Below are 71,898 nucleotides of genomic sequence, written 5' to 3' on the forward strand. Positions count from 1 at the left end.
TACCAACAGCTTAGAGCCTTCATTTTAGTGAAAAATAGGTAATGCTTATAAAGTTATCTGCACAAGGCCCAGATTCTGAGCAGTGTCCTGACCAGAAACATCCACAACAACCAAAAGTTAATCTAGAGAAACTCAAGTTGGTCATTGTATTTTTTGAACCACATAAAGGATTTGTCTTAGAAAATCCTTTCTCTTGTGGCTGGGTGCGGTGGCTCATGCCTTTTATCCTAGCACTTTGGGAAGCTGAGACAGGCGGATCACTTGAAGTTAAAAGTTCAAGACCAGTTTGGCCAACATGGTGAACTCTCTTCACTACTAATAATACAAAAAAATTAGCCAGGCATGGTGGCACACTCCAATAATCCCAGCTACTCGAGAGGGTGAGGCAGAAGAATCGCTACTAAAAATACAAAAAATTAGCTGGGCATGGTGATGCACCTGCAATCCCAGCTACTCAGGAGGCCGAGACAGGGGAATCACTTGAACCTGGGAGGTGGAGGCTGCAGTGAGCTAAGATCGTGCCACTGCACTCCAGTCTGGGCAACAGAGTGAGACTCTGTTTAAAAAAAAAAAGAAAGAAAATCCTTTTTCTTGGCTCACACCTGACTCCACTTAGCTCCACACCTGAGCTGACCTGCGTTTTCTCCTTCAAAATTCCCTGAAAAACTTCTCTCTCAGTGTGGGTCCTGCTTCCTCTTTTCTTTCTCTTGCTCATTCTCTCCTCCCCCATAGGAAAAGCTCCAGAAACTCCCCTAGCAAGGCTGGACCTCTCCAAGCTTCAGAAATAGGAAGACAGCTGGACAGGCAGGGCTTGCATCTTCTGTAGAGGTGGTGGAGTTGGAGGACGGCTGGTAACAGGATAGATAGCAACGACCACCTTGAAAATAATGCAACAAGTGCCGGCACTGCACAACACATGAATGAGCTCACTTAACTCCCGTGCAAACCCTATGCCATGGGTGCTATTATCATTCACGTTTACAGGATGAGGAAACTAATGCTTACGCAGGGTGAGTAGTTATATTAGGGCCTGTGTAATTTAAATAGCTAGTGTGTCCGGAGGCTAGGGTAAAACCTGTGACAGTAGAGAGATTCCTGCTTACATGCTAGTAGGTTTTGTCCAGTCCCTCTTTCCCCCTGTTGACTTTTCTGTAGACATTCCCAAATGTCTAATGATGCCTCCTGTTATATTTACAGGCTAAAGCCTCCCTTTCCCACTTGATAATCATCAGAGCATATTTAATTCCTCTCTGGGAGGGAGCTCTTTGGGGACTGCTGGCTAGAGCCTGAATGAGTCCTCTTACCTCCTTCTTATGCACCTAGGCTGGAGGTGGCATGGCATCATGAGAGCTAAAGTCTTAAGGTCTTTCCATCTGTATCTTCTTCAAACTTCAGCATGTTATTTTTGTGAGGAAAGAGGAATATGGGAATAACCTTAAATGCCCTTATTTGTCACCCTTGAATGTCTTTATTTGTCAAAATCCATGGAACTATGAGGCCTATGGTGGTTTTAAAATAGGTCCACAAATTCTTTAACTCTTCTCCCGTCTAAAGATGCCAGCTATTTCTCTTCCTCTTAAATGTGGGTAGGACTTAGTGTTATGTATTATAACAAACAGAATGGGGCAGAAGTGATACTTCGTGGCTCCCAAGGTCATAAAAAGGATGAAGTTTCTGCCTGGCTGTCTCTCAGGAGCCTGGCCCTTGGACAGCCACCATACTCTGCAGATGCCCAGGCTGAGTGGAGAGGCTGATGTTGGTGTCTGGCCAACTGCCCCTGCTGGGCCTTCAGCCTGTAGTCAGCATCAACAGTCAGGCGTGTGAGTGAATGAGTCTTCAGAGAATGCCAGCCCTAGCCTTCGCTTCTTCCAGCCATGGCCCCAGACATAGTATAGTGGAGCAAGGACAAGCCATCCTCACTTTGCTGTGCCCTGTCTGAATTTCTGAGCCACAGAAACTGCGAGAGATAAATTATTATTGTTTTAATCTACTAAGTGTTGAGGCAATTTGTTAGGCAGCAATAGAAAACTAATATAAAGCCATTTCCAGCCTCCTGAGTGAATGACTGGAGCACAGTTTTCTCATTTATTGACTATTCTGCTGGATGGAAAGGAAATTATAGACTCCTACCCAATGCTTGAGAGTCCTGGGCCTGGGACCCTGCTTGTCTACACCCACTAAGACCTGGAGTATCAGGGACCTGCCTTGGTTTCAATGGAGGCTGGCCTGGACCCTTCAGATCGGACCTCTATTTGTCATCCTGCTTCCTTCTGGCTGCTAGGGTTGCTTCTCTTTTTTCCTCAGCTCCCTGGTACTCATGGTAGACGGTGACCGAGCAGAACAATGGGAGCCAATACCTTGGTTTATTCATCTCTGCTGCATACTATTTGCTATGGTCTGAATGTTTGTGTCTACCTACAAATGTATTTGTTGAAATCCTAACACCCCAGATGATGGTATTAGGAGGTAGGGCCATTGGGAGGCGATTAGGTCATGAGGTCAGAGCCTTCATGAATGAGACTGATGCCCTTACACAAGAGACCCAGGGGAGCTCTTTCACTCCTTCTCCCATGTGAGGACACAGTGAGAACACCATCTGCAACCCAGAAGAATCTCTCGCCAGAATCTGACCATGCTGGCATCCTTATCTCAGGTTTCCCAGCCTTCAGAATTGTGAGAAATAAATTCCTGCTATTTGTAAGCCATCCAATTTATGGTATTTTGTTATAGCAGCATGAACTGACTAAGAATCCATTGCAGCAGGAAGTCAGTAAGGGCATGTGTGGACCTCCAAGCCTTGCTCATAGGTCCCAGGCAGAAAGCACCCTGCAGTAGTTACAGGAGATGTCGAAGTTCCCCAAGTCCCTGCAGTAAGGTTATGAATTCAACATATCAGCCCCAATTGCTATCTATGCTGCCATATGCTCCTTTGAGTGTGGCAAGTGTGACCTGCCCAGAAATGCTGTCCCACGTGGCTCTGGGACTGCCGGCTCTGCTTTGGGTGAGGCCTTGTAGATGCTCATGTGGGCAGCAGCATCTCTGCTGTGGAGCCTGTTCAGCCTTGTGTTATTTCTGGGGCATGTTCTAACCCCTTCCCAAACATTTTCTCTGTTCCCTAGCACACGATTCGCTGCTAATCCTTCTAATTTCCAGCAGAAAGCAGTCTGTTCTGATGCTTCCCAGGTGTTCAGTCCCATAGGAGCAGCTGAGTCCTCAAGGCAGCAGCCGGTAGGCAGGCAGGTTGCTCTCCTTGAACCAGCCTGACCATCCGACTCTGATTCTACAAGGGAGTCTTAGAGACTTCCTCAATTTAGTGACTCATACTCGTCCTCCACTTGGAACATCCAGTTCCGAACCTTGCCGTCTCCCAGAAATTGTCATTCTAGCCTCAGCCTCATCTCTACAATGTCCTTTTGGCTTCCCAGTGATGTTCCAGGAAACTTGTTCATGCCGGGTCATCTGTCTCCCCTTTCAGGCAGCCAGCATGGCAATGGAATTTTGGCTCCCATCCAGGGGGATGATTTTAATTCAGGATGCAACTGGGTGCTGCCCTTTAACTTCAAAGCCACCCGTGTGGTACAGATATAGAGTGGTACAAGGATTAATGAAATACAGTGTATCGTTCTACTTCATTTAATTTAATGGTTGCATCATGTACCATGGATGTACCGTAATTTGTTTAACGAATCCCCTATTGAAGAACATTAAGGTAATTATTATTGTTATTAGATGAGCAGCTGAACCTTGGAAATACACTCTTAAATGCTTTCCTTCTTAGGAAAATGAAGAAGCTGACTGTTTCTTATCAAGAGGATCATGCCCCTTGGAGATAATTATGCCCCAGCCTGAGACACGCTGATATCCTCACTGGCTGTTCCCAATGGGAGGGGGCCACTCAGGGGTACTGGGGTAAGAAAAGATTGGCTGTCACCACATCCTTTAAGGAATAGATTTTCAAACCAAGGACAGTGAAGGGCAAACGTCTAAAACGTCCGCTAATGAAAGAGTAACTACAATGTTCTTGTATGTTCCTCTGATTATCATCATCCCCAGAGCCTTCCTATACCCTGCCATGAACTGTGTCTTGCTGGAAGTGCTTGTGGTTTGATGTTGCCTCCATGCAGATGTTCAGAAAGGACTGCTTGCTGGAAAGGAGAGAAGCTGAGAGATGACCACATTCCTCCTGGATTAATATGGGCTCCGATGGCTCCTCCCTGTGATGTGCCGTGCTCTGTGCCTTGGGACTTACTATGTTGTTAAAGGCAGCCACATTTATGCAGACATAAGGGAAACCAGAATCTATGAGAACCGTCCCTCCAGGATGGAAACACTCCATTGAACAGTGTCAAATGGACCTCATCAGAACTTGGACTTGATGGGAGACCACAGAGAGATGGCCACGGAAGCAGAAGGCAGCTGCCAGCAACTATTGCTGCCATGTGCCAAACACGGTTCTTAACATCTCATGTCTCAACTCTTTTAATCTCATAACAACCCTATGAGGTAGGTGCTGTTATCCCCATTTTGCAGATGAAGAGGCTGAGGCACAGCAAGATTAGATGCCCATCCCAAAGCAAGAACCCAGTGGTGCTGGATCTGAACCCAGGCACTGTGACTCAGGCTCCTACCACTGCACTGAGAATCTTTCAATGTAGTTGAAGCAGAGGTGGTCACCGCAGAGAGCAGTCAAGAGGAGACAGAAACTAAGAGATGGATACAGAGCTTTGTGATCAGCAGGGGACTAAGGACATCCACTTCTGAGGGGACAACAAAGCAACCAGGCCACCATAATAACCTTGAAGGATAAGAACTTTGTTCCTGTGCTCCAATGGGTAGTGGGACATCTGAACGGATGGCTTCCCAAGCTCTGCAGCCTCAGGTAACAGGAGCCAGTCTTTGTTTCCTGTGGCTTGGAAGAGCCTAATTAACTTGTTTTATTGTTAATTGTGCAGATAATCATTGAGTTAAGTGATCACAGAGAAAGAAAAAAAGGGACGGCACGGCATGGTGGCTCATGCCTGTAATCCCAGCACTTTGGGAGGCTGAGGCCGGCAGATAACGAGGTCAGGAGTTCAAGACCAACCTAGCCAGTGTGGTGACAGCCCGTCTCTACTAAAAATACAAAAAATTAGCCAGGCATGGTGGTGTGTGCCTGTAATCCCAGCTACTCAGGAAGCTGAGGCAGGAGAATCACTTGAACCCAGGAGGTGGAGGTTGCAGTGAGTCAAGATTACACCACTGCATTCCAGCCTGGGCAGTAGAGGGAGACTCTATCTCAAAAAAAAAAAAAAAAAGGTTAGGGTAAGTAAACCAAGAGCTCCAGGGCCCAGTTGAACAGCAGATCAAAAGACAAAGGAATTCCATATCTTGAGACTTTTAAAATTGGACCACAGCACTTGGCAACTACAGTAGTAGTCTGTGCATCAACAACTACCAATTATTTTCAATTACATTGTGTTTCGCAGCTTCAATAGTTGTTCATGTCCTGTACTTATTTAATTGTCATGTCAGCCCAAGGAATTATACCAGGTAGGTATTGCTGTCTCCATTTTACAGATAAAGAAGCTGAGGCCCAGGGAAGATGTGAATTGCAAAGGGTCTTGCAACTAGGGAACAACGAAGCCAGAAAGAGAACCAACACATCATTTTCATTCTTAGTTCCAAAGTACCAGTAGGACCAATGGGAGCCGGGTTATGTTGGCTCATGAGATGCAAGTGTGCACACCATTCCCAGCTACACATTTAGGGATATCACTTTGGTAGCCTGAAGTCAGTCATGGTAAGATTATTTACACCACAGGAATTGTCGAATGCTGCAAATCAGGGTTCCCCAGCTCCCCCTGCTACACCCACACCACTGAGAATATCCCGATAATTTCTTAAGTTGATGCTAAAGAATATCTTATAGTCCTTAAGCTCAAAGTTGATGCATAATAACCAAGATAGGAAAGTGCTGTCTTTCTACGCATTTCAAGTTCCCCTATTGTGGCAGCAGAAATCATAAGAACTAATATTTATTTTGTGTTTGCCAAGTGCCAGTCTCTGGGCTATATGCTTTATACGTCATCTAATTTATTCCTTATCATAACCCTTTTCTAAAGATGAGGACGTTTGAAAAGTTAAGTAAATTGTTCAAGGTCACACAGCCAGAGAGGGGTGAAACTGGGATTCAAATCTAGGTTTCTCTGCTTCTTAATCATGGAGCCATCATCCTAATTACTACTATTATTTCATAAGTAGACATCTATTTTATGGCACCCTATCTTCCTCCATCTTGTAAACATAGAATGGAATTATAACTAAAATCAATCAAGACAACTAATTTCTAACACACAATGAATATTTTAAGGGCCATCTCAAATCTCGATAAAATTCCATAACCTATTAGACCATTTTAGCAATTTATACTCATGGTCTATAGAGAATGTCAAAATTAATATTCTGCTCTCTTATTATTTTGACCATCAGAGATATTTTACATGATAATTGGCTCTTAACAGCTGCAATTCAATTTAATTTATTTATGAATATCTTGTATTTATATTTTATGGATATTGTTTTAATTATTAAATCACTACATCTTAGAACAAAATGTAATTTTGTTATAGAGCAAATATTCTTCATGTCGACATCCCTAATGTCATTTTAAAAGTGTGTGAGGATAAAACGATCGCCTAGGTTTCAAAGACAAAATTTATGATATTTTGCTGAACATTTTTTCAGCAAATAAATACTTCACATGCAGAACTATTTAGAGAGCTAAAGTAACAATCTCGATGATTAAGGAAAAACCACCTGCTAATGCGCTTTAACCTGGACTATCCAGAATTAATATCCTAATTCAGAGAGGTGGGCTGACTAGAATTAGACAGCTGAGCCAGGAGGGCAGTAGATCTGGGGTTTATAGCAGACACCTGGCTTCAAAGCCCAAAGCTGCCATCCTCAGTCTGTATGATCTTGGGTGAGTTCCTGAACCTACTCTAATCATAAGTTTCCCATTTAAAAAATAGGACTGGCCGGGCGCGGTGGCTCAAGCCTGTAATCCCAGCACTTTGGGAGGCCGAGACGGGCGGATCACGAGGTCAGGAGATCGAGACCATCCTGGCTAACACGGTGAAACCCCGTCTCTACTAAAAATACAAAAAACTAGCCGGGCGAGGTGGCGGGCGCCTGTAGTCCCAGCTACTCGGGAGGCTGAGGCAGGAGAATGGCGTGAACCCGGGAGGCGGAGCTTGCAGTGAGCCGAGATTGCGCCACTGCACTCCAGTCTGGGCGACAGAGCGAGACTCCGCCTCAAAAAAATAAAAAATAAAAAAATAAAAAAAAATAAAAAATAAATAAAAAATAGGACCAACAATACCTACCAAGCAAAAGGGTTATGGTGAGGATAGGACTAGCTCTATTCTTTGCAGGTGCAGTGTAAAGTGAAAATGCAGGATCCTTTGCTCAAAAGGTATTACAAATGTCAGGAGAACAACAGCAAAACACTAAACCAAGCCCAGGGCCCTTCTGAGTGTGCAGCCCTGTGCAACAGCAAGGTCACATATGTCTTCAAGACAGTGATGGTGAGGATTACATTAAATGTCACATCCCCCTTGGGAAACTGCATCCCGCTTGGGAAGCGCCTGATGAATGGCAACTATTTGTGTTTTGGCTCCATTTGCCACCTTACTTTTACTTTGACTCAGTTTGCCACCTTACTTTGCCACCTTAGAAAAGAAACCTAAGAAAAAAGTTATTGTTTTAAAAGATAGGCACAGGCCAAGCTTTACAGAGCAGGTTCTTAGATATCTAAGGTTCAAAAGATTCAGAGAGGAGTAGGTCATAGGACCAGGAGGGGGCCCAGGCCCCAGGCTGATGTGCCCCCAACATCCTTTCCTCTGTAGTTGTATATCAATTTTTGAAAGAGAAATAGCGAACGCAGGGTTCTGTTTCCTAGCGAAGGTCTTGAAATCATAAAGTTAATCTCATTGGGCTTTGCACTACATTGAATTAAACTCCTAATTCTAATTTCACCAAATAGGGTTACCGAAAGAACAGGAAGTGAAGCTTGATAACTGAGTTCCACTGTCCAGAGGGAGTCGAGAGGGAACAGAAAATCAATTTTGTGACTGCTGAGAAGCAGGTAAAGCTATTCCAATATGCTGGGGGGGAGGTCGTTTCTTTGTAATGAGGCAAACACATTTCTGATAAGAAATTTTTCACATAGAGGCAGGCCATAATGGTCTTCTAAATATGTTTTTGGGGCCAGGTGCTGTGTCTCACGCCTGTAATCCCAGCATTTTGGGAAGACCGAGGTGGGAGGATTGTTTGAGCCCAGGAGTTTGATGCCAGCCTGGGCAATGTAGTAAGACCCTGTTTCTACAAAAAAAAAAAAAAAAAAAAAAAAAGAAAGAAAGAAAGCAATTAGCCAGACCTGGTGGCACGTGCCTGTGGTTCCAGCTACTTGAGAGGCTGAGGTGGAAGGATTGCCTGAGCCCAGGAGGTGGAGGCTGCAGTGGGCCATGATTGTGTCACCGCACTCCAGCCTGGGCAACAGGGATCTTAACTCAAAAAAAAAAAAAAAAAAAAAGAGTTTTTTGGGGGGATTATCTTCATTGTGGGCTGATAGTCTCTGCTGATTTTCTTTGTTCTTACCTACTTCAGGAAAGAGCCCCTGACAAGACTAGGGATTGGAAAGGTGAATGTACCTGGGATGGAAACATTCTTCCATCTTTCATAGATATTCCAAAGAGCTCCTTTTTGGGTGATTTTTCCTAAAAATGCATAAATGTGCAGCTTCTCCCCAAAGCCTACCACTTAGACTCTCATAGTTCTCCACTTTCTTCCCTGGGCCAGAAGGGACCACCCCAGCTTCTTGATGGCCGTAGAGCACCTTTCCTTTTGCGCACAGCTGTGTTTTCTACGTAAATAGTGACTTAGTCTTCCGGAGGGTCCTGCACAGCCTTTAGCATAGTGCCTTAGATGTAGTTGGCGCTCAATCATGATCTGTTGAATGAATATATTCCTATGGTGCTGTTTCTTTTATCTACTTAGTTCTAGCATGCCCTGCAGACCATAAGCCCCTTGAAGCATTCACTTATAAACATATGTATTGAACACCTGCTATGTAACAGGCAGATTCTGAAAACAAAAGGAATGAGTGTGGACTAACCCTATCAAATACTAAAGCATATGCTATTCTACAATAACAACAAGGTGAGTCTGGAGAGGGAAGGTGACTCACTGGGCAGGCAGACAGACTGGTTCAGTCACCTAAGGCACATCTTCCAGGGGCAGGATTAACTTCACTGCTAGAATCAAGATCGGGGAAGGGACCGACAGAGGGGGTCCCAGGGAGACACACGATGGAAACAATCAGCTTTGGGATACTTGTGACAGCAACTGTGGGATCAGACTTGTTACCAATGAGGGCAGGCTTGTTCTTAGAAGCCCCAGGAATGTGTGATAAGCACTGCCTTGAGAGCCCAGCAGGATCATTTCTTCTGTTGCCAGCTGAGCTCTCTGGGGCAAGTTATGTAACCTTCTTGAGCTGTAGTTATCTCACCTGTGGAGTAAAGCTACCTACCTTGAAGGATTGTTATTAGAAGCAGAGATGAAAGAAGCACACACAGAAAATACCTAATAGCTGTCACAGAGACTGACCATGGGGCTGCTACAAGGACAGGCTTAGGATATGTACTTGAGTAAAGGTTAAAGCATTATCTATGCCTCTTCCAATCAGATCTACATGATAATGACATCATTTTGGAGCCAAAAAAGGAGGTTCCCATCGTAGGGTTGGATTGCCAAGGGATGAGCTAGGGCAGTAAGCGATCCCTCAATAGCTGTGGTTCTCTACACAATCAGACTCCAAGTGCCCCTATTTTATAATAAATACGTTAGTGCCCCTCTTACAATGCTAAAGTCCATAATTATTAAAGTCTGGCTATGTATATAATTCCAATGAATTATAAATAATGTGCTGTAATATAGAGAAGACATTAAAAGTAATTTATAATGTTACTTATATGTTTATATTACAATGTGTAGATGCTTAAACACACCACATTATAAGAAAAAAAAATGCCTTTGTTGCATTTCCACAGGTCACCTCGGGGAGGAGGGTGGTCCTGCTTCCTATCCTGTCTATGGGAAGGGGGAGCAGGTGCCAGGGATCATTCCTGGGGCTGGGGCTTCTCGAGGTACCTTAACTTTTACCCTCTCACCCCTTGTGATGACCTCTCACCTCCAGCCCCATACACCAGCAAGGTATGAGGTAAAGCATCCAGGATATGTCCAACTCTTTCCTCCCTCCCATGCAAAGTGCTGCCTTTACTGGGCCAGGGAGATGTAGCAGAAGGACCTGGAAGGTCCTGATACCCTGGGTCTTAGGCTCCAGGGAGATGTGAGCCATAAGGGCTGTCTGTTCTTTCTGGAGGGCACAGAAAGAAAGCAGGGGTGTTTGCTCAGCTGTTTCACTCACCTCTCCCACCTCCTGGAAGGAAATAGGCTCTACCCTCTCCAGCCCTGACTCCAGCTGGCTGTGTGGCCCTCTTTGGGGCTGGCTGGCTGGCTGGTCCTTAGGTATGGTCCCTGATGGTCTAAACTGATGATTAGAGTGGATTCACAGCACTTCTAAGGTTGGGGCAGATCCAGTTGAGGCTGGGTTTGATCCCCACTGGGTTTGCAAGTGGGCATTGGGGAGGGACAGTGATGTCAGTCTGATAGGGGGCCCCAAAGCCTCAGTCATCAGATGCCTCTGCCCTCCTGCAGCCAGAGACTCACATGCTGGTTATGAAGCAACCACAAGGGTGGTTACTGACAGCGTCAAGGGCTGGGGTTGACACAGGACAGCAGAAGTAGCAAGACCTGTCACTTGGGCCAGGTACTCTGTCCCTTTCTTCTCAAGGGCAGAAGAGTAGCTCGGAAGAGATACAGGTGCCTTTCCCCAAGTGATGCCACTGGCCACGGCACCCTTCTCGGGGTCTTTGCTCAAGTCCAAGAACAGGAGCTTCTCTGGCCACTGGGGAGTTGTATTCAAGCCCGCCCAGAAACTTGCTTTCAAGCCTATGAAGTAAGTCTCAGAATCATTCTCTGAGTTTCCTGGTACAGGGCAGGAGCCTGCTCTGAGCTGGTTCTTGGGACTGAGTGTTCCCCTGGGGCCACCAGCAGCTCACTGATGGAGCAGGGGCCTGGGGTGGCTGGCCTCTTCTTTACTGGTCTGGCATCTCCTCTGGCCTAAGCTGGGTGTGCTCACTGCTTTAGTGAGAAAAATGCCAACACAGCTAGACCAGAACATAGTCCAATGACTCTCCCTGCTGACCATGTGCTGGACTGCATGGATTTGCAGAAGGAAATGCCAATCTGTTTTCTCTCACTTGGAAGGGAGAGGGGACTTTTTTTTTTTTTTTTTTAAGACGGAGTCTCACTCTGTCACCCAGGCTGGAGTGCAGTGGCGCCATCTCAGCTCACTGCAAGCTCCGCCTCCCGGGTTCACGCCATTCTCTTGCCTCAGCCTCCTGAGTAGCTGGGACTACAGGCACCTGCCACCACGCCGGGCTAATTTTTTGTATTTTTAGTAGAGACAGGGTTTCACTGTGTTAGCCAGATGGTCTCAGTCTCCTGACCTCGTGATCCGCCTGCCTTGGCCTCCCAAAGTGCTGGGATTACAGGCGTGAGCCACCGCACCCAGCCGACTATTTTTTTTTGAAGCACTGTATTAGCTAATTTTTGCTTCATAACAAGTGAGTGGCTTAAAACAACAAAAACTGATCATGCACAGTTTCTATGGGTCAGGAATATGGTGGTTACTATGGTCTGAATGTTTACATCCTCCCTGAATTCCCATGTTGAAACAATCCCCAATGTGATGGCATTACGAGGTGAGGCCTTTGAGAGATGGTTATGTCATGAGGGTGGAGCCCTTGTGAATGGGATTAGTACCTTTATAAGGGGTGGAAGGGACCAGAATTTTCCCCATCCACTGTATGAGGACACAGCAAGAAGGCACCATCTGTAAGGAGGCCAGCCCCCACCAGACACTGAATCTGCTGGGGCTTTGGACTTCCCAGCCTTCAGTACTGTGAGAAATAAATGCTTTTTGGTTATAAGCCACCCGATTTATGTGTTTTGTCAGAAGATCCCCCAGTGGACTCAGACAGTTTGGCTGGCCAGTTCTGGCCCTGGGTCTTCCATGAGGTTGCCATCGTACGTCAGCCAGGGCTGCAGTCATCTCAAGGCCTGACTGGGGTCATCTTGGAGGCTGGCTACCACAAGTACCTACCATGAGCTAGGTGGTGTACAAGTAATAGATAGCAACACAATCATAATATACAATTGGAAGTTATTTCATGTTAACTATGTGTCCAGATGTTAAGTACTTTCCCTGAGTTACCTCCTTTATCTTCATAAAAACCCTACAAGTTTGGTCTGGTTATCATCTCAATGAAGAGGTTAGAAAACTGGGGCTTAAAGGCCAGGTGTGGTGGCTCACACCTGTAATCCCAGCACTTTGGGAGGCCGAGGTGGGCGGATCATGAGGTCAGGAGATCGAGACCATCCTGGCCAACATGGTGAAACCCTGTCTCTACTAAAATACAAAAAAAAAAAAATTATTTGGGCATGGTGGCACGTGCCTGTAATCCCAGCTACTTGGGAGGCTGAGGCAGGAGAATTGCTTGAACCCAGGAGGCAGAGGTTGCAGTGAGCTGAGATTGTGCCACTGCACTCCAGCCTGGCAACAGAGCAAGATTCCATCTCACAAAAAAAAAAAGAAAGAAAATTGGGACTTAGAGAGGTTAGGTACTGCAGTCACACAGCCAGCAAGAGGTTGGGTCAGCATTCACACTCATAAGACTGTGCTTTGTGTTCATTGTGCTTGAATTTCACTGTGCTTGAATGCCTCCCTTGGCATTTAGGTTTAACAATCCAGGAGGTGTACACAGATGAGGAAACTGAAGCTCAGGGAGGTCAAAAACGCGGTCGAGGTCACAGAATCAGTAAATGGCAGAGCCAGGATTTGAACAGAGGCCTGACTCCAGAGCTCATGCTCTGTCCACTCCATCACATTGCTCCAGAACAGAGGAGACAGACATAGAAAGGAGAGAGTGCAAAAGAACCAGGTAGCCAGTCATTGTAGCACCTCTTGCTTGTTAGAAAAGGCGTCCCCTTCAGGGTGGCTAGGTGCTTAGCATGGCGAGCTCAATCCCCACTCTCTTCCTTGGCCAGGCACTCCTGGTCAGGGCAAAATCTGAGTGTGACAGCCCTGGGGAAGGTGACAGGAGACAAGTGGGAAAGAAGTAGGCATAAGCAAAGGAGGATGCTTGCAGAAGAAAGAAGAAGAGAGAAAAATAAACAGAAATAAAAGAGAAGGGAGAAGGAAAAATAAATAACCAGATGAGGAAAGAAGGGAAAAGAAAGGACAAAAAACAACAACAACAACAACAGAAGGCCGGATGTGGTGGCTCATGCCTGTAACCCCAGCACTTTGGGAGGAGGCCAAGGCTGGGGGATCACTTGAGACCAGGAGTTTGAGACCAGCCAGGGCAACATAGGGAGACCCTATCTCTGCATAAGTTTAAAAAAAAGAAAGAAAGAAAGAAAGAAAGAAAGAAAGAAAGAAAGAAAGAAAGAAACAAAACAAAACAAAACAAAAACAGAGCAAGCACATGGGGTCTGATTGGCCCTCCCAGGTGTAGGCTTGGGGCCTTCTCCATGTGTGGCAAGGGCGCCCACCAGGTTGGGGGAGCAGGAGACCCAGTGGAGAGCTTGAAGCCTCCTCTGACTCCAGCTCACATATTCTTCCCCATGCCTTTCCCTTTCTGGGTCACTAGTCTGGGGAATTAGGAAGAAGAAAAGACACTCCAGCATGTATCTGGCCAGAAGAAAAACGTAGCTTCAGAGAAAATGGGGTGGCAGCAAGGTGAGCTGCCTCCTGGATAACACAGGGAAATCCAATTCAGAGGATAATTGCTAGAATATCAGAGAGCTGATTGATTAATTGATTAAACAGAAGACAAAATCGGCTGGGTTAGGTGGCTCACAGCTGTAATCCCAGTGCTTTGGGAGGCCAAGGCAGGAGGATCACTTGAGTCCAGGATTTCAAGACCAGCCTGGGCAACATAGAGAGACCCGTATCTCTACAAAAAAATTAAAAAGGAGATAAAATAGGAAAGCATTATTAATGGCTTCACCACTGTGCTTCTCTTTGCAGTTTGGTTCCCAAAGCAAATGACTTCATTGGCAGGGTTAATGTTGATTATCACTGGCCACTGATGAATCAATGTCTGTTTGCCCTTGTGTATGAATTAGTCAATTCTCACTTTTCCCATGAGGGTATTGAGTGAGAGAAACCATCTGGAGGAGCTGCTAACTTGAAGTAAGTACAAAGAGTTATGAGACTTGGGGGCAGGAAGACCTGGATTTGAGTCCTAGTTCTGCTAGCAGCTGAAGATCAGGAACACCACAGCCACCCCATGGCTTCCAGTGGTCTCATGATCAGCCTTCAGTGGGCTGCCGCTCCTGAAAGCTGACCAGCCTCCCAGAGGCCAGTCTCTAGCAGGAGGGTTGAGCAGAAAAATCATTTTTTTCCTGCCTCCCATCTTTCCCTGTTCCAATAAGGTCTCACAATTGCCAATTGGCTTTCAAAAAATATATATTTGACCATTTCACTCTTCTACGTATACTCCTCCTATGGCTTCCATCTACCAATAGCATCAAATTCAAATTCCTGAGTATGGCAGGTCAGATCCTTTGCAGTGTGCCCCCTCACTACCTTGTTAGTTTTGCCTTCTATCAGTTCCTGTGTACCTTGTTACTCTGGGCTTTTTCTTATGCTGTTAGCTCTTACTGAAACCACTCTCCTTCTGCTTGGTACTCTGTTTCAACCCTCAGCTTGATCATCCATGTATCCATCCATCAATCCATCCATCCATCAGCCATTTAACTATCCATTCATCCAACCACCCACACAACTCATCCTGCGCTTATTAAAACTCTGTTTCAGTGCTTACCAAGCTTGCCTGCACACTGGAATCACTTGGTGAAGTTTGAAAAATACTGATGGCCTGTTCCACCTTCAAAGATTGTGACTTAATTAGCCTGAAGTGGCCTGGGCTTTGGAATTTTTTAAAGATACCTAGGTGATTCTAATGTATAGACAAGTATTGAAACTCTTGAAGACTTAAGAGACAAAAGTTGGTTGAGACTAGAAATTTAGCCTAGAAGGAGAAAGAGACCAGTAAATAATTGTACAACCATGTACACAAGTGCTATGAAAGGGGTAAGCCAGAGTTTCTTGGGAAGGGACAGGAAGAGCACATAACCCACACTGATGGGGGTGGCCGGAGGAGTTGAGTCTTCAAGGACAAGTAGGAGAATTCCAGGGAAAGCAGGGAGTAGACATCCAAGTCAGAAGAAAGACTGAATGCAGCAGAGCAAGCTGAAGACAGCATGCCATTTCTGGGATGAATGAGGACTTAGTGTGACTGAAGCTTTGGGGGCAATGAACCTATGGAGGCAGATGGGGCCTTGCAGGGCAGGGAGGGAAGAGCCAGTGAAAGCAGGTGTCAGGGCTGTGACTGGTCCAACTCAGTAGCTGTGAAGTAGAGGAGGTAAGGCAGTTGGTGGACTAGGAAGGAAGATGGTAGAAACTGATGGTTAGGCCTTCCCTTCTCCAGAGAAGCCGTCCTCACATTTTCTCCACCCACACACTCCTGCTCACGACAGAGATCCTGTGCATCTTTGTTCCTCCGGCCCACAGCTCTGTGCCTGGCAGAGCATAAATGCTCATGCCTCATCTCGCATGGTGAGGTAGGAAAAGCACAGGACAAAGAGCTTCAAAGGCAGACCAACTGGACTTAAGATCAATTCCATTCCTTACAAATAGCGTGCTGTTGGATGAGTCAGCCACATGCTCTGAACTTGGTTTTCTCTGTAAGGAAATGGAGATGATGCCAAGCCCATAAGCTTATTTTGAGGATTAGAAAAAGGTATGTCAGTGGTTCTGAAAGTGTGCTCTCTGGACTGGCAGCACCAGCATCATCTGCTAGTTAGAAATGCAGGTTCTCAGGCCCCACCCAGCCCTGAGGAATCAGAATCTCTGAGAGTGCAGCCAGCAGGCTGTTCTAACACACCCTGGGGGTGATTCCTATGCATGCTCAAATTGGAGAAACACTGATATATGTCAACTACTTCATCCTTGCTTGCTTTTCTAGAAGCCTAGCTACTCTTGAACAGTGGAAAGAAACAACTGGCACCTCGCTCTGGGCTCTGTACCAGTCCCTCCTTTTGTTTTCCTTTCCAAGTCTGGTTCATTGCAGATGTGGGGCTTAGGTGGTCAGGCTGGGAAATCAGACATCTAAAAGGGAGTTCCACATCAGCTGTCTGTGCGCACACACACTTGACCTCTAAGTAAAACTGTGTGACCTTAACCTCTGAGCATCCATTTTCATCTATAAATGGGAGTGATAAGAGTTATGGGCCAGTCATTGGTCTAAGCACTTTACATCTATTACCTCATTTTAGCCTCACAACAACCCTATGAAGGTAGTACTATCATCATCCCTGTTTTAGAGATGAGGGAACAGAGGTACAGAAAGGTGAAGAAACCTGCCTCAGGGCATAGTGATCATGTGTGAAAGTTGGGATTCAGGCACAGGCACTCCAGCTACAGGGTCCCCACTCTTTGCCAGTATGCCTCACCAGGTTTTGAAAATATTACTACATTTGTAAGACGTTTAGTTTAGCATACTCTGTTGTGCTTTTTTAAGATGAAATGTCTCATCGTAGATAGTCCTATCTTTCTGCTTCTCACAGTGAGAACTTGGCTTAGTCACTTCACTTCTCCTGGCCTTAGGTTCCACATGTTTAAAATGGGAGGTTAGACTAAATTAAAGGATATAAACTGAAGTTCCTAAGGCCCAAAGAATAAACTGTATTTGGCCAGAATTTTCTCTTACATTGAAAGTGACCATCTTTAAGGGGTACACGCTCTCCCCTGCTCACCCCGTAAGCCCTGATTTCAGCTGTCTACCACACCACTTCTTGTGTGACCTGGCACCTGGAGGCATTTAAGTTGGAGATCACCGACACTGATCACAGCCAATGGCTAAACCTGAGGTCCTACGGATTTACTATTCTTTCAATTTCACCTCTCTTCCTCCCCTCCCTGCAATCCATCTTCATGCTTTACCTGGGATGTTTCTTGTGCAAAGGCAGCTCTGAGCCTTGGCTCCTTGCCTCTCACTGTTACAGAAGTCCTCTACTTGGCCTGGCTGCCAGAGGTGTCAGTGTTCCTACTGGCATATGCCCCCAAATTGCTGATTTAATTTGTTTCTGCAAGGGAAAACAGATAAAGCTTGTTTTAGGGTGTATAGTTAAGCCAATTTCAGAATCTCTTACACATGGAAATAGATTTATTTTCACTTAATCTGAAAGGCTTCCTCGTTTCTAATGCGGACATTAAGCAATTGCTGGAAGAGGAAAGAACTTTTATCCTGCTTCATGAGTTCATGCACCTCTACACTGAATACCTTTCATTTCCTGCAGCAGGAATGCATTCAGTATTTTTACTGGCTTTGCAAATATCCTTCATCTGGCCGCTGGGAAACAGGTGCCAGGTGTCGTTGTATGACTATACTGCCTGACACACATAACAGGCACTCAAGCACTGCTGACTGGAGAAACGAACGGGCAAATTCTTTGCAGCAACTGGAGCCTACACTACCGGTTAAGTAACACTGAACCTCATTCAAGTTATAGGAATATATATCATTTTTAGAATTCCATACGGCTTATAAAGTCCTCACACATGTTCTCTAGAAATTATTTTCCCTATTTTAAAGTCAAGGAAATGAAGCTTCTAGAGGTTAACTTCAAAGTCACACTGTGACATTCAATTTTCTGAGACCTCAGGTTACCGTTATCAAATTAAGGCCAATATTAAAACATAGTTTTTGACAAAAAACATTTTTGAAGTTGTATAAGCTAAAGCTTTAGATACTAAAACAAACATTGCAGAAAAAAAATCATGTATCGTAAAGAGGAAAGAGTACTATTGCATCGCACTTGATAGTTTGCAAAGCATTTTCTCCATAATTCGATGTTGCCCAATGACGTCGTGCCATTGCAGTAAGACGGTCCCTTGCATCAGCACCTGGTACTGCACCCTAGTGGACGAACAGCAACAAGTGACTGCCGCAACATTTCTCTTTTCCAAGATAGGTCAGACTGGTGGTTAAGAATGGAATTTCTTGCATACTCATGCCACCTACTGGTATTTTTCTTGTAGCAAAGGTTCCAGCCGATTTTTTTTTTTTTAATTAAAAACATTTTTTTTTCAGTGTAAACTTTAGCAGGATCATTTGAATGTTTTACTCATTAGCCCAGTTTTTAAAAATACCGCCCCCTCAAACTTTGAAACTCACTTCCTGTTGTTGCCCTAAGAAGCCTTCTCTAACACAGAATCTGACTCACTTGAAAGGGACTGAAATATTTTATTCCTTTTGGCCTGTTGACAAACTTCAGAAACGCCTCTGAGCACCTTGCATTGGGCTGGGAACAAGGGAGATGGGTTAGCTGGGAAGAGATTACACTCATGGAATTTTCTGGAGTTCATAGTAATGTCTCCACTTTGCCCAGTATTTCCTGGGAGGACTCCAGGTAGAGTGGGATAGTTGAGAAGGTGGTGGTCAGCTCCCTCCGTGGCAGTTTAACTGCGGAAGAAGAGGGAAATTCTGAGTGAATTCTGAGGAGTGGCTTTCTCCTCTCCTGGATTAGGGGCACACCAGGAGATTTCTCAAACTGCTCCAGTCCCTGAAAACCTCTGGCCTATCCTCAAGGACACAAATATCACCTGCAAAGCTGGGTTTTCAAATTTTCTTTGGATACAGGTTTTTAAAATTACTACATGGAATTTGTCTTTGTATTTTGCTTTAAATCCAGGTGGAAGAGAGAACTTGTTCATCTGTACGGCACATCAGAAGAGGTATATAAACCATTTATCTCACAACCTTAGGAGTCTTTAAAAACCGGACGAACATCATTATAGCAGTAGTATGCAATAAGCTGACACCAACACAGGAGAAAATGAGTCAGTTGCTATTAGTGAAAGCTCTGGCAGGTTCTCAAAGTTAGCTTGTCTGCGGGGGGAAATGGTGGCCTTTTAATTACCATTGATATTATATTCAATGAGCTTTTTACCTTTTTCTCTTCTGCTCCATGGCAGGAGAAAAATAGCAGCTTTGAAGACTTTTGAAAGCAATGTAAAATTCTATTACAGCAGATTATGAAAAATTCCTTATAATGAAAAGTCAAGATGGTAACATTTAATAAACTGCAGATTTCAAATCCTCATTTGCTGAAAGGTTTAGCAGTACAAGTTAAGTCCAGGAAGGATTTAAAGAACGTTGAAAGCATTCTGGTCATTCTATAATTTAGAACAAATTAGGTTAAATTGTGAAGAGTTGTTCAGGATTACTGAAAAAAGTAGTTACTCCAGTTACACGCATACTGCTTATCAACAGGTTTTTATGATCTATATTTCACTATGTTCTGACAAGATTTAAGATGGGGCTTGCTTTTACAATTCATACTTGAGAGAACTAAGGTTCAGAGGTTAACTGACTTCCCAAAGTCACACAGCTAAAGTTAGTCAGCATTGCAGATATGTCTTGTTTATTATTTTTTTTTTTTTGAGACGGAGTCTCGCACCGTCACCCGGGCTGGAGTTCAGTGGTATAATCTCGGCTCACTGCAACCTCTGCCTCCTGGGTTCAAGTGATTCTCCTGTCTCAGCCTCCTGAGTAGCTGGGATTACAGGTGCCTGCTACCACGCCCAGCTAATTTTTTGTATTTTTAGTAGACGGGGTTTCAGCATGTTGGCCAGGCTGGTCTCGAACGCCTGACATTGTGATCTGCCCGCCTCGGCCTCCCAAAATGCTGGGATTATAGGCGTGAGCCACAGTGCCCGGCGATTTTACATGTAGCAGTCTTCCCAGAAACTAGGTGCCTCTTTCTCAGGGACTCTTCCACTCCTTAAAGCCAGTTTATCAAATTGGTATATTAATCCATTTTAAGATACTTTTTAAAGCAGATGGAAAGCCATATTAACGTGTTTTTTTTCTTACCCATACTTCTTAGCCTATCAGCCTCTTGTGTCATAGGCTTTTATCAGATGGTAACATATCACAACTATATTTTCAATAACCCTTTGAATAATGATTGTCATGTATTAGCAGATGCTTTCTGGCAGCAAGGTTGTATGAGGTGCCCATGAAAATGGGGCTCACTTATCTATAGCACTGGCCATGACATGGGTAATGGGCATACATGGTGGGTGACTATCCCGGTCATTATAAAGGCAGTCCCACATGGCTTGCACATCAAGTATACTAGCTGCTTTATCTTGAGTGTTCTGCCTCGAATTTATAGGGGAAGTTGGACAGTTCCCATTCTCAGGGTAAACAGATCTTACAGGGGCTTTTTTAATCCAGTCCACCAGACTAGCTATTCTTCAGGAATAACCTGTGTGTCTGGATCATGTTTAGCCATCTGCAATCTTTCAATAGTGAACTGTGGGTCCTCCATCAACCCAAACATTTCTTCAATTCTGCAGCATTTAAAACTAAAGATACTGCCCCTAAATTACTCTCATAGTCCATTTTAGTAAAGGTTCCTCAGGAAGCTAATGATACTGATCTACGAAATGCAACAAATCCTTGTACACTATACCCTCTGGTTTCAAGTTACTTGGTTTTGCTTTTCCCCGACATTGACTACCTTCTTGGTAACCACAGATCTGAGAGGTATTTTGTTGTTGCTGCACAACTTTGCCCTTGTGGGGGGCTCTGAGGCTAGTGGCTGAAGCTCGGCCTGAAACCTAAGCTTGGTGCAGCATCAAAGTTGGACCCAGCACTCTCTGTTTCATTTTAGCTATTATAGATAATAACCAAGGGATTGTACGGTTCACTTTTTTCTTATTAGCTTGCATTTCCTTATGCATCCAGTGAATCACCTCTCTATGAGTTGGATTCATCTCTAAATTTCACTGGTAGTAACTGAGTGCAGCTGCAGCTGTATACCATGGGTGGCCATGTGGCCACCCAGGAATCAAAGGTTTCTGACCATCACCATTTCATCATTTTTCTTGTCTACCTTTCTGAGCCAGGGCCCTTCTAGCAAATCCCATCTCTCTGACAGCAATTGGTAATCAACTTGACCTGCAACCCTTTTCCCCTCCCGGGAGGTTACTCTGTGAGGTTGGAAGCACCTTACCTCTAATCATGCCTGTATCTTTCTCGTGACTAGCTCTACCCTGGCTATCAGTCACTAGTAGCATACACAAAGAAAATCCTTTGAAAATTCCAAGGATTTTAGGGATTGTATTGCTAGGAAATGGGGACGAAGACCAGACGATCAAATACATATTTTACAGTATCAAATAACATGTTACTTTGGAGTTTGGCCAAAAAAAAAGAAAAAAAAAACTGGAGTTTTGGCTCCACCTGAGACCCATTCAGTACTGGGGAGGGGAATGAGGACATAATTGACATGTTTAACAAGACTCTCAGGTGCTCATGCTGCAGATGGGTTTTGTTTGTTTTTTTGAGACGGAGTCTTGCTGTGTCGCCCAGGCTGGATGCAGATGATTTTTAAAACCTAAATATGCAAAGTGATGCTTAGGATTATACAACCTTTAACGATGCTTTGGAATGTGTATTTTATGCTTTACCACAGAAATTTCAGTTTGAGAAGCCCAATATTTTAAAATAAGTCATACAATTAACACCCAACTTAAGAGTATCCACCCTAATTTCTGCTTAGTTCTGCTTTCTTCCTATAATAGATATCTTATCAGTGCAACGTGCTAGCCTGATAAGAGTCCTTCGGTTTAATCTTGCTTTATTCCCAATTCACATAGATTAGAAGTAAATTTATATGGCTCCTGGTAGGAAATAGGTGTTAAACAGATGAACAATTAGTGGATCTGTTTAAACTGAGATTTTTTTATAACTGATGTTTAGGAATGAATCATCATAAACATGTCTGAATATTTTACAACTGGTAGTTTAATTCTGCCCCACCAAAAATTACCTGTTGACTGACTTAAGCCTGGGCTTGGGCCCAGCCTCTGATTTAAACATGACTTTATGAGTAGGTAAATTTAGGAAACAGATGGTACTGATATTTTTCCCCTCCAATCCCAAAGTAACAACTCCTAACTGTAACTTAAATCTTCACATAATTACTAAAATTATTTTTAACCAGGAATGTTCACTTGAGAGTCTAAATAAAAGCACTTTAAGATCAAAACAACTTACGGTTATACGGCCACCTAAAACTAAGGGGAAGAATCTTCCTCTTCGGTCAGGGGAAAAAAAGCTTAAATCTGTATATTCCTCAGTAACCTACTTAGTTAAGTTCACCTGTACTTGTTTAACTCTCGCACCCTAAAGCAAAACTCATTCCTATTAATTAGTATCCCCATCTCAAAAGAACAATGGTTTCTGTAAATAATCCAAAGTAGACCTTCATTCATATATATATATATATATATTTTTTTTTTTTTTTTTTTGCAAATGAAGTTTTTAAAAGGCACAGAGGAGCTTGTTGCTGGTACCTGCCACTCACCTAAAAGTTTACCCAGTAATATGAAATTTTTTTGTTTATATATACTGAACTATAGTTATCAGTAGCTAAGGCAAAATGATCTCAGAGAAGTTAATACTGGCAAAGTCAATGTCTTCACGCGTGAATTAGGCAGTTAACCATGTCAGAACGTCACTATCACTGCCAACTGAAGAAAGCTACAGGTACTCAAAGATACCAAGTATGTGTTCAGAGATAAAAATTAAGATGATCAGTAGACAAGATCAGTGGAAAATAAGTAGCACTACTGCACCAATGCAAGACAAAATATACTTTATTGTGACAGCAAATGCACATAGTGCTGTAGGTAAGGCATGCTACTAGGAATCTGCATATAATCAAAAGCCAGTATGGAAATGAATGGAAATGAATGCTGTTCTCAGATTGAGTCCATGGTGGAGAAAGGGTTGTTTGTGTCCACTTATTTCAAATGCAGTATCATACCTACTTAATCAGTTACCTATGCTTCTAACCAACAGCCCAGTGGCAAATAAGAGGAACTTAACTGTACTCAGAAGTCACTTTCAGTATCAACGACAGAAATATTTCACTAATTCAACTGAGGCAAATTTCCTTTCTAGACAAAGGACCTAGAAATTGGGCATGCAAAACATCCATCCATCCATTCATTCATTCAAATAATTAGCCAATTTTACCATCATTTAATTCCACCAGAAACAAATACTAAAATACCTAGAAGTAGTTTGGATAAAGAAACATTTACATTTTAATACTTTGTAATGTCATAAATTTGGGGCTAAAATAACACCAGGTCAAATTTGATCCCTTTCTATTTGAGGGTACAAAGTACAGTTTTGGTTTCAATAGCTGAACTTCTGAGGGAAGAGCTGAAAAAAATGCTCATAAGAGATCTAGGCCTTTGATGGAAACTATTAGGCTCTACAGACTTGTCAAAAATCAATGCAAAACTGAGGAGAAAAGGCTGAAATGCTCTGTAAAGCAGTATTTTCAGATAAGTTGCTTCATTTCCCCCTTTTCTAAAACAGATGCAGATTAAATGTTTTTTGCATGAATGCACGTTGACATTCTGTTCATCTGTTCTCTAAATGCAATACTGCAGGTTTAAACAGTATGCTTTCATTTAAACAAAGAACGTTATATGCATGGTCAATTTAGTTTAAGAGATGAAAAGAAACTTTACTACTATGAAAATTGCTTATCAAATACTCTCCTCTTTTATAAGGTGTTTTTAAAAGCAACACAGGACCAAAAGCATCCAACTATTACTTTATTTATATTACTATGCTTAAGTTACATGGAAAAAGACAACCCAGCAGTTCTGTCCCATCTCAGAAGTTTCCAATCAACACCAATTATGTGGTGACAAATAACTAGGAATGGTGACATCTTTGGGTCAAGGAAGAATGGGCTCTGGTGCTATGGTTCATCTCCAACAAGAATATGGCACACCGGCCAGCACAAGCCATGCTAACACTGAGCCTTTAGCGCTGGGCACAGATTCGGATGTCTTCTCTGAAGCTAGCAAATCAAGTGAGATAACTGGGTTTAAAAGAAAAAGTTTAAAATGAAGCCCAAGTTTAAAAACCATACTCCTAACATTTTCCTTTCAAAATTTACATAAAACGCACTTTTTCACTCTAACAGCCCAGATTTTTTTCCTTACATCGCTCACCACATAGCTGCAGACTCTTCTGCCTCAAGATGTAAACATAGGGTAAAAAATTAACGGCATCTGCATAATATTCTCTCTACACACTGCTGTTGGATGGAAAATACAAAATTAAAAAAAAAAGAAAGAAAGGTTCCATCTTAGATTCTCACAACCTCTTGTTCCGCAGTTCATTAATCCGACTCTGATGCTAAGGTGACAGTGTATGTAAGTAGATTTTTGTTTTCAGTGAAGGAGACCTGGGAAAAGATGGATTTCTCTCTGTATCTTCAAGAGTTATCAGATGGTACATGCTCCTCAAAGCCCTCACTCTCTCGAACTAGAGCACGTTCCAGGATCACGCGGCCTTCCTTATATCGCTGGCTGTCTTCAGTGGCAAACTCATAGATCCATCCCAGTTTGCTATTGCAGTTTTTGCAGCTCACATCTCGAACCATGTGGCGGCCAGTGAGCATGACCCGATCTTGAACTTCACTGTACTGCAGGTTAACTACCTAAGGGACAAGGAAAAACAAAATTGTGAAGGCATGTGAGTTATATTGCCAAGTATGTACAAAATATTATGGTTAATGCAACAGCAACTTCAGAAAAGGAGAAAAAAGTTGTTACTTTAGTTAAACCTATTATACCCAAGACTTATTTATAGAAGCTGCTGGGGCAGGCAGACATCTGGAAATTGCACAACACTAGACATCTAATGCAATCATGCACTACTGTACTAGCCTAAGTCACACTATTTAAACATACTACATTTCTGTGTTGCAGGTAAGAAAGAGTCCTGGAATTGGAGCCATAAAATGTAGGTTTGGGTCCAATTGTAGTAATTCATCATTATTCAATGATGAGTGCAAGTAATACAATCAATGTAAAAGAACCTAATGCCCCATAGTTATTCCATGCAACAGTCTGTTTCTGAAAATATACTTTATATATAGACTGGGACAGATTAAGCCAACTACAGACCATATATCTGCAATGCATAGTTTTAAAGTGAGTTCAAAGACAATGAACAACACAATGAAGTGGGTCTGAGACAACCTGTGGCGAATTTCCACTGATTCTGAATACCCAACAATCTTCTACACTTTCCTTTTCTGTAAAGGGCCAGATAGTACATATTTCTGGCTTTGAGGGCTATGTGGTCTTTGTTGCAACTTTTTAACTCGGGCACCGTAGCATGAAAGAAGCTGTAGACAATACGCAATGCACAAGCAGAACTGTGTTCCACTACATTTACAAAAACAGGCAGCTGTTCTGCTACAGTGTAACCTCCTCTGTACCGAAATAAATGTCAAAGAGTATGCTCCATCAATTTTGAGAAAAGCTTCTTTCTACATGGAACAGAGGAGTACCCACTGGGGAAGTTCATCTGATCTTCTAAGAACAGTACCCTAGACTAGCTATGTTCCTTGGCCTAAAATACTTGGAAATTCAACTTTTCTATTATACACTAGATTCCAGGAGGCAGAATCACAGCATCCAACTTGAATGCAAGCCAGAAATTAGAGAGACAGGCAGACTGGGCACACACTTGCAAATCAGAAAACTTCTTCCTGTCAGCAAATCCATGTAATAAACCCAATAGAATTGGAAGGATGATTGGTGAGCATGAATTAGAGCATGAAAAGTTGGTTAGATGATCCTTATTTGCTGTCAAGTTATAATAGTTTAATGCTACTATCTCCCTATATGGATAAACCAGTGACATGTGGAGAAAGGGAGGTGGGTGTCTTGACCCGTTCCTTCCACAGTCTGCACTGAAGTCGCTACCAAATTCTTACACTGAACATTTCCTGAGGCAACAGGAAAAGTATATGCTTCTTTATACTTTTTTTTTTTTTTTTTGAGACTGAGTCTCATTCTGTTGCCTAGGCTGGAGTGCAGTAGAGCTATCTTGGCTTACCACAACCTCTGCCTCCCAGGTTCACGTGATTCTCCTGCCTCAGCCTCCCAAGTAGCTGGGACTACAGGCGCACAACACCACACCCAGCTAATTTTTGTATTTTTAGTAGAAACGGTGTTTCACCATGTTGGCCAGGCTGGTCTCGAACTCCTGACCTCGTGATCCGCCCAGCTTGGCCTCCCAAAGTGCTGGGATTACAGGCATGAGCCACTGTGCCTGGCCTACTTCTTCAAACTTCCAAGGTTAAAATCACATCCTAGTAACACCTTCCTAAGGTCCCATCAAAGACGAGCTAGTGGGCAATCATTTCTGCAGATTTCAAGCTCTCATTCTGATTCTTCCTGGTATCTATCTCTAAGCTCTGAGGGGGTACTCTGGTGTTGCTGTCAAATACAGCGAATGAGCCCACTTAGGATTCAAACTTTTTCTCACTAACCTTGTTAAAAAGAAACGCTCTGCCAGTGGCACCTGTGAAACGAGTGGAGATGAGTTCTGAGCGGTTGGTCAGGATCGTATCACAGTTTGCACAAGAAAACAGACGGGTACCACCGATATGATCAAGGAAAATTCTGCCCATTTTTATGGCTGAAGCTCTAAAAACCTAGGAGCAAATAGAAAAGGATAAATGCATTATAATAATCATGTTATCATCTACTTGGGGGGTGTCATAGCGAACCATTTATACACATATTTATGTAATCTCTCCTTTGTAGTACTCGATATGTGAAATAGCTGATCCTGAACAAAAAGATCCAAAGTTCACACACTGAACAAATAAACAGGCATGCCTAAGGTAAGATTTTAAAGCAGTGAGCCAAGGAAGTAAACCTATTAGCCAAGGCTAAAGAATGGTGTCACTTCTCTTATGGTTGGTGTGGAAAGAGAAAATGGAAAGTGGAATTTCAGAAAATGAATGATGTAAAGCACTGGCAAAGAGGTGAGAAAAAGGGTTTAGCATAAATGTTAAGTATACGTTCTGAGCATGTATAATTTCAGAAAAGAATTGTGAGGTTCCAGTGGGATACGAGCAGAAAAAGGGGCAATAAGAAAACAAGAAGAGTAGACTGGTTTGAGAACATGGGGTGAGTAGGTCTGTGATCACCAGGTGCACTCACAACTGTATAGAGCTGATGACTAACTTTAAGCCAATGCCTAGGGAGCACTGTTACTAGGTACTTACTTCAAAATTGTCACAACTCTGTGAGGTTGTTACCACCACTTCATAGATTACTGAAGTCAAGTCTAAAAAGGTTATTAACCGGTCAAAGCTTACAAAACTGTTAACTACAGAAAAGTAGAGAATGCAATTCACCTAATTCAAAGTTCTTCCATGATCCTACACTGCCTCCAAAATGGTCCAGGCTGGCATAAGGCTAAAGCAATGAGAACAGAATAAGGGAAAGATAAACTTTCCCATACATAACTTGATTATCTTTAAGAAATCTTACTGATCCAATAAATCACAGAAGGGCTGAAACACTGAAAAGATGTAAGTTTGAAACATATGTCTGAAACTAGGCTAACACTTTAACATTCAAAAGTTAGGGAAGTTACTATATGCAACTTCTTAAATTCATTACAACTAATTCTCATAAACAGTATTCTTAAAGATCTAGATATAGTCAAGAATATACCACAGTTTTAATTTAAAACATAATTTATTCTTGGGTATAGTTATCATCTCCTGTGTTTTAAATATTTATTATACATCTTTCCAAAGGCAATGCAGAGCTAATATAACTGCCACCGTGGAAAAAAAGCACCAAAAAACTCCAGAATGCATGTCTGTAATGAGAATCTACTGTTGTCTTAAGATTGGGGGAATTCCATTACAAATTTAAAAAGAAATTCCATTCCTTCTAGTCTATGAACTTCCCCAGCCATTAGGCGGTCCTAATGTCACTAGAAATGTCATCACAAAAATCATTATGACACCCCTTAAACATCATGAAAGTTTAATAGGGAATAAAAAACAAATGGTGACTATAACGACAATGTGCAGCTAGTAAAAGGAAAACCAGCATATTAACAAGAGTCACAATGAACCTTGAACTAAAACAGACTTAAGCTATAATATTTAACTTTCTAATTACATTTCTATAAAATGACAGCAAAAGGAAACACTTATTGCCTTATTTCAGCCTTTAAGATTACCACATTATTTTTTTCCAGATGATTAAGAATACAACACTTGGCCAGGTGAGGTGGCTCACGCCTGTAATCCCAGCACTTTGGGAGACTGAGGTGGGTGGATCACCTGGGGTCAGGAGTTCAAGACCAGCCTGGTTAACATGGTGAAACCCTGTCTCTATTAAAAATATGAAAATTAGTCAGATGTGGTGGTGCACGCCTGTGGTCCCAGCTACTCGGGAGGGTGAGGCAGGAGGATGGCTTGAACCCAGGAGGCACAGGTTGCAGTGAGCCAAGATCGCGCCACTGCTCTCCAGCCTGGGCGACAGAGCGAGACTCCCTCTCTAAACAGAAAAAAGGATACATTTAATATTTATTTACATTTAAGTCAGAAGTTGCAAATTTGAGGCCTACAGGCTGAATTCATTTGGTAGCTTAGGAATACAGCAGTGAACAGATACAAAAACCCTTCCCTGAAAAACATATGTGGACATGTGTGTTTTATTTGGGTCAGTTTTTAATCTTCATTTTAAAAAGTTGAGGTGACATTTAAAATTTGAAAGATCTCATTAAAGAGCCTGCAGTTTGGATTTATTTTTAACAACGGGGAGGGCACATATTCTCCTATGGCAACAACTGACTACAACTGAGCTGCAGCCCCTAACCCTTACCAGGCCATTTTATTTGCTCGGTCTCCACTTTGCTTCACACAATTACTTCACCTGTTTGGTCCTTGTACCAATATTTGAATTTATGACTCCTGATATAAATAAAACGTTCAACAAGCCTGTGAGCAGCTAAGTTTGGTCATGTTTCTGAATCTTGATCATTAACAGAAGGGAGTTAACGGCAAGGTTTTAGAGTCTCAGCCGTTGAGGTATAGGCCTCAGATTCTATGTCTTTGAAGACTAGTATTTGTGCAGTCATTTGTAACCTCCAGCTAGGGCTTCTGGGACTCATTATTTTCAAGCCAATTTCCCTTAAGACTTTTAAATACAATATTCATGTTGTAATTTATTTCAACCATAATGGAGAGTAACTAGCTGCTTCTACATTGATCACTGTGACACCATGCTGTTGTGGTAAATATGCTGGACTTCAAAGTGAACTTCCCTTATACCTTCTGCCTACATCATTTTATCCTTGGCTAAAAGCTACTGTGATCATTTCCTACTGAGGGTAAAAAGACTTAACATGACTTTTTTCCCTGATTTCAATTCCATCTAGTTTTTCTCTTTACCCAAGTATTTTTACTGGATTCAATTATATGATTCATTACCAAGACCAAAAATATCTGAGCAAAACCTTACGTTACACTATTCCTAGTTGTGGTTGCCATTTATAGAGAATATATATATATAGAACTGTAGAATGTGGTTTTTGTTTGCTAAGAAAGATAAGAGAATGCCACAGGATCTAGCAGAAGCAAGCAAAACATCACTTGCTGTCAAAGGTCTTTAGGAAGTAGAAAAACCTCTGTAGGGTCCTTAGGCTTCAAGGGGTAGCCCTGGCCTTTGCAGGGTTAGAAACTCAACCTAACACTGACACTATTCAAACTCTCAAGAGGCTGACACCCATTAAAATGCCACTGCTATGGTCTCAATGTTTGTGTACCCCACCCCTCTAATCATATGTGGCATTAGCAGGTGATTAGGTCACGAGCACAGAGTCCTCAAAAATGGGATTACTGTCCTTATAAAAGGATCCCAGAGAGCTGCCTTGCTCCTTCCTTGCTCCTTTAGACGAAGCTAAAAGGTACCATCAACAGACAGTGAATCTTATCTTGGACTTCCTGGCCTCCAGAACTGGGAGAAATACATTTGTTGTTTATAAGCCATCCAGTCTACAGTATCCTGTTAGAGCAGCCAGAATGAACTAAGACAGCCACTTTATTATTTGAGGACAGTCATTAAAAAGCTAAGATATAACACTTGAATCAGGCTTCTCTAGACCTGAACAACGTATTGAACTCTGCCTTAGACCTAATAATTACTTAGCATCTACACTGTATGGGACACTGTACTTGGTACTTACATACCACATTTAATTTTGACAATTTTTAAAGTAGGTATTTATCACCTCACTTTTATAGACGAATTAAAGAGACTGTGACTTTCCAGAAGTGGCCAAGCCACAGCATTCTATTCTCTCCCTAGTGATTAGAGAGGGCTGTCAGATTTACTCTCTCCCTCAGGGTGTACCATCAGCCCCTCCTGCTTCCATGCTGTTCCCCCTGTATTCCCTATCTTGGTTGGTGTCAACTGCAATCACAAACTCTCCTAAACTAGAAACCCTAGTAAGTCATTTAAAAAACTGCAAAATTAACAAGACTTCCTAAATCACTTTTGGAAGTTTTCCTCCCTCCCCTTCATCACTGTACTAGATTCAAACTCTCCTCACATCTGGATAAAACTTTCAGGGTCAGGGAGTGGGAACTGTTAAATCCAACATACATTCATACATACCACTTCATTTCTGCTACACACAGCTACAAAAATACGGTCAAAGGCATGTGCCGCCCCTTTCTAAAAGCTCATAGAGGCTGCTCCCTTATAAACTTTGAAACTTTTCTGACAGAATAGAAAATTGCTGGTTTAAAAAGAAAAAAAAAACAGTTTTATTAATGAATACTCTAAATGACAAAGTTTACTCACTATAAGTGTACAATTCAATGACTTCTAGTCAATTTATAAAATTGTGCCACTATTACCACCAACTGGCGTTAGAATGCTTCCATCAGCCCCTCAAAAATTCCCACACCAGCCTGCAGCCAATACCTTCTCCAACTCTCCGCCACTGGCAACCACTGATCTGCTTCCTGTCTGATTGCTTTTACATTCAAAATATTCCCCAAATATGCTAATCATCCTGGTTGGACTTAGAGTAATCCCAGATCTCTTCAGCCACGTATTACTAAAACATCTTAAGAGTGAGCTGCTTTCAGGGCCGGGTGCGGTGGCTCAAGCCTGTAATCCCAGCACTTTGGGAGGCCGAGACGGGCGGATCACTAGGTCAGGAGATCGAGACCATCCTGGCTAACACAGTGAAACCTCGTCTCTACTAAAAAATACAAAAAAAAAGCTAGCCGGGCGAGGTGGCGGGCGCCTGTAGTCCCAGCAACTCAGGAGGCTGAGGCAGGAGAATGGCGTGAACCCGGGAGGCGGAGCTTGCAGTGAGCTGAGATCCGGCCACTGCACTCCAGCCCGGGCCACAGAGCGCGACTGTCTCAAAAAAAAAAAAAAAAGAGTGAGCTGCTTTCACAGACAGCTAATGTTTGGTGTTGATTCTGGGGGCAGCTTACTGTGTCCTTTAGTAGCAACACGCAGACTTTGGTATATGTCAGTGCTGAAGTTCAAGTTTATAGCTGAAATGAGAGCTAAACTCATCATAAAGCTTAAGTTTTATTTAAGATGTTCCCTACCTTATAATGTTATACATAAGGCCTCTTTGGTACTACCTTTTCGTAGGTCCAGGTTATAAAAACCCTAAAAAGGTTGAAGAAGAAAAGCACCAAGCTTGACTGTTTAACTGGAAGCCTATTCTTAGTTTACTTGAAATTACCTGAAATAGTGAGGGGCTGGGATGAAAATATAAGTGAAATTTATAGATAATTTCATAGATCGTATTTTAGTATTATTTTCAATTTCCTCCCTCTCCCACCAGTAGCATATTTAGCTATCTAGAACTTCCAATTTCTCTTTTATCAGAAGACTCTGGTGAAATATCAAAAACATTTTCGGATCTCTGCCTTGTTAACAGAATTTTTTTTTAACTACAGAATCTGTTAAGAGGGGAAAAAAAGGTGATTCTCTTCAGAAATCTGCCAAAGAGTCTCCAGGAATGTATTATTTTAAAATGCATGATGGATATGATGGACTATATAATTTCCTAGTTGCGTCCACATCAATAAAACAATTTTCTAAAAAGACTATTGGTTTATCTTACACATACACTATCAAACGAAATACAGTATCTTGTTCACTTGTCTGGCTCATTGCTAATTGTTTTCCTTAAAAGCAGGGAAGGCTGTGGTCAATTCAGCTCGCCACCTGTTTCTGTACTGCCCACAAGCTGAGAATGAATTTTATATTTTGAAATGGTTGGGGGGAGGGGAGATTATTTTCTGACACATGATTATATGACATTCACACTTCAAAGTTTTCAGGAACACAGCCACGCCCATTTGTTTACACTTAACTCCTTCCACTTTACAATGGAGAGGTATGAGGAGCTGCTACAGAAACCTTCTGGCTTGCAAAGTTTAAAATATTTTTTACCTGGTCTTTTACCAAAAAAAAATTTCCCTGCTTAAAAACACATTCTGATAGTGAAAGAGCTTTGCATTTAGAAAGCAGTCTTTCCCAGAAAAAATGGAAACTTGGTTGGTATTTGGGATTAAGGCTAGATAGGAGTATTTGAAAAGATCAGTTTAATCCCATTCCCCTTTTCTTTACTGATTTTCTAGCTAAAATCCTAAACTTTCTGTAACCAGTTCAGCATGATGAAGATCAACTCTAATAAAGATTATAAAAATAGAAAATATCTACCAGCTGCTGTCTCCCTCTCCACCCCCAGGTCTTAAACTGTAGAGCTGAGATACTGGAACTCTGGAGATTCCTAGGTTCAAATCTCAGCTCTTCCCCTTAACAGCTTTGGAAACACTGTGTGAGTTCTCTCCTGTTTCATTTGTAAAATGGCGAGAGTAGCAGCCATCTCTGAGTTATGAGAAATTAAAAGGAGATACTCTATTCTGAGAACGGTGCCTAGCACACAGTGAATGCTCAAGAAAGTTCAGTAAAACTAGATTATCTTCTTCAACATTCCCCATCCCACCTCGCCCTATGACAGATGAGAAAAGCATGGACCAGAAAGGATATGAAACAGTAATAATTAACTGGCTTCACTTCCTGTTAATTATGCTAAAACTAAGCGACCAGGTGATAGAAATTAGAAGCTGGAGGAAAGTAAGAAACCTTCTGAAGCATGTCACAGTTCTAGGTCTTAAAATAGGTACTTGTTGTCCCTATAATTAATAATCCAGTTTGGTTTCAACCCTGGCAAGTGGAATTAGTCAAGGGAGGCACCACTTCCCAGCCCTAAAAATACCCGGGAGGGTAGGTATTGCATCTCATAGGACCTTCTGATGGATGGAAAAACACCCAGTTCACAGATAAACATTTCCTTACTAAATGAAACCATCGCCTCAGGGCATTTCCATAGAATACACACTCCACCAGATCCCCAGTGTCAGACAGACCACAGTGGGTTTTCCATTGCACCAGAAGATGGGACAAAGGCAAGGTACAAAGACTCTGCTGCAGGGAACGGAGTATGTAGGCATCTAGCGCAGAAAGGGTTAAAGGAACCTGCCCCTTGCAGAGGTGGTTTTGTTTTGCAATGATTCTGCTAAAATGCAATCCGGTGGAAGCCAGCTTTCGTATCTCGTTTTTAATCTCTTCCCTCCCTCGCCAAAACAAAGGATAAAAACCCAAAAAACTTTTAAGAGTGCTGGGTTGATTACTATAATAATTAGCACTTATGGCTATTGTAACTTCATCAACTTTTTATACTGAGTTGTGACTAAACGCTATTAAAAAACCTACATGGGAAAACAGTTTGATCCATACAACCAACTTTCCAACTTTTGTGCAGAATATGTAACAAGGTAAGTTTTCAGTGACACAAGCAAGCTCTGCTATCCTCTTGCAGTACGCGACCAGTTTACTTTGCTGTGTCAAATGATGTCCTGGTTGTGGAATCAGTTCTTCATTTGCAGTAAGTTTTAAGGATATATTTTTGTTCTCCCCCCTCAATAATGCCTTATTTTTTCCTGTTAGATGATTTTCAAGTTCACTATATTTCAATAACACTTATATTTGTTTAAATATCAGAAAATCAGACTAGTCATTTAACTCAGGAAGCCGTGTGTGTTAGTGCACAATCTGAGTTGGTCATACCCCCCAAACCCTAGTAAGACAATTTCATGATCTCGTTTCTTGTGATGCATTACCAAAAGCCTCTAACTAGGTGGACTGACGTGTAATCTGTCTGGCTTCCCGACCCAAGTGTCAAGCAGCAAGTTCAGGTCTAGCTAAGGTTCAGTTCCCGCACTGACATTACTACACCAGGATTACCTTAAAACTGACACTGATCTCTATAGGCACTCACCATTAAACCTAAAATGATATTTTGGGCACAAGTATACCTAGGACTACCTTCACGTCTCATGGACTGTTTTTCAGAGAGTAGTAGCTGCTTTAATTTCTTCTTTTCATAATTTTTGACCTTATTTCCTTTTGCTTTTATTTTTTCTAAACCTTTTATTTTTCTCATTACTTAGAGAACAGAAAAGGGAAACTAGAGAAAAGTTCGCCATGATGCAACCAGGTAACATTTTCCAAGTCACATATATTTTACTAACGTCTCATAACTTACTATTTAACTTCATATTATTGCTCGATTGCATTTGTCTACGACTTTTGATTAAGTTATAAGCTTCTAGAGAAACTATTCTAAATTCTTTGTACTTTACTTCTTACCTAACCCAGTATAAGTATGCGATAAACTTTCAGGAAACGAATCCACCAAGGCACTTCACTTCTGGGATGAATATGTACCCTGGGAACACCATATGCCTTTTGGTGCCTCTATGGTAGAATGCAGCTGCAACGCTGTATATGTGGCTATGCAACGTTAGCTAATATCCTATTCCTCCCAGTTTCTTCACCACCAAGTGTACTAATTTTCCAAAAATACAAGGTTAGCCCAAGGGTTACTTCAGGTTTTCCATCTGTCAAGAAGACCTGGAATAAAAATCCTCAGATTACCAACAGATCTCTGTAAACAGAAAAAGTTTAAAAATAAATGAGCTGAACAGCTTCCCAGACTCTCCCTTGAAACGGAGATTAGTTGGCGTCAGGATTAAACAGATCTTTGTAGTATTTCAATTTCCCACTCCCGCTGATCCGGACACTCGTTTGTCCCATCTACCTGCAGAGGAGGATACAGGAAAGGGGTTGCAAGGGCACGCCCACTCTCCCAACAGCAAGCGGAGAGCAAGCGGAGGCCCAAAGCTGGCAGAGCTGGGCCAGCCCGGGCTACCCCCTGGTGGGCTCGGCCGCCAGCCGCAGTGGGACCCGCGAGCGCCCCCGCTAGCCCAGCTGATGGCCGCCACGTGACGCCCGCCGGCCAATCGGAGGGCCCGGGGCGGCGGAGCGCGGCGCCAGCGGCCGGGCCTCCCCCGGCACAACAAACATGGGCAGGAAACAGCTGAGCGGGTGGCCGGCGGGCTCTCTTGGTCCCGACACCCGGCGGGCTGCACAAGCGTCACCCCGCGCTGTCAGCACCGGGTCCTCCGGGCAGGGGGACGGGGGAGGTGGACGTTCAATTGGGGGGCAAAGGGAGACACCGCCCCCGCCTGGGGGCTGGGCCGCTTGGGCCGGGCGTGGGCCCTGCTCAGGACGGTTCACTCCGTGCGGTCACCGCGGCCCAAACAACTCGGCCAAGTTCCGACTTGGCTTCGAGGTGGAGACCGGGCGCGCCCCCGACGCTGCGGCGGGTGGGGGCGGGGCGGGCGCGGCGGGTGGGGGGTCGCGGCCAAACCGTCCGCCCAGGGGGCGCCGTGGGCCTCGGCGGCTGGCCGCTGAGGGCGCGGCGGGGAAGCGGGGCGGAGGAGCGGGCGCCGCGCGGAGGGGTCGCGGCTGTTGTCGCACCGGTCGCCCGCTGCGCGGCGGGGGCGGGCCGACGACAGTCGCCGCGCCAGGCCTCACAAAGAGCAAACAGCTCCGCGCGTCCGCCCGCGGTCCTGGCGCAGGGGCCCTCCCTGAGGGATTGGGGGCGGCCGCTCTGAGACCCCGGGATGAGTGCGGCGAGGAAGAGGCACTTCCTGCCTGGGTCCCCCACCCTGGGCCGATCCCCGAGTGCCTCGAAGCCACCCGACCCGAACGGGCGCCTCAGTCCCCGCCGGCCCCTAGCCCAGCCCCTCCCACGGGACTCACCGGAGCGGCGGTGAGATCCGCGGCTGCCAGTGGCTCCTCGCTCTTCAGCTGGTCTGAAGCCCCTCGGCCACCCGAGTCTCCAGGTTTAGTCAGGCCCTGGCCTTGGCCCCGCCTCTCCCTGGTTGGGCCTCAACGTCAGTCATCCGGTGTGGCTCCGCCCCTCCCGCTGTCAACTCTCCCGGTTGGCCCAGAACACCCTTCGTCTCGAGGCCCCGCCCCTCTCCTCTGCTCCGTGCGTTTTCCGCGGGGCCCCGCCCCTTCTCTGGCTCACCCTCCCCCACTCCCGCACCCCTCCGCTTCGCGGCCCACCCCTCCCAGAAGCCGCAGACCCAGGGCAGGCTCGCGACAGCTCGCCCCGCCCCTGACCCAGCACCCCGGACTCGTACAGCCAATCAAAGAGGCTAACTCTGTCCCCTCTCTCGAGGCGGCCAATGCCGTGAGTCCGGGGACCACCTCCCCCTTTCAGCTGAGAGCACACAACACACCATCCACGTGAGTCAGCTTCTTAAAGGAGAAGGCTCAGCCTGTCTGCGGCAGCTGGGAGACATCGCGCGTCATTAGCGTCACCAGGTGGCGGCTGGGGCCCAGCTTCCGGATACCTAGTGACGCCCAGGGATGACAAATGAAAACAATAAGCTGTTTCCTAGACAAACAGCTGCCTAGGTAACTAAAGTGCACGGTGTAATTCGTTTTTTGGAGGCCGTTTCCCCTGACCACCCCTGGTAGAGCGCTGCCTTTTGCTTTCAAACTCCTAGCCCTCGAGTCTGAGCACATAGGCCCTACTAAAAAACATCTGTGGATAAAGGATTTTTCAACTGCGCTTGACTTTATTTACAACTCATTTGAATTTTTTTTTCTGGATACTGGAAATGATTCTCAAAAAGATGAAGAAATTCAGTGTTTAGTATGGCGAATTTTTGCCTCAGAGAGTGAGCTTTGTTTATTGTAAAGGGCAGCTGTTCCCTTTACCCTCATCAGTGCTTAAGATGGAAGGTTTTGTTTCTCTTTCCATTAGAGTTGCCCAGGTAATTACATCTCTGTTAGCTGACTTTCAGGATAAAACCAAAATATTTGATGATGCATACCTCTCAGATAAAAAATGTAGGTTAACATTTGGGGCTAGTTTGCAAGATGTTTAAAGTCATTCTTGGTGGAAGAGAAGTTCCAAAGCAAATTCTAGCACTTGACTTCCGCTCATCCCCAAATCCACAAGTATTTTCATTTAGTTCGTCTGAAGTTAACCTGAGCATCAAAGGCAAAAGGACTAGTTACCTTTTGACAAGTGAGTTTTCCAGGAGATAAGGAAGTTTTTTTGTTTTGTTTTTGTTTGTTTCAGACGGAGTCTCGCTCCGTCACCCAGGCTCGAGTGCAGAGGCGTGATCTTGGCTCACTGCAACCTCGGCTTCCCAGGTTTAAGCAGTTCTCCTGCCTCAGCCTCCTGAGTAGCTGGAATTACAGGCGCACACCACTATGCCCCGCTAATTTTTGTATTTTCAGTAGAGACGGGGTTTCACCATATTGGCCAGGTTTGTCTGGAACCCTGACCTCGTGATCCGCCCGCCGTGGCCTTCCAGAGTGCTGGGATTAAGGCGTGAGCCACCATACCCGGCCAGAAGTTTTAAACATACAGTATTTTAGTTTCTTTTCCTTTATATTTCTTTATTTTCAATTAATATTAATTATTTAATATAAAAGTTACACGTTTATTGTAGGAAGGTCATACTGCCTCATTTGATAAGAGACTTCTGTCTTCTAACAGCTTCATATGTATCCTTCTATTCTTCCCAAACTGAATGTATTATACATAGAAGCATATTGTACTTCTTGTTTTTCAACCTGCTTTTGTTTTTCACTTAACAATGTGCTATATAGCCATCCTTTCATGTCAGATGTGTCTTTTATCTACAAATTTACCTTTCTCTCCATAGTTTTCCATAGTATGACTTCACCATCTTTTTTCTTTTTTTTTTTTTTTAGACGGAGTCTTGCTCTGTCGCCCAGGCTGGAGTGCAGTAGTGCGAACTCAGCTCACTGCAACCTCCACTTCCCAGGTTCAAGGAATTCTCCTGCCTCCCGAGTAGCTGGGACTACAGGCGCCCACCACCATGCCCGGCTAATTTTTGTATTTTTAGTAGAGATGGGGTTTCACCATGTTGACCAGGCTGTTCTCAAACTCCTGACCTCAGGTGATCCGCCCGCACTGGCCTGCCAAAGTGCTAGGATTACAGGTGTGAGCCAATGCACCCGGCTTTCACCATCTTTTATAAATATTTTTCTGCTGATAGACATGCGGGTTACCTTCAGTCTTTGGTATTAAAAATAATGCTGTAATTGACAACTGTGTACATGGATAAAATATTCAAGTATTTCTGAATATAATCACTTGGAGAGAGAGTACAATGCTTAAACCCACAGAAATGAACACTTTAGATATCAGGTAAAACAGTGGGGACAATGTTTATCGATTTAACAATACATATAAAATTCTCCCTGTTGTAAGTGCCTTAAAGTTATAACTTTAATTTTCATAACAATCCTATGAGGTAAGTACTGTTATCCCCATTTTATAGATGACTAAACTGAGGTACAGTGATTAACTAACTTGTCCAAAGTCACCCAGTAGACTTACCGACTACAGTATTTGTAAACTTGAAAAATAACAATGAAAATCATATTTTAGAAAGATGAATCTAGATGATGATGATGTGCAGAGGTAAGGAAGGCAGACAGAATGGAGCTAAGGTGTGCAGGTTTAACTTTAGCAGGAAGGGCTACACAGGACTGACTTTATACCTGGGCTAAGGACAGAATTTTCAAAATCAGAGGTTTTATCCTAGGTGACTGATAGGGTGATGGTTTCCCATTGCCAGATATAGGGTGGTTGAGAAGGTTGATTTGGGGTGAAAGGCTGGGTCTAAGCTGATAATGGGACACTCATTAGAAATAAAGAGTATACAATTAAAGGTGATTTGAGAAATATGTAAGAGAAACGAAAAAGAAAGGGTGAGAGGTTTGAAGAAAATCTTGTTGGGCTTTCAGTTAGAATTGTGTTTTACCAGTAAAGTAATTGGAATAATTGATACTTTATTGAAACTTTATAATACTAAGACTTTCCCACCAAGAACACGGTGCATTTTTTTTCCATTAATTCAAATGTTCATTTATGTCTTTCAGTAAAATTTTATGGTGTAGCTGCCTTCCTCTAGGTTTTTTATATAACATTTTAGGATTGTATTTAGGTATTGTATATTTTCTGGGAATGTTATGGGCTAAACTGGGTTTCTCCCACTGAAATTCATGCATTGAAATCCTAATCCCCAGTACCTCAAAATGTGACTGTATTTGGAGGTAGGAACTTTAAAAGGTGATTAAATTAAAATGAGGTCATTAGGGTGGGCCCTAATCCAGTCTGACTGGTGTCTTTATGAGAAGAGGAGATTAGGCCACATGGAGAAACCAGGGATGCCTGCACACAGAGAAAAGGCCTTCTGAAAATGCATTGAGAAGATACCATCTGCAATGCAAGGAAAAGGGCCTCAGAAGAAGCCAAACTTGCCAACACTTTGATCTTAGACTTCTAGCCTCCAGAATTGTGAAAAAACACATTTCTGTTTAAGCCACCCACTCTGTGGTGTTTTGTGGTGGCAGCCCTAGCAAACTAATGCAGGTGGCTACTGTGAATGGGAACTTCCCATATTATATATTACATCTCTAACCAGTTATTTGTTTTGTAGGAAACATGATGATTTTGTAGTTTATTTTCCTGGATTTTCTGGATGGAAAAATGTTTTTGTCTGTAAGTGATCACAGTTTTGCTGCCTACTTTCTAGTCATTTTGTCTTTTCTTTTTTTTTTTTTTTTTTTTTTTTGAGACGGAGTCTCGCTCTGTCGCCCAGGCTGGAGTGCTGTGGCTGGATCTCAGCTCACTGCAAGCTCCGCCTCCCGGGTTTACGCCATTCTCTCGCCTCAGCCTCCCGAGTAGCTGGGACTACAGGCGCCCGCCATCTCGCCCAGCTAATTTTTTGTATATTTTAGTAGAGACGGGGTTTCACCGTGTTAGCCAGGATGGTCTCGATCTCCTGACCTCGTGATCCGCCCGTCTCGGCCTCCCAAAGTGCTGGGATTACAGGCTTGAGCCACCGCGCCCGGCCTTTTTTTTTTTTTTTTGAGACAAGAGTCTTGCTCTGTCACCCAGGCTGGAGTGCAGTGGTATGATCTCAGCTCACTGCAACCTCCACCTCCTGGGTTCAAGCGATTCTCCTGCCTCAGCCTCCTGAGTAGCTGGGACTGCAGGCGTGTGCCACCATGCCCAGCTAATTTTTATATTTTTAGTAGAGACGGGGTTTCACCATGTTGGCCAGGATGGTCTCGATCTCCTGACCTCATGATCCACTCACCTCAGCCTCACGAAGTGCTAAGATTACAGGCATGAGCCACCGCACCGGCCTTTTATTTCTTTTTAAATTCTTGCTCGTGTATCTTTGAGTATATCTGTGAATATTTCTGTCAGACAAATTCATAAAAGTTATTACTAGTTTGTAATGTTCCTTTTTTTAAAGAATGGGCATGTAATTTTATTACATATTTTTTAGTGTCCATTGAGATGACCATGTTTTTTTCCCCTTTATTCCATTTCTTTATATGTATTACATTAGTCCATCTCCAGCATTAAACTAGCTTTGTGTTTCTGGGATTAGAACTCCTTTGTCATTTGACATGTGCTATTACTGACATTCTTTGAATAAAATCAAAAACAGGAGTATACTAATGTACACCAACATACCCTGCTGCTTTATTTGAGTTATTGACTATACTTTCTGTCTGAAATTGTATGCTGTGTCCCCAATTGATGACTCTATTTAGTAACTACAAACCATGAGTCAGGCTTTCAGAATGCCCTTCTTTTTATTTATTAGTAGAGATGAGATCTTGCTATGTTGCCGGTGCTGGTCTCGAACTCATGGGCTCAAGTAATCCCCTCTCTTCTGCCTCCCAAAGTGCTGGGATTACAGGCACGAGCCACTGTTCCTGGCCCAAGTGCCCTTCTAATGGTGCTTCTGTGGACGTCTCCTTTGCTCTGATTTTCTTTCTCTTGCTTTTGGAGCTGCTCCTTTAGAGGTGAGACCACTCTTCAGGTGGGTGAAATCAGCTGTGAGTCTCCCATTGCCTCTGTGTACTTCCCACAGCCTAGTAAATTTTCTCCTTGTTCCTCAAGCCCTGGAACATTTGGGCCTCCACCCACCTGTCTTACTCTCTGCAGAGGGTCTTGCCTCATAATTTAGAGTCAGATTAAGACCGGTGGAAATGAACTGCCTTACATTTTCTGTCTCAGCATATCTTCCTCTATCACCTGTTTTCTCCAGGTTTGGATAAAAGGTCGTCTCTCCTGATAATTCTCAATGCCTGATGGACACCTATTCCAGAACACTCTGCATCCTGGAGCTCATTCTGTCCTAAATGGATCCTATATCTCCTCTCAACACAGAGACAAACAACAAACACTCCTTTAGGCCTAGGACCGTCACTTCCCTGTGTCTGTTCATGGACCACAATACCTTGCCTGCTTCAATGGCTGCAAGTGTTTATCATCTCTGTCTTATCTGGGCTCTGCATACAAGTGACCTGCCCTCGTATCCAGCACTCCAGTTTAGACCCCAGTAACCTCTTACTGGTCGGTTCTAATAACCTTTTAATAACTTCCCTCTATCTTTCCCCTTGCTTTATATTGAGATCATATTAATTGTTTCCCCTCCATCTTGCTGCCTGGATCATGGAGGATGCCTGTACCACAGGGACCAGGATGCCATCTGGGGACAGTGGAGCAGTGAGCTGGGAGGAACCTGGATCCTGAACATCATGTGGAGTACAGGTATCATAAGCCTGAGGCTGGATTTTGTGTGTGTATGAGTGTGTGTTTACTTTAACCTGAGCTTATGAGAGCTCTGGGTAATGTAAATAGAATAGCTCCTTTAGGAAGTGTCTTAGTCAGTTTGGGTTGCTATAACAAAAATGCCATATACTGGTGACTTAAATAACAATTTATTTCTCATAATTTTGGACGCTGGGAAGTCCGAGATCCAGGCACTGGCAGATCTGGCATCAGGTGGGGGCCTGCTTCCTGGCTTATAGACAATTGCCTTCTTGCTGTATCTTCACGTAGCTGATGGAGAGATCATTTTGCTCTTGTGTCTTCTTATAAGGGCACTCATCCCATTTGTGAAGGCTCCACCCTCATGACCTGATTACCTCCCCAAAGCACTACCTGCTAGTACCATCACATTGGGGATTAGGCTTCAAACTATAAATGTTATGGGGAAATGAGCAATCAGTCCATATCAGGGGGAAATAAATATATGTAATTATAATCACAAATTAAGTAGTTAAGATAAAAAATATCAACACCTTATTCTGTGCGTGGCCCTGCCAATTTACTAAAAACTATCATAAAGGACACTGATCATAAAACTTAGCCAATCATTTTAGCCTGCACAAATTCTATATAGTATTTGAAATAATCAACCAAACATTAATTCTTCAAACTTTGTTTTGTTTTGTTTTGAGGCAGAGTTTTGCTCTGTCACCCAGGCTGGAGTGCAGTGGCACGATCTCGGTTCACTGCAACCTCCGCCTCCTCGGTTCAAGCAGTTCTCTTGCCTCAGCCTCCCAAGTAACTGGTGCTATAGGTACGTGTCACCCCACCCAGCTAATTTTTGGTATTTTTAGAAGAGACGGGGTTTCACCGTGTTAGCCAGGATGCTCTCGATCTCCTGACCTCATGATCCATCCACCTCGGCCTCCCAAAGTGCTGGGATTACAGGATTGAGCCACCACGCCCAGCCTCAAACTTTTTCTTCTCTTGGTTCTGGAAGCATAGTACTCACCTATGGAGGACAGAATAATAGTACACCCAAAGATGTGTATACCCTCATCTCCTATGAAGATGTTGCCTTACATAGCAAAAGAGACTTTACAGGTGGAATTAAACTAAGAGTCTTGAGATGGGGAGATTATTGTATTTTACCACAATTTAAAAACTAAACTAGGTTTTCTAACATTTGTATGTTATCCAGGTGGGACCCTGTATAGTCCAAAGATTCTTATAAAAGAGGGTCAGAGTCAGAGCAAGGGACTAACAAGATGCTCAACATTGCTAATTATTAGGGAAATGCAAATCAAAGCCACAATGAAATATCACCTCATAAGGAAGGCTATTACAGAGGAAAACAGAAAATAACACTTTAAACATAAACATTTAAGACACCACCAAGTTATGTTGACTAGGGTGTGGAGAAATTGAGAGCCTTGTGCACTATTGATGGGAATGTGAAATGGTACATCTGCTATGAAAAACAGTACAGCAAAAAGTTAAACATAGAATTACCATATGATCCAGCAATATGACTTTTGGGTATATAGTCAAAAGTATTGAAAGCAAGGTCTTGAAAAGTTATTTGTACACCCATGTTTATAGCAGCATTATTCATAAAAGCCAAAAGGTAAAAGCAACCCAAATGTCCATTGATGGGTGGATGGATAAACAAAATGTGGTGTATCCATACAATGGATATGATTCAGCCTTAAAAAGGAAGAAGGTTCTGATACATGTTATAACATGAATGAACCTCGAGAATATTATGCTAAGTGAAATAAGCCAGTCGCAAAAAGACAAATACTGTATGATTCCACTTATATGAGGTATATAAAGTAGTCAAATTCATAGAAACAGAAAGTACAGTAGTGTTTGCCAGGGGCTGGGTGAAGTGAGTTATTGTTTAATGGGTATAGAGTTTCCGTTTTATAAGATGTTAAAAGAAAAACTTCAGCTGAATTAAATTTAAAGGAGTTTAATTGAGCAACAAATGATTCGCAAATGGAGCAGCCCCCAGAATCAGGGCAGATTCAAAGAGTCTTCAGTGCAGCCACGCGGTGGAAGATTTATGGACTAAAAAAGGGAAATGACGTACAGAAATCAAAAGCAAGGTACAGAACAGCTGGATTGGTTACAGGTTGGTGTTTGCCGTATTTGAGCACAGTTTTAACACTCAGCTGTATATTTGTGGTTGAAGTACGGCCTCTGGGATTGGCCAAGACTCAGCGGTTGTTACAGGTGCATACTACTAAATTAGGTTTTCAGTCTTGTCTACTATTAAACCAGGTGGCAGTTCGTCCACAGGGACTCAAATATAGAAGTACAGAGTCCTTCTCAGGCCGTAGTTAATTCACTGTAACAGAGATCAAAAAGTTCTGAAGATCTGTTGCACACAATGTGAATATACTTAATGCAACTGAACCATACACCTAGAAATGATTCAGATGGTACTTTTTTTTTTTTTTAGAGATAGGGTCTTGCTCTGTTGCCCAGTCTGGAGTGCAGTGGCATGATCAAGCTCGCTGTATGTAACCTTGGACTCCTTGGCTCAAGTGATCCTCTTGCTTCAGCCTCCCAAGTAGCTGAAACTATAGGCATGCACGAACACGCCTGGTTAATTTTAATTTTAATTTTTTGTAAAATAATAAAACAGTGAGATAAGGTCTCACTAGTTTGCCTAGACTGGTTTTGAACTCCTGGCCTTAAATGAGTCTCCCACCTTGGGCTCCCAAAGCGCTGGGATTACAGTCAGGAGTCACCGTGCTGAACAGGGGTGGTACATTTAATGTGTATTTTACCACACTTTAAAAAACTAGCTTTTCTAATGAAAAGGAAGTTAAGAGAGTCAGAGAAGGAGATGTGACCATGGAAGCAGAGATTACAGTGATTTGGGCCAGGGGTCAAGGAATGGAGGCAGCCCCGAAAAGCTAAAATAGGCAATGAAACAGTCTGTCCTAGAGCTTCCAGCAGGGAGAGAGCTCTGCCACTTTAGCCTCTTTTTTAATTTCATAAGATCCATTTTAGACTTTTGACCTCCAGAACTATAAGATAATAAATTCATGTTTTGGCTGGGCACAGTGGCTCACGCCTGTAATCCCAGCACTTTGGGAGGCAGAGGTGGGTGGATCACTTGAGATTGGGAGATTGAGACCAGCTTGGCCAACATGGTGAAACCCCATCTCTACTAAAAATACAACAATTAACCGGGTGTGGTGGTGCACACCTGTAGTCCTAGCTACTTGGGGTGCTGAAGCAGGAGAATTGCTCGAACCTGGGAGGCGGAGGTTGCAGTGAGCTGAGACCATGCCACTGCACTGCCACCTGGGTGACAGAGCGAGACTCCATCTCAAAAAAAAAGGAAAAAAAAAAGTTATGTTGTTTTAAGCCACTATATTTGTGGTAATTTGTTATGGCCGTGATAGGAAACTAATATATCACCTATTTTCCTAAAGTCATATTTCATATTTTCTTATTAATTACTTGGTGCTGCATGCAATTCATTTTAATTTTGTTAATATACATAACTGTGTTCTTTCTAATGTACCTTATTTCCAGAAACCTGACTCAGATAATGTTTAAGTGCTCAGGGAACAGAGCCTTAGTTCACCCCGTAGCTCTTACCTGCATCAGGTCAAAACTACCAAGAGGATATTCTAATATTTCCCCTACATTATGTTAAAAACAAAAACTGTAGTAAAACACTCACAAACTTTTCTGACAATAAACACTTGGCGTTTCAAAATCTGAGCCTTGGGATAAGGCGTGATAAATGTCCCCAGTTAGGTGGGGCCACTTAGCAGAATAAAATGGTGATGAGAAACTCAAGCTTTAGAGTTAGTGAACCCAAGGTCAGACCCCAGCACTGACAGACACACTGTCTGACCGTGGGGAGAGCTTCACATAATTACCAAAAGATAGTCATAACTTAGGTGATTGTGAGCATTGACTACGCCGACTTTAAGTGCGTAGTCAATGTCCCTGGCACCTATTACATGCTCAATAAAAGCTGCTGCTGTGTTGGCTCTTGTTGTGATTTCCGTGATTCTTGATTATGAAGCTGAGTTCAAGGTAAGCAGCTTTTGCTGTTTTCTGTGTACCATCTACATGACAGAGTGTTAAGGTCACCTCGCAGACTGCCAGGCCGATGCTTAATAGCTCTCTTTTGTGGTTCAACCCCGAATGGAGAGAATACTTGAAATATTGCCAAAAGTCTGACCTGATTTATGTCATGGAAATGAAAAACTAGTCATTCGACTTCTTTCCACACCTATCTGCACACAAAAGGTCAATAGAAAGGTCTCTGGGCTCTAAACGAGAATCCTGTCAATGAGATTACAGTAGTTCCCCCGACCTTCAGTTTCAAGTTGCAAGAATATTAAATGGATAATTCCAGAAATAAACAGTTTACAAGGTTTTTCACCCACACATAACATGGATGTATGATTTATAAGTTTTAAACTGCGTGCTGTTCTGAGTAGTGTGATCTAATCTGGCTCTGTCCTGCCCTGTCCTGCATGGGGTATGAATCATCCTTTGTCCAAGCTGTACACACTACCTGCCCATTACTGTACAGGAAAACACATGGTGTATATAGGGTTCAGCGCTATCCATGGTTTCAGGCATCCACTGGGGGTCTTGTAATGTATCCCCCATGAATGGGGGGGATTACTATGCATACACTCCCAGTGACCACCATTACCAATGATAGTCATTTAGGAGGATACACTTTAAACATACACATTTAAGACACCACCAAGTTACTGGAAGAGAAAAACACACACAGAAAATTTAATGCCTAAAAACAAAAACAAAAAACTCACCAAGCACCAAGCAGATTATATGAACTAATATATTATGATGTCCAAAAGACGTTATTAATTGGGAAATGCAAGCTATGTAGAATTCTATACAGGGTCTGATCCAATTTTTGTAAAATAAGATCAGATGTATTTATATATGTACAGACATCTGAAGTATTGCCTTTCTGCACTGTCCTGGTTTTCATAAACATATTTTACAATGGATATGTTTAATATTAGCGATTAGAAAACTGGTAAAGATAAATGTATTGCGGCAAACATTTTTAATTTTAGTTTGTCCTCGGCTGTTACAGGGAATTGATACAAAAAAAGATCATGTGAATAATTTGCATCTTCTGCAGAGCTACCAGTATCAGTCAGCACTAGTAGGTTGTAAGTAGCAGAAATCCAGCTTGAAGGAGCTGAAACATAAGAAGGAAATTTATTGGCCCATATCACTGAAGAACAGGAAGGATGGTTGGATCTGGCCTTAGGAAACTTATAAGCAGCCAAGACTGGCTGGCTCTGTCGCTACTTTTCTTTCTCTTTGTAGGTTGGCCGCTTGTACTCCATGTTTACGTCCTTGTGGCTTCCTGACTGGAAAGTCTTATCCCTGTAAGCTCAAGTCGACAGAGTCCCAGAGAAGGATTCTGTTGGCTTGGCTGGATCAGGGAGGGACTGATTGCCAAGGTTAGGTGTTTGGGGTCTTCTCGTTGGCAGCCCCCATACCTCCCTAGTACCATAGGGCTGGAGTTGGGGAAATGGCATTTCCCAAACGAAGCAAGGCTCTACTCTGGGCAGACAGAGCTGTATTATTATTATGCAGCTTGCAGGGATACCTTGCAACATCTGTTTTAAAAGTTCCTCAGTGATTAACTTGCCCTTGAGCAAAGGCTCTGAGACAGGAACTGTTAGTGTGCTTGGGGAAGATGGGAGGACTCGGGAGCTCTGTTCAACAGAATAGTATCTGTATAGGACAATGTTGAAAGCCCAGGCTGAGAACAGATAGTAGACAGCCGATAAGTGTCAGTCAAAGAAATTTGGCTAGACTAATTCATTTCTTTTAAAGTTTAATTACACGTATTTTTTTTTTTTTTAACACAAAGACGTTAAAGTCTTAAGAACCTCAATTTGAAGTTTTCCAAAACCTGGGTTTTCAGGATCAGAAGCTCACTATTGGAAAATTGAATACTGTATGCAAATCTTTATTGAATGTCAATTAAATGAGTCTGTTAAACATATATTGGTGACAAGACTGAGTGAATTAGGAGTTCTATCAAGATACCTTTACATCCTTACTGTAATTCTGAATTTTAACTGGTACCGTCTAAATAAGCTTTGATCTGGGATTTTATCCTACGGAGTTCATAGGAAGCTCTTTGTTTTGATGAAGGTTGTAATCGTATCAGTAAGCTGAGAAGTGGCTCATGGCTAGCATATTTTTTATCTCTGTGGGTGTGTTCCCTGGCTCCAATGGACTTTGGAGAATGAGCAAATGGATGGCTTCTTGGGGAGAGAGAGAAAGAGATACAGAATTTCAAAGATACAAAGATAATAAGTACACGATGGATGGAATCACAGATCAATGTTTGTTTATATAATTCTAAATAGGCTTCTCTGGCACCATGGCCATTGTGTTCCACTGTGTTCCTGGGAAGCTTTGTGTCACCTAACATGTACCAGGAAAAGAGGGTTAACTGTGTCCACTGTAACAGCTCTATTTCACTAGTACAGCTTAGGTCAGTTAGAATTCTGCAGAAAGACTTCAAGCAGGGCTGAGTTTTGTCTTTTGTGGACTGGCTATCTGAATTTCAAGATGAACACACCACAAATAACAAATAACAAGCAGTGGCTTTTGGCGATGCTACATGGTAGTGTAGTACACTGGCAGCCTTGTTTATTTTCTGTTCTTTTCTTTACATTTTCTCAGAGCAGTGCTATTATCATTGTGTTTATTTCCTAGAAAACATTGAGAAATATTAGGGTTTTCTTTTTTTTTTTAAATCCAGTTTGAGTGACATATCTTAAATATAGAATAGACGTATGTGAAGTATTTTGTGTGAACGAGCTGAAAAGGAAGACAAAGGGTAAGAAAGCTTAGGGAATGGGAAGGAAGTGGTTGGAGAACTTTTTACAGTTTCTGAAGACAAGAGGACCTTTTTTGTAAGCAAAAAAAAAGTATCAAGAAGTATTTAGTTAGCTCTGTTCTTCATGAAGTAATGCTTTATGCTCCCAAATAAATCACAACAGCATCATAACAATAATGATAGTAGTGGTATAGTGTTTATTATGTGCTCCTCAGTATTCTAAATGTTTGTTACCCATATTGATTTATGTAATCCTCACAACAACTGTATAGAGTGGATCTATTATTAAACCCATCTTAGATACAGATGAGAAATCTGAGTAGTAGAAGGGTTGAATAATCTGTCTATAACTGAGTACCGCCATTTTTCAAAGAGAAAGGGAATTAGTTATTTTAAAAATTATTATTTTCTTCTTTTCTCTTTCCTCCTTTTCCCCTGTTCCCCACTTCCTACTTATCTGTTTAGAAATGCAGTTATCACCTTTACCTTCCCTTCACTAAACACTCCCTACACAGCAAGCTTGTCTAAGTGTGTGCTTACTTAGAAGCTCCAGAGCTTCTCCCACTAGGAGATTGTCTCAGGAGACAACAGTCTGTTTACATTTACAACCTAAAAGTATGCCCAAGACAGAACTCTCTGTACCCGGACAGTATCTCAGACAATGGCCACTTTACAGCCTAACTCTGCCTGCAATAGCACCAGCTTGACTTCTTGGTAGATAGAAGGCACCAATGCCAGTCACACAGAACCCCACCTGCTCGCTTCCTCTCCTGCATGCTGCTCATCCCAAGTCTCCTGCTTTCTGCCCCAAACGTGAAGCAATACCCTTAAAGGCAGGAGCCTGTACTTCTTCCCCTAAGTTCCCTTTGGAATGAAAAGTCACCTTCTTTATAGCAGACCTTGCTCTTGTTGACTGGATTCGGCAAGCAGCAAGTGACTGAACCTGTGGTTCGGTTACATGTCCATGGCACACAGTAAACAGTGGTGCCTAATATTAACACTCAAACAGGATGGCTCCAGAGCCCGTCCTCTTGACTACTGCTCTATACTACTTGATTGACAATTTTTCCTTTTCTACAGAACTTTATGTTCTAGAAATACTTAACATTCCCATGATCTCACATGGATGTATAGACAGTAGGGGGACTTTTGCTGAATCTCAGAGACTGCAGATCTCACAGAGCAAGTACATGGAAAGGATGAGATACAAACTCAAATATTCTCAAATGGAGCCATGATCATTCTCCTAGTCCACAGTTATCTCCCTAAAGGGCAGCAAAACTCTAAGCCAGCAATTCCACTTCTTGAAACTTAGTGTATGAAACATTTATACCAGGGTACAAAAATATATACAAAGGAAAGTTCATTAAAGTCCTCTTTGTAATACCAAAAAAGCTGGTAATGATCTAAATGTCTATCAGTAAGTAAATGATTCAATAATTATAATACATATATACTATGATATTTTGTGTTGTGAGGTGTGTTTATATGTGCTAATATAGAATGGTGTTTGTGTAATATTTTTAAAGTGAAAAGAGCAAGTTAAAAGGAGAATTAAAGCCATTATTTAAAAACTCTTGGTTATAGGCCAGACATGGTGGCTCACACCTGTCATCCCAGCACTTTGGGAGGTTGAGGTGTGTGGATCGCTTGAGCCCAGGAGTTCAAGACCAGCCTGAGCAACATGGTGAAACCCCGTCTCTGCAAAAAATACAAAAATTAGCCAGGCATGATGGTGTGTACCTGTGGTCCCAGCTGTTGGGAAGGCTGAGGTGGGAGGAACATTTGAGCCCAGAAGTTGAGCTGTGATTACGTCACTGCACTCCAGCCTGGGTGACAGAACAAGACCTTGTCTCAAAAATTAAATTAAATTAAATTAAAAAATAAATAAAAATCTTGGTTATATGAGGAGAAAAAACACGCTTGTGTTTTTATTCTTTCAATAATTGTTATTAGAGCACTTCCTATGTACCAAGCACTGCTTTAGAAACTGGGGGTGCCATGCTAAGACCAAGTCCTTGCCCCTCATGGGTGGTGGACTGTAGTGAGAGAGAAACTGAAAAAGCAAATAATTGAATACTTGCAGATGATTGCAGATGCCTTGAAGAAAACTAGGCAGTGGAGTTGGGGTAGGGTGGCTATTTGAGATTGCGTGAGAAGGAATATTTGAGAAGGGACAGTGTGTGCAGATGGTAGAAAAGAGCATCCCAGACAGAGGGGATGGGAAATTGGAGGTCCCTGAGTGGAAGGAGCTCACATGGCTTGGGAAGGCTTGTGGGGCATAGGCAATGAAAGGAAGGAGATTGAAAGTGGGGCAGATGCCAGATTTTGTAGGACCAAGGGGGTCGAGTTCTATTCCAAGTGTAATGGAAAGACAGTGCCCATAGGCCAAAGCTCATTTTCATTTTGTGTTTTAAAACAGTCCCTCTGGTTCTCCTGGAAGCATGGAGATCAGTCCAGAAGTGGATGTGGAGATCTAGGTGAGAGTAGATGAGGCTTACACCAGGGCCGCGGTGTAAGGGCATGGGGAGAAATGATGACATATGGGGTATATAACATATTCCAGTAGACAGGACTTATGCGTCGGACGTGGGATGTGAGGGAAAGAAAGGGATCAGAGCTGACCCTTAGGTTTTAGCCTGAGTAATGAAATGAATATTGGAGCCGTTTAGTGAGAGGGAAGCACGGGGGCCTCAAGGAATGGCTTTGGCAAGTGGGCGTAGGGTGAGGAGAGTCAGGAATCCTACTCTGGACTTGTTGAATTTGAGCTGTGTGTTTGGAATAGGAGGAGAGGTTTCCTGGAGGTGGTTGTGTATTCCTATGTATGTGCTAGCTCTCTGGAGTTGACTGGAATGGGAGACAGGTCAAGTGAAACTTACCCTTTTTTTCTGTAAACTTCAGGTTCTTCTAAAAAACATTATTTTTTTTTAACAATAAACATCTGTTTCTTTTATAATTTTTAAAGTTCAAAAGAAAAAATGTGTATATGGGTTTGTGTAAAATAGGAGGTTTTGGAAAGAAACATCATACTGTGAGCAATGAACACCCTTAAGCAGTTTATACACTTATGTATTAATTGGCTTTTTATTTTGTTAAAAAATATATATTTTTTGAGATGGAGTCTTGCTCTGTCGCCCAGATTGGAGTGCTCACTGTGACCTCCACTCCCTCTGCACCCCCGCCGCCCAGGTTCCAGGAATTCTCATGCCTCAGGCTGCAGAGTAGCTGAGACTACAGGCGTCAGCACCACGCCCAGCTAATTTTTTTGTATTTTTAGTAAAGCCAGGGTTTCACCATGTTCACCAGGCTGGTCTCGAACTCCTGACCTCAAGTGATCCTCCTACCTTGGCCTCCCAAAGTGCTGGGATTACAAGCATGAGCCACTGTGCCCAGCCTGATTGACTTTTTAAAAAGCCTGTAAACCCTTTGTAGTTTTCAAAAAGAAGTCAATGAAAGTAGGGGCAGGTTATAATCTCTGCACCATCTCTTTCTCAAGCAGGAACCCAAGGACACTGGTCTCCTTCCTATACCCCCAGTTCTTGGTAGCCTTCCTCCATTGTCCATTTTGTTCCTCCCCTTCTGTGCCTGGTACGTCACCACACCCTGGGATTAATCACTGCACTGTCCATAAAAAAGATTCATTCCCATTTATTGGTTAATAGGGTCAAAGAAAATCCTTTCTCTTTGGCAGTAGAGAGCACATCCTCAAATTTGAAATCTTAACAAATGAAGTTTGTGGCAACACAGAACCGAAAGGACTTGGAGATAATGTAGCCCATCTCTCTCACTTTACAGACGAGGAACCCATGGCTTTGTGAGGAGTGATTAATCGTTGCAATCCCGGGTGTGATGCTAGGGTGACAGTGAAGTCTAAAGGAGCGGATTGCCTTTGTGACTTGTCAGATGTCCGTCTCTCTCTCTCTGAGTCAGCTCAGGTCCCTCAAGAAGCAGATGCCAAGATAGGATTAGATGTGCCAAAGACGAAATGGAGGAAGCCCCTGGGAAGGATAGAGGGACGTGAACCGCAGTAGGCCAAAGAGCCAGCCGCCTGCGATGTAGATCTGACACCTGTGGAAGGAGAGAAGGAAGGAAGGAGGACTGGGTAGGAAGAGCTTCAGACAATGGGGCAGCCCCAAGAGAAGGCAGCCTGTGAGCAGAATCCCACATCAGGCAGAAATGGCACCCAGTGCATGCTCAGGCATGGGGTGGGAGTGCCAGGGACAGTGTGGCTGTGTGGCAGGTCTGTGCGGGAAGCTGTGCCCCCTGCAGCCGGTTCTTTTGGAGGGAGGTCTGAGGCCACCACACTCCCTCTCTACTTCCTGTACCCATCTTCTCCCTGCTGCATCCTCCACTGTGGGCCTGTTCCTATTATCCCCTTCCTACAGGTGCCTGATGCTGTGACCATGTTATACTCCTGGCCACTCTGCAGAGCTGCCCACTGTCCTGTGTTTTGCACCCATTCTTTGCATGCCTCCTGGAGAACTTCTGCTGAGCTTTCAGGGCTTTCCTTTGTTCTTTCTTTTTTAAAAATAAATTTTTAAAAATTTGAGATGGGGGTCTCACTTTGTTGCACAGGCTGGTCTCCAACTCCTAGGCTTGAGTGATCCTCTTGCCTCGGCCTCCCAGAGTGCTGAGATTCAAGGAGTGATCCGCTGTGCCTGGCCCAGACTTTTGTTCTTGATATAACTAGTCAAATTTAGAATTTCACATTTTTTGTTTTTATATATAATGGTATTTTTCTCACTACTGAAACCATCCAATATATTCATGGCACTTGCCTTCAGGGCATGTTCAAAGCTGTGTGCTTGTTCTAAAAATGTTCAGCCGAATCAAATGTACCCACCATCCATATATATGCCCATCCGTCCATCTGTCTCTATTTCACTCTGTTTCTACCTTTCTGTTTCTTCAAGCCTACTGTTGGCTCAATGTCTTACCCTTGTATGTAGTGTTGGAACACAAACTCCCATGTCTGGGGACACATTCTTTTCCACATTTTCACTATTGTCACAAATATGACTCCAGAATTTTTAAAACCTAATGTCTGTGTTGAGAGTATGGGCAAACAGACAGAGTCTCATACTCTGTTGATGATGATATAAATTGGTACAATATTTGTGGAGGGCAATGGGCAAAATCTATTACATTTTAAAATAGGCAAAAACTGGTCTCACATTTTCTACTTCTAGGAAATGAGACTAGAAATACATTAACACAAATAAATAGTTGTTTTCAGCAACATTTGTAATGTTGAAAGAAAAATACATATATATTTCCACCATTATAAGAAATGATAAATCATGACACAGCCATTCAGTAGACTACTGTGTAGCCATTGATAGCAATAAAATACTGATATAGAAAAAATGCCCCAAATTATGTATGTTGCAGAACTATGTTTAGTATAATTCCACTTTTGGTTTTAAAAATGTAAATTATATATAAAGGTAGATAGATAATTTAGGTTATGCAAAAAATCAGAGTAGGCCGGGTGCGGTGGCTCACACCTGTAGTCCCAGCACTCTGGAAGGCCAAAGCGGGCAGATTGCTAGAGCCCAGGAGTTCAAGACCAGCTTGGGCAACATGACAAAATCCCATCTGTACAAAAACAAAACAAACAAAACAAAACAAAAATTAGCTGAGCATGGTGGCATGAGCCTGTAGTCCCAGCTACTTGGGAGGCTGAGGTGGGAGGATCACTTGAGCTAGTGAGGTCAAAGGTACAATGAGCTGTAATCGTGACACTGCACTCTAGCCTGGGCCACAGAGCAAGACCCTGTCAAAAAATCCTCCCAAAACAGAATCAGAGTAAAATATATCAAACTATTACTAGTATTTCTCTAGAGGTGGTGTGTGTGTGGGTGGGGGATATGGGAAGAGGGTGAAGGGAATGAGTATGGTCTGGGTATCTTACAAGAAACTTTTTATATTATACACTTCTTTAAAGCTTATTTTTCAACAAATATATATGTAATTTTTTAAAAAATTAAATTCATCTTGAAAAATTATGGGACAAAATCACAACCAGTTTATGAACATTGATATAGTCAAGATAGAGAACATTTTTCCACAACCACAAGGATGACTCATGTTGACATAGCCACACCCACTTCCCTCTCACCCTATTCCAGCTTTAATTCCTGGTAACTACTGATCTGTTCTCCATGTCAAAAATGTTATATAAGTGGAACCACGCAGTATGTAACCTTTTGGGGATTCGCTTTTCTGTCCACTCAGCGTAATTCTCTCTGGCTATTCCTCCAGGCTGTTCATGTATCATCAGTTCATTCCTTTTTGTTTCCTTCCTTCCTTCCTCCCTCTTTCTCTCCCTTTCTTTCTTTCTTTTTTTTTTTTTTTGAAAGGGTCTCCCTCTGTCACCCAGGCTGGAGTGCAGTGGCGCCATCTTGACTCACTGCAACCTCTGCCTCCTGGGTTCAAAAGATTCTCCTATTTCAGCCTCCCAAGTAGCTGGGATTACAGGCGTGGGCCACCGTGTTCATTCCTTTTGGTTGATGAATAGTATTTCATGGTAGGGATGTATCACAGTACATGCAATCATTTGTCATTGATGGCCATCTGTGTTGTTTCCAGTTTTTGTCTCTTATGAATAAAACTGCTTTAAGTACTCATGTACGGGTTTTTTTGTGAACATGTTTTGCTACCCCTGTGGGATGTATGCCCACATATGCAGTTGCTGGGTCATATGGTAACTGTGTGTGTGGTCTTCTAATCTGCAAACCTGGTAAGACTCTTCATTAATTTAGATCTTCTTTGCTTTCTTTCGTCAGTATTTTGTAGTTCCAGCATACTAGTCTTACATTTTGTTAAATTTGTACCCCTTAAGCATTTTATTTTTTGAATGATTGCAAATAGTATTTTTTTTTTTTTTTTGAGATGGAGTCTCACTCTGTCACCCTGGCTAGAGTGCAGTGGCATGATCTCGGGTCACCACAACCTCCGCCTCCTGGTTTCAAGTGATTCTTCTGCCTCAGTCTCCCGAGTATCTGGGATTACAGCACCCGCCACTATGCCTGGCTAATTTTTTGTATTTTCAGTAGAGATGGGGTTTCACTATGTTGGCCAGGCTGGTCTCGCACTCCTGACCTCAGGTGATCCACCTGCCTCAGCTTCTCAAAATGCTGTGATTACAGGTGTGAGCCATTGCACCTGGCCAGTGTTCTATTTTTAAATTTCAGTTTTTCACATTTATTGCTAGTATGTAGATGTATTAACAATGACTGTATTGATTTTTGAACATGGAACTAGCTTTGCATCCCTGGAATAAACCTCACTTGTAATTGCATGTAATTCTTTTTTTATATTGCTGAGTTGTTTTTGCTAATATTTTGGTAATGTTATGTGCATCTATATTCACGAGGGATATTGGTCTACCGTTTTCTGTTTTTGTACTGTCATTGTTTGGTTTTGGTATCAGGGTATACTAGCTTCATAAAATTATTTGGGAAGTATTCCCTCATCTTCAATTTCTGGAAAAGATTGAATAGAATTGGTGCTAATTATTTAAACTTTTCATAGAATTCTCCAGTGAAGCCATCTGGGCCTGGAGATTTCTTTTTTGGGAGTTTTAAATTTTTACTTAGTAGTCGTAGGGCTATTCACGTTACATATTCCATATTGGGTGAGTTGGGGTAGTTTGCATTTTTTTTGAAGAATTGATCCTTTTCATTTCAGTTGCCAAATTTATGGATGTAAAATTGCTTATCGTATTCTCTTATCATTTTGACATATGCATGGTCTGTAGTGATATTGCCTCTTTCACTCTTGATATTTGTATCTTTTCTTTTTTCTTTGTCAGTCTTGCTAGAGACTCGTCCATTTTACTGATCTTTTCAAATAACCAGCTTTCTCTTTTATTGTTTTTTTCTATTGTTTTTTGTTTGTTTTCAATTTACTGAATTCTGCACTTTATTATGGTATTACTTCTCCTTGTTTTGGTGTTTGTTTTTCTATCTTCTTTCTCAGTGTTCTTTTTTTTTTTTTTTTTTTTGAGAGGGAGTCTCGCTCTGTCTCCCAGGCTGGAGTGCAGTGGCCGGATCCCAGCTCACTGCAAGCTCCGCCTCCCGTGTTTACGCCATTCTCCTGCCTCAGCCTCCCGAGTAGCTGGGACTACAGGCGCCCGCCACCTCACCCGGCTAGTTTTTTGTATTTTTTAGTAGAGACGGGGTTTCACCGTGTTAGCCAGGATGGTCTCCATCTCCTGACCTCGTGATCCGCCCGTCTCGGCCTCCCAAAGTGCTGGGATTACAGGCTTGAGCCACCGCGCCCGGCTCTTTCTCAGTGTTCTTAGGTGTGTAGCTAGATTATTGATTTCAGGCTTTTTCTCTTTTCTATTAGAAGTATTTAGTGCTAAAAAATGTCTTTTCAGTGGTGTTCTAGTGGTGTCCCACAAATTTTGGTATGTTGTATTTTAACTTTTGTTCAGTTCAGTGTATTTTTACAATTTTCCCTTGAAACTTTCTCTTGGCCCAGGAGATACTTAAAAGTGTGTTGTTTAGTTTCCAAGTGTTTGGAGATTTTCTGTTTTTCTACTATTGGTTTTTAGTTTGATCCCATTGTGACAGAGAATATATTCTGTATGACTTCAATTGTTTTAAATTTATTGAGTTTTTATTTTTTAAATGGCACAGAATATAGTTTTTCTTGGTATGTTCCATTGGTACTTGAAAGGAATGTGTATTCTGCTGTTATTGGATGAAGTGCTCTCTAAATGTCAGTTAGATCTTAGTATTGATGGTGTTGAGTGCTATATCTGTCCTGATTTTTCTGTCTTATTTCTCTCTGTTATACACTTTTGAGCGAGGTTTAAGTCTCCAACCATAATTGTGGATTTGTCTATTTTTCTTTTTAATTCTATTAGTTTTTGCTTCACATATTTTAGCTCTGTTTGGTGCATAAACAGGATTGCTGTGTCTTCTTGGCCGGACTTACTCTTTTATCATTATGTAATGCTCCTCTCTGTCCCTGGTAACATTTTTTTGCTTTGAAGTCTACTTTATCTAATGGTAGTATAGCTACTCTTGTGTTCTTTTGATTAATGTTTCCATGGTATATTGCTTTCCATTCTTTTACTTTTAAAATCTATGTTGTTATGTTTGAATTAAATGTCTGGTAGACAACATAGACTTGGATATGTACTTTAATCTCTCTGCCAATCTCTCTTAGTTAGTTTATTAAGACAATTTGAATTTAGGGTAATTATTGCTATGTTAGGACTTAAATATGCTGTTATTTTCCCCCCATATTTGTTTTCTGTGATTTTTATTTTTTGGTTTTTCTTTTTTTCCCATTCCTGTGGGTTACTTGAAAAAATTTAAAAATAATTTGTTTCCTCTATAGTACTTTTGGTTTGATTTTGATTTTTTTGTTTTAAGACAGAGTCTCACTGTGTTGTATAAATATAGTCTCAATCTCCTGGGCTCAAGCAGTCCTCCCACCTCAGCCCTTTAGGTAGCTGGGATTACAAGTGCATGCCACTGTGCTTGGCCCTCAGTTATACTTTTTTGAATGTATGTCTTTGTTAGCTTTTTAAGTTATTTCTCTAAGTATTTCATTATATGTACATAACTTATTACTGTCCATTGCCAACATTTTACCAGTTCAGATGAAGTGTAGAAACCTTAGTTCTTTTTGCTATCTCCATTTGTAATTGTCTTATATATTTCCTCTTTACAGAGAACAGCATCAGAGAGTGTTATAATTTTTGCTTCAATGATAACTAATTTTAAAAACTCAAGAGCAGGAAATATTGTACTTATCCATTTTTTTTGCTTATGTTCTCTTTCTTTCTTCCTAGTGTTCTGATATTCTTTTTAAAAACCATTTTATTTTTCTTTTTAGAGAATGTTCTTAGCTATTCTTTCAGTGTAGGTCAGCTAGCAACAACTTTCTTTGGTTTGTTTTCTTCCATTGAGAATGTCTTTATTCCCCCTTCATTCCTAAAGGACATTTTCTCTAGATATAGAATTCTGGGTTGACAAGTCTTTTTTCAACACTTGAAAAATGTTGTGCCACTTTCCTTTTGAACTCTATGGCCTCTTTTGTGAAATCTGTTGTCATTCAGATTGTTTTCCCCTTACAAGTAAGATGTCCTTTTTTATTAGAATTCTTTTTTTTTTTGTCTTTAGTTTTCAGAAGTTTGACTGTGACATGACTTAGTATAGATTTCTTTGGGTTGATATTGTTTGGAGTTTTCTCAGCTTCTTGAATCTGTAGATTTACATCTTTTGCCAATTTGGGGAAGTTTTCAGTTATTTTATCTTGGAGGACTTTTTCAGCCTGGCCCTTATTTTCCTCTTTTTCCAGGATTCTGATGACACCAGTATTAGGTTTTTTGTTTTAGTCCCACAGATCCCTAAGGCTCTGTTCTTTTTTGTTTGTTTGTTTTGTTTTCAGTTTGTATTATTTTCTGCTCAGATTGAGTAATTTCTGTCTTCAAGTTCACTGAGGTTTTACACTGACTTCTGCTATAAGCTCATCCATTAAGTTTTATAAAAATTTCAGTTATAATGATTCCCAGTTCTAAAATTTTCATTGTTTCCTCTTTATGTCTTCTGTTTCTTTACTGTGTGTTTTTATTTGTTTCAAGCATGTTTGCAATTGCTCACTGAAGGATTTTTATGATGGCCACTTTAAACATTTTGTCAGTAATCATCTTTGTCATATTGGTGTGGCATCTTATTTTTTTGAGACAGGTTCTCACTCTGTCAGCCAGGCTGGAGCATAGTAGCATGACCATGGCTCCCTGCAGCCTCAACCTCCCAAGCTCAAGTGATCCTCCCAACTCAGTGTCCCCAGTAACTGGGACCGCAGGCACACATTACTATACCCAGCTAATTTAATTTTTTTGTAGAGACGGGGGGTCTCTACAAAATTGCATATGTTACCCAGGCTAGTCTTGAATTCCTGAGCTCCAGTGATCCTCCCACCTTGGCCTCCCAAAGTGCTAGAATTGCAGGGGTGAGCCACAGTACCTAGTGGTGGTGGTATCTATTGATTGTCTTTTTCATTCAGTTTTAGATCTTCCTGGCTCTTGGTATGATGAATATTTTTCTATTAGAATTTGTATATTTTGGGTTTTATGTTATAGGATTTTTAATCTTGTTCAAACCTATGTTAGTTGGCTCTAGCAGGTGTTGAATAAAATCTAGTGTGAGCTCAGTGGGGGAAAGGGAAAGTGCTGCCCATTTTGCCAGGAGTGGGGACAGAAGTCCAGATTCTCTACTTTGCCTCCATTGACACTTATGAGGCAGTGCCCCTCCGTGCTGCTGGGTGGAGGTGGGTGTTCTTGATTCCCTCTAGGCTTACACACCCTGGCTGGCAGGGACAGGAATGCCACTGCTCCCTACATGGCTTCACTGACACCACGGGAGGAGGTGGCTTGATTTTTACTAGGCAGTGGTATAGGTCTTAACTCTCCACCGGGCCTCCCCCAAGCCCCAGCCCCTCCCTAGTGGGGAGGGAGGGTTGTCTCATTACCACAGGATGGGGGCAGAAGTTGAGGCTCCTCACATGGTCTCCACTGCCACCACATGGCTGGATGGTGGGAGGTAGGAGGGGTCGCTGCCACCTGGTAGAGATGAAACCTCTGGCTCCACACTTGGCCTTCTCTGACACCACCCTGGCAGGGTGCTTGGGGCACCTTGCTACAGCCTGGTGAGGGTGGAGGTTGAGGTTCCCCACTGGCCTTTGCTGGTGAGGGTGGGTATGGGGCCACCGTTGCTGCTGTTGTTTCCTGTAGCATTTGGCTGGAGTCGAGAGGCTGTTGTCTAAAGGTTTTCTCTTTTGCTAGACTGCCCTTTTCCTGGTCTTTTGCTAAAGAAAGCAGACTTTTGTTGGGGATGTTTTTGTGTGTGCCTTTTGCCATTTCTGAGTTGCCAGCTCCTTTAGCTCCAAGACAAAAAGAAAACTCCAGGGACTCACCATTGTATCATTCCTTGTGACCCAAGGCCCCTAGCCTGTCTGCCTCCTTCCCTCCATCTTCAGATTCTCCTGTTTGTTTTATATATAATGTCCCGGGTTTTTACTTGTATTTAGAGGGACAAATAGGGAAAAGTATGCCTCTTCCTGGAAGCAGAAGTCCTTGGGTAACACTGAGAAAAGGACAAACTGTAAGAATAGAATCTAAAGTCAGCTCAGCCCTCTGTTTACTCAGGAAGTCCTGCAGGGCCCACAGCAGGGATTGCACCAGAAGATGTGAGGAGGGGGAGCAGGTGGGGCTCCTGTCATAGGCTGGGTTTTTCTGGAAGCAGACTCAGAGATGGAGTTAGCATGTAGGAGCTCCAGTAGGGAGTGCTTTTGGTATCAAACCTATGGAAGGCAATGCAAGAGGAAAGGAGAGGAAGGGGAAGGGGAGAAAGAAGGGGAAGGCAGGGAAGCAGGATTGTGTAGATGGAGATGCCAAGGCTCCATGGAAGCCACCGCTAACCTACCAGGGCAAGCTGAAGATGGGATGAGCTTCCATAGCTGTCCCAACTTGGGAAGAGAAGGTCAGGCCTTTGTATACCTGTATTGCCAAAGCGTGTGTGTTACCCCGAAGAGGGATGTGACCCTTGGCAAGACAGCCTTCTTTACTGAGGCCAGGGGTGGTGATGGTGGAGGCTGGCCTTGCAGCAGCCAGGGGATAAGTCCTTCATTCTGAAGGGTGCTTGTGACATGCCACGGACCTGCCACACTTACCTTTCTTCAGCTAATGACAGAGAGCTCTGATCACAATGCTTCTCTGTGGCCAGACCTGGGGCCTGACGGTTCCCTGTTGATCGTCTATGTCCTTGATGCTGTTCTTGAGGAAGGGGTTCGCCCTGGACATGGAATGCTTTCCCTGGTTATACAGGCTGGACCCCAGCAGTGAGTGCAGAGCTCTTACCCTGTTCCCTTCCATCGTGTCTGGCTCCAGCCACCTTGGCTTCAATTTAATCTCCTCTTTTTTCAGGACAGAGCTGCCACCTTTAAAGACATTGTTGTTAACAGTACTAATAATATGACTATACTTGATTGAGTATCACTGTTTCAATCAATTTACGTATTTTATTTTATTGAGTGCTCATAACCACTCTATGTGGTAGGAATTATTATTGCTCATTTTGCATATGAGAAAACGGAGGCTCAGAGAGGTTAAATCACTTGCCCAAAGCCTACAAGTTACTAAGAAGCAGGGTCAGAACCAAGGTGCTTTTCCCACCCTCTAGTGCCGTCTGTATCCTGTTCAGCAGGGTCTCAGCTGGCTTAACAGAGCCATTATCATGTAGCAATACAGCACATTCACTTTGTCCGCTGTGCAAAATGAGACTGCCACATGCAACTTCGGTTTTAAAAAAGAATTTGGAAGAAAATATTTCAAAATATTTACTTTGGTTACCTCTAGACTAGTTAGGGTTACAGATGATTTTGAAAAAACTTCAGCATTTTCTAACAATTTTACAAGAACATGTATTACATATATAAATAGGAAAAAAAATCTTTTAAAAAGGAAAGTAAATAGTGAGACAACAAAATTTGTTCAAAAATGAAGCCAGCTGTCAGTGGGCATGGTGTGAAAGAAAAGCAACAGAGCCTGAGAATAGACATGATTTGTGGACTCTGCCCTCATTTGTTGAAATGATTGCATTTGTATACTAGATGTCTCTGAAATGCAGATTCTAAATCCATTTTGTCTAAGAGTCTATTTTGGATAGACTAGGGAAAGTGCTTATATAAATAAATATTGTAGTAATTCCCTCCTAAAGTTATAATCATACATCTATTTGTACCTTACAGTTTACAAAGCATTGAACATATACTCTCTAGTTTGATCCTCCCAACAATAATGTGTAAGGCGTTGCTTTCTTCTTTCTACAGGTATAAACTCAGCCTGAGATTCCAGAATATTCTGTGTATTGACCACACTTGTGAACAGGAGAAATGCAGCCACTGCCCTCAGGGTCTTATAGCCAACAGGGGGCCAGCCAGTAAAGGCAATTTATGACAAGATGCCAAAGATGGGGCTTGAGGGCTGAGGGAACGGGGAACAGAAAGCTGTTCTCCCAGGGGGTCCACAAGTGGGTTTTTTTGGATGAAGGGTGACAGGATGTCACTGTGTCACCCAGGCTGGAGTGCAGTGGTGCAACCATGGCTCACTGCAGCCTTGACCTCCTGGGCTCAAGTGATCCTCCTACCTCAGCCTCCCCAGTAGCTGGGACCACAGATTTGTACGACCACACCCAGCTAATTTTTAAACGTTTTGTAAAGATGGGGTTTTGCCGTGTTGCCCAGGCTGGTCTCAAACTCTTGGACTCAAGCAATCCTTCTGCCTTGGCCTCTCAAAATGCTGAGATTACAAATGTGAGCCACTGAGCCTGGCCACAGGTGTTCTTCCTTCCTCACACAATGTCTGGCATAGGAGCCATAAAACTTGGTTGCATGGATGAATAAGTGAACCAGGAAGGCCTTTGAAGCTTTTTTAGCACTGCTTAGGTTTCAGGGTGAAATTTGGGGGATCTCTTGAACTTCAGTTTCTTAAACTCCAGCAAAGAACAGGACCTGTAACTGGGAAGTGAGGGTAAGAGAACCACAATGACAGGAGCATTTTCAAGCTCTGATCCGCTAGCCTAGAGCCTAGTGCCAGGCCCTGCTCTAGGCTCTTTGCATGAATTATCTGGTGAATCTCACAATTGCTGTTATAATCTCCATTCTTCAGCCAGTCCTGGGAGTAAGGGGAAGGGTGCGTGAGTACCAGGTCGGAAGAAAAGCAAGAAGTAGGTGGTAGAAACTCTGAAAGTTTAGAGTTCCAAAAGAAAGAAGCAGGCTCAATTTGGGAGGTCTGCTGGAAGAAACAGAAGAGGCCCCAGGACTCTGGCTTCAGGGCCAGGGACTGTGTCTGGGTGGCTTCGTCAAAGACAGACAGGCTTCACCCAGAGCTGGCCAAATGCTGGACACTGGGCTAAGAGGGCTTTATATGCTTGCTTCATCCAACTGCACAACAGCCCACCGAAGAAAGGGAGCTTCAGAAAAGTCACTTGCTCAGTGTCATACAGCTAATGGCAGAGTTGCAACTGCAAAGTCCCCTTGTTCACTGGGGCATTCCCAGATGGTCAGTGAAACAGCAAGCTCCGGTTCGCTTCCTGAGTGTAGCCCAGATGAGTTCGTTTAAAGCACTGACAACGTCTTAGAGATTTTATATATACATACCATACTGCTCAAAGCAGCAAGGGGACGCCTGTAAGAGCAGATGCAGAACTGGCCTTCGTTCCAGTAGGAGAACAATTGTAACTGAGGTTCCTTGGTCTGGGGGCCACCAGAGAATCCTCTGAGCTCAGCCCAGCCTCTCGATCAGGACATTTTGGGCTAATGCCCCAAGTCATTTCTCTGCTGTCTGACTGAGCTTCCTTCCTCTGATAACCATAAAGTGCTGTCTCTTCCATAAAAACAAAAATTTTCTTCTAAAGCTGTCTTGCACCCCCAACCAGAAGCCCAAGGCCTCTTATTTCTTACAAGTTTCTGCTCACAGAGCCATTTTATTTCTCCTTATGATGTGATCAACTTTTCCCTCTTCACCAGGGACTTTCCTGCTTTTAGGACTGAAAGTCCTTGGTCCTGGGCAGCCCCCTCAGTCCCCGGTAAAAACCAGAATGGTTGGTCACCGCTCTACACTAGGAGAGGGTAGAGAAATGTTTTTTAATTCTCATCCATACATCAGTTTCTTTTGCTGCTTCACGTATGCAGCCTGTCCGATTTTGTGACCGTCACCAACATTCCCAGAAATTGGCAGGTCACCTGCAGTGTACTTGTCGGACCTAGTGGACTTGTTGCATACATGCACTACCGCTGTTGGACACTAGATGGTGGCCTCGCACCCTTGTTTAGAGAAAGTGTGACACCGAACCGGCCTTTAGGAAGTGCTGGGCATTTGGGAAGAACATGGGCCAGAGAGAAGTGAAAAACTATATGCTTAAGGGACAGCCTGGAAGAAGCAGACGAGTGTGCAATGGCAAGCGCTAAAAACGAAAAATATCAGATTTGGCTTAAAATTCCTTAAGCATTTAGACATTGGGGTGGAAAGAAAGGCATGTCTATTTCACCAGGAAGTGGATCTGCTTTCACCAGCTGATCCGAATAATTTGTCCACTGGGAATATATCGTATAAAGGAGAAAACAAACAAACAAACAAAACTAACAAGTTGGTTAGATGCAGGGAACATCTTCTGGGTGGGTTTAATTACAGCTTTGGCTCCCTGGGTGAACAAATATCCCGATACCAGAGCCGGTGCTGCAGGTGTGCTTAGCCAGCCCAGCCAGGGCCAAAGATGCTGAGAAGCCCAGAGGAGGCCCCTCCAGAGGCTGAGTGACTCCCGCCACCTGCAGAGAACACAGTTGCCATGAGCCTTGCTCATCCTCCTTCAGCAGCTAAATTTATATTCTGAGAACAGAACACTGTGGCGCCGGAGCTGTCAGGAGGGAACAGGGAGGAGATGGGAAGGAAGAGTGCCGTCATCTTGGAGCGGGCTCGGGGGTGGAAGTGGATTCACATTCTCAGGGCTTTGTAAGTGAGCCCGCAAGATTTTTCCTGGAGAAAGTGGTGTCTGAGAAATTATAGTTTTTCTTTAAGTGTTGCCCTCTCCTCCACTTAAACCCCAGTAATGGCTGTCAAGGTCAAGGGAAAATCTTCCCTTTCATTCTCTGAAGGTTTGCTGAAAAATCAACTCACAAAAGGCAGGTTCGTAACAGAAAAGGCATACACATTTATTAGCATGCACAAGGCTGAATCAGAGTGACTGTCCCGTGTCCTGGTGGGGCCCTGATACTTACATAGCCGTATTTCAGAGGGAAGTGGGGAGATGGGGAATATAGGTACTTCTGTTAAGAGGCAAGAAATGATTACTAGGGAGAGTGAATGGATCAGGAACATAGATTAACTTGTAAATCGTTCTCTCTGGAAATTGAATGAGCCTGAGAGACAGAGGTTTTCCTGTGAAAGGGTCTCTTCAGGCGTAGTTACATTGAATAGATAATGAGATAACAGGAAGAGGAAGGAAAAACAATTACTTTCCTTGGTGGGTTGATCTGGTCTTTACGCAGATAAGATAAAAGTCTCTTCTAGCATCTGTTGATCTCTAAGGGCCTTCAGAATACTCATTATAGGCCAGACGTGGTGGTTTATGCCTGTAATCCCAGCACTTTGGGAGGCCAGGAGGATTGCTTGAGCCCAGGAGTTCGAGACTAGCCTGGGCAATATAGTGAGATTCCCCAACCCGCCCCTCCACCTCCCTGCCACTGCCATCTCTACAGAAATAATTTTAAAAATTAGCTGGGCACGATGGTTCACACCTGTAGTCCCGAGTACTCAGGAGGCTGAGGTGGGAGGATCTCTTGAGCCCAAGAGGTCAAGGCTGCCTTGAGCTGAGATCACGTTGTTATACTCCAGCCTGAGTGACAGAGTGAGACCCTGCCTCAACAACAACAACAAAAAGGTAAACCCCGAATCCTCATTATGCCAAGGAGCCATATTTTGGGGTGAAGTTGCCTGCGCCCCTTCGTTACTAACAAGTTATGCTGCTGAACTCCCTTTCAAAAGCTTGAGTTAATGGTTAACACTGTGCCCTTCACAGGACATACTCATTAACCCAAAGCATGGTGGAGCTGGGCTGGCACTCAGTGGCCCAGAGGCTTTTCAAACTGCTGGGGAGAGCTAGCTCTCCATACTCACTCCAGGGTTTTCTTATACAAAGATGCATTTAATTCTGCAAGTAGAATGTTTAAGATGTCTAAAGCTGTTACCACTTTTTATCTCTTTTATTATGAACTCTGGAAAAACTGGGCTTGAAAAAGAAATCCCATACTAAAAATACAAGTTTGATTAATTTTACAAGCTCAGAGAGATGAAGTAAAACCACAGCCTTCCCCTAGAGCTGGTCCAGCAGGATGACTAAGCCCAGGCAGAGCCCAGTCATAAGGCATGCTTTTCCTGCCCTGATGCCATGTCCTTGGAGGGGGTTAGACGAGGTCTCTAAAGCAGTGGCCTGGAGTGGAGTCACAGCGTGGAAGATGAGGGGTTTGCAGGAGAAAGCTTGAAGGAGGCCTCACCACGGAGCTTCAGTGGAACCTCACTGAACCTCAGTTGCCTTGGTCCTTCAGAGAGTGGGACTTGGATGCCTTAAATCTGTTTTTTTCTTAGACTCTGGGGCTAGAGGAAGGTTTTCACTTTTGCATCTGCCCTGCAGGTGGGAGTCTGATAGGGCACCAGCTGAGGACAGCCCTGAACTGCAGGGCTGGCAGGAATGATCCAGACTGGATAGAGACTCCATGTGAGTGGTGGCGAGTAGTAGTGTGACCACAGGCAGTTAATCAGGTATCAGCAGGACAGAAGAACGCTTCCCCCACACACAACAGGAGTGTTGGATGACCATCAGGTGAGGGTCAGGTGGTGGTTAACTATTTCTCTAAAGTAATAATTGTTCACAGCAGTACCAGGGAAAGGCAGTCTCCAGTCTCCTAATACATAGAAAACATCTGAAACTGGTGATCAGCAGCTTCCCCATAAGATCTCAGGAGAGGGGAGAAGTAACACAAGACCCCAGAAGTATGTTGTATTAGGGTTCTCTAGAGGGACAGAACTAATAGGATACGTGTCTATGTGAAGACAAGTTTATTAAAGAGTATTGACTCACACGATCACAAGCTGAAGCCCCAAAACAGGCCGTCTCCAAGCTGAGGAGCAAGGAAGCCAGTCTGAGTCCCAAAACCTTAAAAGCAAGGAAGCCAACAGCACGGCCTTCAGACTGTGGCCGAAGGCCTGAGAGCCCCAGGCAAACCACTGGTGTAAGTCCAAGAGTCCAAAGCTGAAGAACTTTGATGTTCAAGGGCAGGAAGCATCCAGCATGGGAGAAAAATGAGGGTCAGAAGACTCAGCAAGTCGGCTTCTCCTACCTTCTTCTGCCTAGTTTATTCTAGTGGCATCAGCAGCTGATTGGATGGTGCACACTTCCATTGAGGGTGGGTCTGCCTCTCCCAGTCCACTGACTCAAATGTTAATCTTCTTTGGCAATATCCTTACAGACACACCCAGGAACAATACTTTGCATCCTTCAATCCAATCAAGCTGACACTCTATATTAACCATCACATATGCCACCGTATAAAACCCCAAGTCAAGAGCTCAAGCGACGCACTTGGTCTTTCCAGTTGCCCTCTTGGCCTTCTTCCAAGTGTACCTTTCTTCCTTCCTTTCATTACTACTCTACAATACTCTACAACTTTTTTTTTTTTTTTTTGAGATGGAGTTTTGCTCTGTCACCCAGGCTGGAGTGCAGTTGTGCAATCTCAACTTACTGCAGCCTCCACCTTCTGGGTTCAAGCGATTCTCCTGTCTCAGCCTCCTGAGTAGCTGGGATTACAGGTGCACACCACCACACCTTGCTAATTTTAGTATTTTTAGTAGAGACGGGGTTTCACTATGTTGGCCAGGCTAGTCTCGAACTCCTGACCTCAAGAGATCCGCCTGCCTTAGCCTCCCAAAATGCTGGTATTACAGGTGTGAGCCACCACACCTGGCCTGCTCTACAGCTTTTTAATAAACTTTCACTCCTGCCCTAAAACTTGCCTTGGTTGCCAGGCGCAGTGGCTCATGCCTGTAATCCCACCACTTTGGGAGGCTAAGGTGGATAGATCACCTGAGATCAGGAGTTCGAGACTAGCCCGGCCAACATGGTGAAACCCTGTCTCTACTAAAAATACAAAAATTAGTCAGGCATGGTGACGGGCACCTGTAATGCCAGCTACCGAGGAGGCTGAGACAGGAGAATCACTTGAACCCGGGAAGCGGAGGTTGCGGTGAGCCGAGGTCACGCCACTGTAGTCCAGCCTGGCTGACACAGCGAGACTCTACCTCAAAAAAACCAAAAACCAAAAACCAAAACAAAACTTACTTTAATCTCTCCTTCTACCTTATGCCCCTCAGTCAAATTCTTTCTTCTGAGGAGGCAAGAATTGAGGTTGCTATGGATGCAGAGGGATAACCACCACCGCTAAGAGTAGAGGGAGGGAGCCTTGAGTGGGAGGAAAACAAGCCTGGGTCTCTTAACTCCCCAGTCCTGGTTTCTTCACCTCTAACGTTAGGTATAGTAATAGAGGCTCCACCCATTGCCCAGGGTCATTTTGAGAAACAAGTAAAATGATGAAGGTGACCAGGTGTTTTAAAATAGAAAGTCAAGTGTTTAAAATACCTCCCATTTTTGAGTCCTTACGATGTTAAGCACTTTGCCACCAGCAGCGGAACTTCTGTGGTGGCACTTCTCACGGAAGCGCCTGTGAGGAGCAGCGACACCATGACACCTGCACACCGGAGCCCTGCGCTAGGCCGGGTAAGGGCCGGGACCTGGGCACCACGCAGGCTTGCATGTGGACCTGCCTCCAACAGCTCCCTCCTGGGTGTGATGCTGGTGGGGGTCCTTGACACCTCTGAAGTCTCAGTCCCCTAAGGTCACCCCCAGCTTATAGGATTGTGCTTCTGTGGATTAAACAAGACACAGCAGTTCTCCCTTATCCATGGTTCTGTTTTCTTTGACCAAAAATATTAAATAAAACATTCCAGAAATAAACAATTTATGTTTTAAATTGAGTGTCATGATGAAATCTCACACTGTCCTGCTCCATCCTGCCCGGGCATGAATCATCCCTGTGTGCAGCACATCCACTGTCTATACCCACTACCCCTTAGTCACTTAGTTACTGTCTAGATTGTCAGATCAAAACCATAGAATGGGCCGGGCCTGGTGGCTCATGCCTGTAATCCCAGTGCTTTGGGAGGTGGAGGTAGGGGGATCATTTGAAGCCAGGTGTTTAAGGCCAGCCTGGGCAACTCGTGAAAGACCCTGTCTCAACAAAACATTAAAAAGTTGGCCAGGCGTGGGTGGTATACATCTATAGTCCTAGCTACTTGGGAGACTGAGGTGGGAGGATCGCTTGAGTTCAGAAATTTGAAGCTACAGTGAGCTGTGGTTATGCCACTGCACTCCAGCTTGGGTGACAGAGGGAGACCCTGCCTGAAAAACAACGAAGAAACAAACAAAAACATATAGAGAGCTTGATGTGATCTACAGTTTCAGGCATCCACTGGGGGTCTTGGAATGTATCCCTCATGAGTAAGAGGGTACCACTATCCATTACACACATAAAACATTCAGCAAAATACTTATCAACGGCCTACAAATATTAACTTACAAAGGATAATTTTATTTGGGCTTCTGTCCGAGTCACTTAGAGGTCATGCCTGCGCCTGCCTTTGAAGAGCTTGCAGCCTAATGAGGTAAGACATTAACATGAGCAGACCACTGACATACAGGGCAGCCAGTAAAAAATAACAATGAGGTGATTCAGACTTTATGTATTTTAAGAGATTTAGAGTAAGGAGAGTGGTAACTTCAAGCTAGGGGTAGGGACTGGGGTATGGAGTGAGAATGACTTTTTGCAAAGCAAACTATACATCGATATATTGGATCTTCTGTCACCCTTAAGGCAACCGTGTAAGGTGAGGAGTGGGTAATCCCAACATCCTGTCCTTGTGTAATCAGTTTCCTGCAGGGCTCTCGCATGCCAGTTACAGTTTACACTGGTGGCTCCAGGCTGTTTGGAGTAAACCATGGGAATAAAATGGAATAGAGCGGTTGTTCTGAAACTTAAGCGTGTTCAGGATCACTTGGAAGGTTTATTAGAAACTTCATAGGCCCTGTCCACAGAGATTTGGAAACAGGGGGTTTAGGGTGTGGCCCACAGGTTTGCATTTCTAGCCAGTCCCTGGGTGATGGCTGTGCTGGGGGTCTGTGGGCCACGTGCTGGGAGCAGTGCTGGAGTGGAGCAGTGTCCAGGGCTGCCCTGGGACGAAAGCATGCATCTGTGTCCCCTGCTTACGGGGGTGGCCTCTGATGTACTCTCAGAACTTGTACTTCTTCCTTTGAGGCTCACATCTTGGGTGATCTGGAGAGAATTACTTTTTTTTTTTGAGATGCAATTTCGCTCTTCTTGCCCAGATTGGAGTGCAATGGCACGATCTCGGCTCACCACAACTTCCACCTCCCAGATTCAAGTGATTCTCCTGCCTCAGCCTCTTGAGTAGCTGGAATTACAGACATGTGCCACCATACCCAGCTAATTTTGTATTTTTAGTAGAGACGGGGTTTCTCCATGTTGGTCAGACTGGTGTCAAACTCCCTACCTCAGGTGATCCACCCGCCTCGGCCTCCCAAAGTTATGGGATTTCAGGCGTGAGCCACCGAGCCCGGGGAGAATTACTTAATCTCTCTGAACATCTATTTCCTAGTTTGAAAGTGGAAATGATAGCTACATGGTAGAGTTGCTGTGAGGACTAATGCAAGTGGAAGCCCACTGCATGTGCCCCCTTGTCTTGGAGCTTCCCTCTCACACCCCAGATCCCACCAACCTCCCTGACTTGACTTTTCAGGCTTACCCTTTCACCTGCCGTCCCTGTGGAGTATGGCTGTCGCTGTCTGTCTTCGTTGATTCTTTCTGATCCTGGATCCTCTTGCAGGACTTTGACTGACACACCTGAACTCTTCTGACTGACCCTACACCTGGCCATAGTTCCTCCTCTGTTGGTCTTTCTTGCTGCCAACACATTTCTGAAAACATTGCCCTTTAGGTGTTTTTACATAACGGTATCCGGACTCTGTGAACCCTTCTTATTGTTGTAGCTAAGACTCTGGTATCCAGAAGGATCAGAACCTGGGAAGTCCCAGTTTATAGTGATTGTAGGTAATTTTGGCTGTTCCCTCCAGCCAGTCACAGAATGAACATGTGAGTCAGGCTGGGTTAGTCTTCGTGCTTCCC

At 43.3% G+C, this 71,898-nt stretch overlaps 1 protein-coding gene and 1 long non-coding RNA gene across 6 annotated transcripts; one reads left to right on the forward strand and one right to left on the reverse strand.

The window, feature by feature from the left end:
• Positions 1-22,885: 22,885 nt before the first annotated feature.
• Positions 22,886-36,441, reverse strand: YPEL5 (yippee like 5). Of its 5 annotated transcripts, none has more exons than XM_033176152.1 (4): positions 35,304-35,867; positions 27,496-27,556; positions 26,620-26,784; positions 22,886-24,774 (listed from the first exon to the last, which is right to left on the reverse strand). In XM_033176152.1, the coding sequence occupies exons 3-4, from the start codon at positions 26,758-26,760 to the stop codon at positions 24,550-24,552; spliced, it is 366 nt and encodes a 121-aa protein (XP_033032043.1). In that variant the 5' UTR covers positions 26,761-26,784; positions 27,496-27,556; positions 35,304-35,867; the 3' UTR covers positions 22,886-24,549. The 5 variants fall into 5 exon arrangements, with proteins under 5 accessions (XP_033032043.1, XP_033032042.1, XP_033032039.1 ...); XM_033176151.1 differs by lacking the exon at positions 35,304-35,867 and adding an exon at positions 34,853-35,145; XM_033176148.1 differs by lacking the exons at positions 27,496-27,556; positions 35,304-35,867 and adding an exon at positions 36,311-36,441 and having other exon boundaries at positions 26,620-26,785.
• Positions 36,442-36,469: 28 nt separating this feature from the next.
• LOC117062517 lies at positions 36,470-50,698 on the forward strand. Its single transcript, XR_004428413.1, has 3 exons — positions 36,470-36,973; positions 42,087-42,179; positions 50,653-50,698. It is a non-coding gene; the product is annotated as an uncharacterized LOC117062517 (long non-coding RNA).
• The last annotated feature ends 21,200 nt before the right edge of the window (positions 50,699-71,898 follow it).

Source organism: Trachypithecus francoisi, unplaced genomic scaffold (genome assembly GCF_009764315.1).
Source record: "Trachypithecus francoisi isolate TF-2019V2 unplaced genomic scaffold, Tfra_2.0 Lachesis_group17, whole genome shotgun sequence".
In the NCBI taxonomy this organism is placed as follows: Eukaryota; Metazoa; Chordata; class Mammalia; order Primates; family Cercopithecidae; genus Trachypithecus; species Trachypithecus francoisi.

What these genes read in the sequence shown, in the direction of transcription:
- YPEL5 (XM_033176148.1), bottom strand. Translation starts at nt 26,760, where the DNA reads ATGGGCAGAATTTTCCTTGATCATATCGGTGGTACCCGTCTGTTTTCT. An exon ending in GAGCGTTTCTTTTTAACAAG is followed by an intron (nt 24,775 to 26,619) that starts GTTAGTGAGAAA and finishes CTTGTCCCTTAG; the next exon opens with GTAGTTAACCTGCAGTACAG.